This window comes from Asterias rubens, chromosome 11 (assembly GCF_902459465.1).
Source record: "Asterias rubens chromosome 11, eAstRub1.3, whole genome shotgun sequence".
Lineage (NCBI taxonomy): Eukaryota > Metazoa > Echinodermata > Asteroidea > Forcipulatida > Asteriidae > Asterias > Asterias rubens.
The window spans coordinates 10,017,019-10,089,107 of NC_047072.1; the positions used below are offsets into that span (position 1 = coordinate 10,017,019).

General features: G+C 39.7%; 3 protein-coding genes across 3 annotated transcripts; 1 reads left to right on the forward strand and 2 right to left on the reverse strand.

Moving 5' to 3' along the window:
• Window positions 1–2,944: 2,944 nt before the first annotated feature.
• On the reverse strand, window positions 2,945–19,944 carry LOC117296688 (exportin-4-like). Its single transcript, XM_033779721.1, has 10 exons — window positions 19,677–19,944; window positions 14,851–14,956; window positions 13,295–13,436; window positions 10,474–10,615; window positions 9,446–9,562; window positions 8,500–8,656; window positions 7,844–7,956; window positions 6,871–7,028; window positions 6,080–6,254; window positions 2,945–3,025 (listed from the first exon to the last, which is right to left on the reverse strand). Exons 1-10 carry the CDS (start codon window positions 19,749–19,751, stop codon window positions 2,945–2,947), a joined length of 1,266 nt encoding a protein of 421 aa, XP_033635612.1. The 5' UTR covers window positions 19,752–19,944.
• Window positions 19,945–23,293: 3,349 nt separating this feature from the next.
• Window positions 23,294–54,478, reverse strand: LOC117296689 (transmembrane protein 135-like). Its single transcript, XM_033779722.1, has 15 exons — window positions 54,324–54,478; window positions 52,321–52,445; window positions 51,374–51,463; window positions 49,977–50,010; window positions 47,533–47,598; window positions 46,366–46,412; window positions 32,205–32,246; window positions 31,146–31,298; window positions 29,266–29,332; window positions 28,101–28,268; window positions 25,816–25,879; window positions 25,589–25,665; window positions 25,138–25,236; window positions 24,282–24,349; window positions 23,294–23,673 (listed from the first exon to the last, which is right to left on the reverse strand). The coding sequence occupies exons 1-15, from the start codon at window positions 54,465–54,467 to the stop codon at window positions 23,514–23,516; spliced, it is 1,404 nt and encodes a 467-aa protein (XP_033635613.1). The 5' UTR covers window positions 54,468–54,478; the 3' UTR covers window positions 23,294–23,513.
• On the forward strand, window positions 34,906–43,211 carry LOC117297030 (alpha-N-acetylgalactosamine-specific lectin-like). The gene is made up of 3 exons (XM_033780152.1): window positions 34,906–35,243; window positions 41,139–41,475; window positions 41,900–43,211. Exons 2-3 carry the CDS (start codon window positions 41,148–41,150, stop codon window positions 42,142–42,144), a joined length of 573 nt encoding a protein of 190 aa, XP_033636043.1. The 5' UTR covers window positions 34,906–35,243; window positions 41,139–41,147; the 3' UTR covers window positions 42,145–43,211.
• Window positions 54,479–72,089: the final 17,611 nt, after the last annotated feature.

Genomic DNA, 72,089 nt, shown 5'->3' on the forward strand with positions numbered 1-72,089 from the left:
AAGAATTAATTTGCAAAAAAATAAAAGGCTACAATATATTGCACAAACATTCTTGTTGAACTTTTCATCCCATTTAAAACTCCTAAAGTCTTCACAACTCTGCAGGAATAACACAACAGTTATCTCCCAGATGTTGTACAGAACATAACAATAAACTACAACTTTCCGGATGTAAACTGAAATAATGAGTCTTCTAATAATTCCAAGTCCTGTAAAAAGCTTCAACACTGGGATGAGTAGGTCATCCGTTACTGGATAAAGTAATTACATGTACAGGCACTGCCGTCGATTTCACCAAACTCTTTAGGTCAAAATTTAGGACTTATGACGAGTTACAGTAAGTTCTATATCCATTGACGTTAGGACACATTGAACCCATCCTAAGTTACATATGTAGGGCGAGCTACTCACTCGAGATAGAATTAATGATTTTGTGAAATCGGCTGCTGAACACGTTTGGTAATTGTCAAAGACCAGTATTCTCACTTGGTGTATCCCAAAATTATACTTCAAACAACAAATCTGTGAAAATTTTGACTCAATTGCTCATCGAAGATGCAAGAGAATAATGAAAGAAAATAAAATTGTTTCAGATGCGCAATAAAAGGCTTCATCAGGCCTGACGTCTTTTAGGGTCTCTTATTTGAGTGAGAAATTACCTCTTTCTCAAAAACTACTGTACTTCAGAGGAAGCTGTTTCTCACAATGTTTTATACCATCAACAGCTCTCCATTGCTCGTAACCAAGTAAGTTTTCATGCTAAAATTTATTTTGAGTAATTACAAATAGCGTCCAGTGCCGTTAAACTAACTGACAGATACTGTAATAATTGAATCTTACTGACCCTGCTGGAAGGTCTAACCCATCTGGATATATCAAGATCGAAAGATGGTGCTCCACTTTTCACTACCCAAGGCGACTTGTTTTCAAATCAACTTTGAGGAAAACCGACTTATGTACTCCAGGAAACAAACAAAGGAAGTCAGGCCTGATTGACTTGCTTACTTAAGTCAAGTGGTGGTGTCCTTGAATCAGGAAGGTCCTCCAAGCACCTTGTTAACTTGTTATCAGTAAGGCTGCCAAGATTTGCATCATGCAATCAGGGAGATTGTAGCAACTTGTAAACCCTTTTATGAGCAGAGCTGCCCACATTTGCATCTTGCAATTTAGGGAGATTGTGTATATCAATCAGGGAAATATTTAGAATTACATTCAAAATAACAGGGAAGAGCTTACCATGATCAGGGAGATTTTCAAATTTGTTCACAAGAAAATGGAAACATTGGTTTGTTTTCAGGAAACTTTCTTGAAAGCAGGGAGATTGCGTACAATAATCAAAGAGTTTTCAAGAATTACATTCAAACATCAGGAAGAGATTTCCATAACCAGGGAGATTTTTTAGATTTGCTCATCAGAATCAGAAATTGCAATCCCTAAAACGATTAAAAAAAAAAAAAAAATTGTCAAGAGACCAATGTCCTCACTAGGTGTACATCAATATGCATTAAAAATAACAAACCTGTGACAATTTGGGTTCAATTGGTCACTAAAGCTGCAAGGAAATAATGGAAGAAAGAACACCCTCACATTGTACAGGCCTGTGTGCTTCGTTTTTGAAAGGGCACCAAGACATTTTCTCCTTGGTAAAGAGGCAAGGGCACCCTATGAGGAAATTGTAAATTTCTCCTGAAACATTTCAAGGGCACCAAGGCAATAAATACCAGGGGCATTGAGGCAATTGCCTTTGTTGCCACCTTGAAGAATCAGTATTTCACAGAATTGAATTAAACAATGTATGTATAATATTATCAATTGCTCGTAAGTGCTCTGTACCAAGTAACTTTTTATGGTCATTAACTTTTGGAGTAATTACCCACCCCAAGGTTTACCCTACTTTAAATGTCATGGTTTAATTTAAGTTCAGGGAATGAACTAATGTTTCAAATGTGTGGTTTGATGCAGACAGACATCTAATTTAACTACCCATGCCTTCCATTGCCTGTAATGGGTAACCATTTAATTTAAAATTGCTCCATAAATATCAGCACTAAATCAAAAACAGATGGTGAGGCTTTAGGGGAATGCGAGAATACCAGAATCTCTGCAACTCTCTTCATTTGTTTAGATTACCCAAACAAATATTTATACTCATCGCTAAGTAGTGTAACAGATTTCTTATTTCTTCCTTCGTTTTTTTTTAGGTTTCGCTTCTGAAGTTTGAAATTTGAGGCATAGCAATCCTGAGTACAGCTGTCAACTAGATAGACATTTTTTTTTAACTTCCTCTATTTCCCCCGAGGTTCAAGATTGATGTAAAGCTACCTCTGGAATGCTGTTGCAAAATTTTGCGAGGCTTCTTTCCTCTGGGATTAAGACCAGGGTCCAATTTTTATAAAGCTGTTAGGCAGAAAAATCTGCAAGATTTTTTCAGTGCTTAGCAAGTTTTCATGCTTGTCGACGAGAGTCATGGTGGCTACAGTTTACAATGCTGCTTAGCACCTACAGTACATGTAGTCCTGGTGTAAGACATTCTTAATCAATGTTAAAAAACTGTGATTTTTTTTCCCCAATTTGTGGGTGGGTGGGTCAAAAAGAAGTAATCAAAATTAAAAGTAGACAAACCGTCTGAGCAGTTGGGTACAAACTTTACAATCGATGAGTTTTCAAAGTTAGGACAACTCAATAACTTTGTTAACAATTTCATATACACTTGTATACTAGGTCTTTAGTCCAAGTCCAACCTCTTCATCAATAAAAAATAGACGAAATGGAAACAGATTTATGATCATCATTGATAACTCTTGAAGTTTTACGATCGAAATCAACTAAATATTTACAATAACTCTGTACTAACTCTGTAACTTTCAAAATATCCTGGGCCACTTCGCACTTCCAGGTTGTGAAGTAATTCATGACTTGCGCCGACAAATTTACAACATTTCTATTACCTGGAGTTGAACCAAACCTGATTGCATTTGACTAGCTCTGATTTACTGTTCTCCTGGACTGTAAGGCGGAAAAATGCCTGACAACAATTTAATCCATACACTTTAAAAATGTAATAGGCCCTAGTCCTAGAGTGAATTGTGGTTAAAGTGAAGGTAGGCCCTATTATATGCGTTTGGTAATTGCTCTTAAATTTAATGGAAATAAGAAATATTGTTAGATGCCTACGGCAGCTTTCGATAGCATAAAGTAATTTGAGAATCTTTTTCCTCCAAAGTATTGTGGTTAAACTTGAAGAAAATGATACTCAGTTTTAACCCTCAAAAATTTGAATCTGAGAAGCAATAAGGCCGAGTCACACTGCAGCGATAACGAGATCGATAACGATCATGGCGCAAAGAGAACGCATTGTATTGGTTGATTTGCTCCACCCAGAATACGCACACGCTCATTCAACCAACAGAATGCGTTCTCTTTGCGTCGTTATCGTTATCGTTATCGTTATCGCTGCAGTGGGACCGGGCCTTTACTGTGTGTTAGTTAACATTTCTCAGATTGTGTATTCCTATTAGGGATTATTCTTCCTGCATAGACGTATTCGTCAAATAATATCTCAAAAAACTTGACCCCCTTTTCAATCAAAATTGTTTACAGGTTGGTTTTATTGTATACACCTAAATTTTCTAGAGGTTTAACACAATCGAACTGCTCCAAAAAACAAAGGTATACATGTATGTGGGCTATACTTTGCCTTTAATCCTCATACACTTAGTAGGCCCTATGCCTAAAGTGAACTGTGGTTAAACTCTACCCATAGGGGGAAAGATCACTCTCTCAAAGGTTTCTTTTCTGAATCTGTTTCTGAAATCAGGAGACATTTCTGAGATGCCTTGGATGACTTGGTCTGGTCATCTGGATGAGATCAGTTGGGAAGGAGGGGGGGGGGGGGGGAGATGGTAAGTCACAAGTGCAAGTGTGGGATGGGGGTGGCATTGCCCTTGGGTTGTTTAGAGTGAACCGCTGATAATGGCACACTCCGAAGTGAGATTGGGAGTTATTATAGCTGGTTATCTTATCATCCTCAATGTTTCATGACAGTGAGTGCGGAGTTAAGAGCAACCCTGTACACTCAACTAAATGGTGCTGAATAACTCCTTGGATAATCAATTTAAAACAAAAGCAGGCATCACCCGATGCAAAAGATGGTCTCTTTATAAGGGTAAACACACACTATATTCTTTATCTCCGTTGCAAAAATAACATCCCCACTCTATTAAACCGTTGCAGTAAGCGCTGCTAACACATAGGATTCAAGCTGGTGTTGTAGTGGTATAATCTGTCTAGCAATGCAATGGTCGAGGGCTCGAATCCCACCCGAGTGATTTGCCGATGGATTTTTTTTCCACAGAACTATGCGCCGTAACACCTTGTAGACCCTTTAGGTGCTACATAATTGGGTCTCAGAATTCATCACTTCAATCACCTATCTTTCTGAAAGTTTGTATAAACACGTACTCAGCGCCTTCCTGAGTACCTTGTTTGGTAGATACGTGCGCTATATAAGACATCAATATTATTATTATCATTATTATTACAGTGATCAAAACACATCAGAGTGAGGGTAAAACCAAATTCAAATCACATACATCACTACAAGCAGGAAATCCTCAAGTGCATCTTGTCATAGCACTTCATGTTCTAAGATGGATCCAATGTGGCACACACAGTGCACTTGAAACTTATCCGGAAACCAATACTTGAGAACACTGTTCAAGCCCTTTTCACAATCATGCCTGATGTACAGTAGTCAGGGGACTTTACAGTAAGCCTCAAACCTTGCAGGTACAATGTACATAGACAAATCATTGATTTGGGGAAGAGTACTACATGTATCTATCCCTTATAGATGCTATGTCAGATTTTTGGCCCCAAACATTAAAAAATAGATTTTTTTCAGTGAATGGTATTTCAAAGAGTATCACCCGCTCTAAAAAAAAAAAAATTTACTTTTACTTTTAATGATCAGGAACCATGAAAAAAAATTTAAAACGTTTCTTATAAAACACTCAAGAATTGGTCAAGTGATATATTGTTGGGATCCCGACAAAAATTATTTGAGCACTTTACTTCACTGCTACTAATAATTGCCGGACTTTTTCGAGCAATGGCTCAAATGAAAGCTTGCAACTTTCTCGACCCCCATCAAAATTTTAAATCAAAATCGGCCAAAAATCTGACATAGCATCTTTAATTTATCCACAAAAAGGTTTATCTCTAAATAACAAATCCACTAAACGCTGCATCTTAAATTCCTGACTTGCAACTAAACCAGACAAGTAACAGTAAGTCATCAATACTGCCCTCGTGTGGTGAAATGCTGTGTAGCTCTAGCCAACTTTAATTTAGCCTTAGGAACATCTGACGTCACACTTTGAGAATTATGCCAGATACCTGCCTTCAGCGCCTGGCAGGATTCTGCCAGATAGACCTTTGACCTTGCATCCCATTCACACAGATGGAGATTCGTTTTATACACCACGAGTGTAAACACATTACATTGTGAATAAAAGAACATAACATACAAACATTATGCACCCGCGTCAGCAGTAAAACAAAAGTACAGTCAAAGGAACACGTTGCCTTGGATCGGTTGAGTTGGTCTTTGAAAAGCGTTTGTAACCGTTTGTTATAAAATGCATGGTGAGACAGATGATTTAACAGTAGAATACAATGATCCACACAAATTTACAGGGGGCCAGCCTTTTGTAATGAGGAACAACTTGACATCAATGGTAGACCAAACACTTGGATAATTTGCACGCAGTCAAAACCGTAGGATGATATTGAGTGGTCACACAGTAGGAGGGTTAGCTGAAGAGATTCTGTACTCCATGTTTTATAACCGGAGCAGTGGTCTCATGACCTCTTACGAACAATACTACGTGGGCGTTCAAGTAGTCCCTATTACATCGCAACATCCCCTTCCTTTGAAAAGTACAATTTTAGGTGGTAAAAGATGTGTCTAGGAATCGGAAATTTATTGAAGCACATTGAACCTTCTTCCTCCTCCTTAGATAAAGATGACACAATGAAAATCACACTTAAACAAAAAACAATTCTAAAGATGACTTACCGCTTCCTCTAATGCAGCATTCCTCCCGAAAAGACACGTGAGGGACGAGACGCAGCTTATGAAGGAGGTCAAGAGGTCAACCGGTAGAGCCACGAGGGTCATCGGAGGGAATCTCAGAATGAGGCTGTTGACTATGTTGGAAATACCGATCGCTTCGTGGGTTTGTACGGCTGAACTGAAATGACAAAAATCACAGGTAAGAAAAGAGGAACAAAATAAAAAAATTACCTTTCATCGGGCATAATATTTGGTCGTTGGGGAAATATATAGGTAGGAATATTTAAGTACAAGGGCTGACCTACATGTACATGCATGTGTTGTGAACTTCAAAAAACTTTTCAGGCTAATCAATAAAAGAATAGCAGATTATTTTCCATTGGTAAATAATAATCAGATTTAAGTTTGAAGCATATCATGCCAGTATAATATATCTGGGGAGATAAGTGCAGCCGGGCTTATCCACGTTAACAAAAATAGGGTTACCAGCATAAGTTCTGTGTGATGAACATTACTTGCGCCTGGTTTCCTTACTAATGTTTGTCTACCAAGTCAAACCATCAAGCAAAATGTTCTGCTTTGTGAGGCCCCTGGGCCCTTCCATGGCAAAACTTTGAACAGTTGTTTTTGTTATACAGGATCATTTCTTGGTAAAACTATGTATGGATGTGAATAACTATAACATTTTTTACAAGTTCGTCTCGTCATCTCTTTACTACCTTTTCTAAAAATGTAATTTTTAGTTAGGCTGTTTTGCTATGGATGGGCCGTGACCTCCAAGCATGAACACCCACCTGTTGAGCATTTGTAGAAGGCACTGTATGTAATGAGAGAGATACTCCAGCGTGATCTTATCCGTACTGAGTACTGGCCCACTTAATGAAGCCATCTGACCCAGGCACTGCAGAGCATGATGGCACATCTCTGTGTTCTGTCTCACACGACTGTGCAGCTGGAGATAGGAAAAAACAAATAGTCAAGTTTCGGATCAAGTTCTTTTTTTATGGCGGAGTTATTTTATGGCAAAAACTGGAAGGTAAATCCTTGAGCAAGGACCATAATAGCTTTGTCCTTTGGATGGGACATTTAAGGCACTGGACACTATTGGTAATTGTCAAAGATCAGTATTCTCAATTGGTGTATCTCAACAAACGCATAAAATAACAAACCTGTGAAAATTTGAGCTCAGTTGGTCGTTCGAAGGTGCGAGATAACAATGAAAGAAAAAACACCCTAGTCACACTAAGTTGTGTGCTTTCAGATGCTTGATTTCGAGACCTCAAATTCTAAATCTGAGGTCTCGAAATCAAATTCCTGAAAAATTACTTCTTTCTCGAAAACTACATTACAACAGAGGGAGCCATTTCTCACAATGTTTTATAATATCAACCTCTCCCCATTACTCGTTACCAAGGACAGTTTTATTTTGAGAAATTACTAATAGTGTCCACTGTCTTTAAGTCGTAGGTCCAGCGTACTAGGATTGGTAGTGCATGTAAAAGACCCCAGATCACTTGGAGGAATTTCCTTGTGTTTGCTAGCTAAAGTAATCAAGCTTACTTTACTGGAATGTACATGTATAACAAAAGCAGTGCCATGAAATCGGGCGCATGGGCTCAAATTCACACAGCTTCATCTTAAAATGAGTAGTCTCGTCGTATCTCCATACTGATTTGTATTGTGACATCACACTTAGCAATTAAGATTTTATTCACAGTTAAGATCAATCTTAGTTTTCTGTAAAATTGAGCCCTGGTCATCTTCTACCTTGAAAAATAACTGCAGTAATGCCTTATCCAGCAGGACGTCCTTCCAGTTGACATCTGGCTTCAGGGGCGGGGTCTGTAGGGACTCAAAGACACCTACGATACGTCTGGGCGGTAAGTCTCAGTTAAAGAATGTTAGCATAATGATGAGAAGGATGCGGGTGTGCTCTCTGAGTAAATATTTGAGAAGGATAACATACTTTTTTTAATCAGTAACTCTCGCCCCGGCTTGGCCTGCACGTTCTTGTCATAGAGAGACCGGCTTCAGCTGGACTTTCTTTGGCTCAATGTTGCAGGCTTTGCCTGATCATGGTTTTCCTCTTGATTTTTAATTTCATTCCCATTGTTGTTGTTTTTTCTTGTCATTCTCTGAGCTCGTTGCAACCTTATAAAAAAAGGCTCTATATAAATGGTAAGTAGGATTTGAAACTTTGCATGGTGGAAATACGATATGGAAAGGTTTGCGGTAACACAGAAGACGATCAGAGCACACTGATCGAAACGTCGAATTGAAACCAACCGTTCTGTGCAGAACCACCCCAACTCATTTAGAGATAGTCATTACATGGTGTTACCGCAAACCTTTCCATATCATATTTCCACCTTGCAAAGTTTCAAATCCTACTTTATAAATTGTGTTCTTATTATTAAGGATATGCCTGACGAGTAGGAAGTCCCAGCTGAGGACGTGGGCCGTGATTGCCAAGAAGCGACTGAAGACGGTCATGGCCTCACGGCTGAGGGGAGCATGGTTAGCCTCTACTTGGTGCAAGACTTGGACCGCAAACAGGAACACTCTCTTTAAATCATGATTCTATGTTGGAGAAAAAAACACAGAGACGACAAATTAAATTCCCTGAAAAGGGTGCTGGTATAACTGAAGTTTAACCACTTACAAGTCAGAAGAAAAATTTTTCATGCAAACGGAAACGGAAGCCTGAAAGACACGTTTAAAAAAATGTCCATAGATGCTTGGCCTTAAAGCAGTGGACACTATTGGTAATCGTCAAAAACTAGCCTTCACAGTTGGTGTATCTCAACATATGCATAAAATAACAAACCTGTGAAAATTTGAGCTCAATCGGTCATCTAACTTGCGAGATAATAATGAAAGAAAAAAACACCCTTGTCACACGAAGTTGTGTGCGTTTAAATGGTTGATTTCGAGGCCTCAAGTTCTAAACCTGAGGTCTCGAAATCAAATTCGTGGAAAATTACTTCTTTCTCGAAAACTATGGCACTTCAGAGGGAGCCGTTTCTCACAATGTTTTATACCATCAACCTCTCCACATTACTCATCACCAAGAAAGGTTTTATGCTAATAAACATTTTGAGTAATTACCAATAGTGTCCACTGCCTTTAAAAGACAAATGATTAATATATGATTTATTGGATTGTCCAGGAGACTTCTCAGTTCTAAAAAGAACTGTCCTGCTTTTTAACTACTACATGTACCTGGGCAAAAGGTATAAAAAATTGGTGGAGACTACTACTTTAGCTTATAGGATCATTATTAACTGCACTACCGCGGAGTGAGTTCTTAAAATGTTAACAGTTACACTCTGTGTGAAAAGGAATAAACTTGTCACAGTTGATCCATACCTCAAAAAGTCTTTTGCAGTCGTTGTGGAACTCCCAGCTGAGTCCGATTGGACTGGTACGGTTGGAACTGGAGTACTCATTCAACAATGCAGTCAACATGGAACAAGCCATCAATTGCTACATATACAAAATAACAATAAATTAAAATAACAATAAATTAAAATCACGCCAAATGTTTGGGAGTAGAAAATTTGACTGGTGTAAGACGTGTGCCTCATGCTTTGAGCAATACTTAAACATGACCAAGATGTATAACTGTGATCCAAAATATACATCACATGAAAACTAAAGTTCACTTGGTCACAAGAAAACAGTCAGACAATAACACCAACAATTTTGTCACTGTTTAAATTATTATTTTATGCAAAAGCCTGACACCTCGACCCTAGCAGACTCTTTCCTTTGAGAAAGACTCTGCTAGGGTCGAAACATCAGGCCATTAACTATTTTTTGCATTTATATCGGAGGTCCTGTTGGTTGGTAAGCAGTTTGCAACAGATAATGCTATTTTCTTTTATTTTACTCATTGCTCAAAAGCTACACAGTACCATTTCAAGGGAAGTTTTCCACCATGACCATCTTACTTTTACTACATTTTACTATCTTACTAAGGTTGCATTACACCCTTTAACAAGTATGGAATTAGGGATAGAATTGTTAATTGCAAGGAAATGTTTTTGAACCAATCCTAAAGTTCATTAATTATAAAAAAAATCAATCCAATAGCAATCCACCAGAGAAATACTTTTGCCTGAAGTACAGTCAAAGTGGCGAAAATAACTTTTGACGACCCCCATAGTTTGCCTTCGCTTGTCTGAACGAATTAATTTTCGTTTTAAAGGACAAATGACTATAGACTTTGAAGAAACTGCAACGGTGGTTTGTATGATGCCTTCATTAAAAACTGGAGGACAAGAAAGAAGGTTTTGTCTAGACCTCAAGTATAAAATGAACATGGCCTTTCCCTCTCAAATATAAAATTCCAGCCCTGAGATATTGGCCAGTATTTGTAAAAATGTTTTACGAACCATTGAGGGTTGTCCACTGGCGATCATCTGCGAGACGTCGGCAAACAGCCCGTCCCTCCCAGAGTCTTTCATTTCCATGGTGCCCCGCTTAAAGATCACAGCCACAGCCTGTAGGATCTGCTCTCGGACATAGTTCTGTAGTCTAAAGACAAAAACACATACCATTCAGGAAAGTAAAGACACCGATAAAAATAATTCTAAATTGTCGGATCCATGTCTGCGTTTGTGTGTAGCGCCAGTAAATGTTTGGTTCCTTCTGGTGAATCACGGCCAAGCGCCGCTCAAACAATACACGCACCTCGTCGGTGACTTATCACCCCTGACCTAGATCTTGTCCCCCCTGTGATGTCATCCGTGACCTTGGGGAGATGGTCTTATTGTTTTTTCTGGCGTCCCTTGGGTAAAGTGAAGGGGGCGAAAGTTCAGGGCCAACTTGAGGTATACATGTAAGTCTCTCCTCAGGGCTTGTTAAAGTGATGTCACTGTTAAAGAATTAGGCAATGTGTGCATAATATTTACATAATGTAGGCCAATTGTACAGGACATGAACTGTGCCTTTAATTGCATTGTTTGATGTTTGCCACAACGAGCCTTGTTTTTTTTTTACGGGAAGTTGCTCACTTTTAATCGTGGATATTTTCGCTGTGTAATCATTTAAAAGGTTTTTCTTTCCTTCAAAATCAGGGAAAAAAGACTTTGTCTGCTACTTATCAGCAACTTCTAATGATGCATCCACCCTTATTTGTATCAAACTGTGCACTTTCAATGCCTAAGAAAGGTAAAGCTCTCCTGAGAGTCAAGATTTGTGTAAAATTACCTCTTTCTCTAAAAAAAAAAACCTCCAGTTACTGTCATTTCTAACAGTCAACAGCTCTCCAGTGCTCCTTACAAAGTAAGTTTTTATTAATTAATTTTGGAAACAATAACCAAAAGTGCTGATCAGTGTTATAACTTACATTGTATGTATCCATATCAGTTTGAATATTTTCCCAGTCTGAAATAACAGCACCCAACCCCTTTACCGTCCACTGAGAACCACATGGAACAAAAACACTGACACAGAAAGTCATGGGTGTATGTTACACACTCTCAATTACCCCAACATCCGTAGCACATTGTCTTAATATGTACACTACAATTCCAATTGTCATGCTCCACCCCCCCCCCCCACCCACAGACAGCATCAATGTTCCCAGACATTGAATCACATCCTGTTCGCGCTTGACTCTCATAAAGTGTAAGACAATAGCAATGCCAGGTGCCAACATGAAATTGTTTTTCTTGAATCCCCCCCCCCCCTTCATCACCTCCAATGTTGCTCTTTCGCCCACATGTCTCATGAATTGGGCCAATTCATGTACAAGCTTTTCGACTATAAAACAAAATTAATTTTGGTAATGTAGTTTCTCATAATGGTTTACTACTGCAGGGCACTCAGAAGCTCTTGCCTAGAAACACTTTGTTTTTCTTGAATTCCCAAGCATCCCCCTCGCCCCCTCTCACCTCCCACCTTGCTCTTGCGCCCCCGTGTCTCATGAGTTTGGCCAATTCATGTTTTGTAGTTAGTTCCTCAACATTTCAAAAAATTAGATTTTTTTCAAAATGCACTGCGCAAGGTTGATTTCTATATCATTCTTGTCTTAAATAAGGGAATAAACGGATAGCGACAAGTTCTCAAACAGCCAGTTAAAACCAGCAGGATCGCACGGCCACGACACAGCAAGGTTTTAAACAGCAGTTTAAGAACGAGTCACTACTCTTTTATTCCCATTTATGAATGCCTTTTTGGCTAAAAGGCATAATCAAGTAAGAAACTCTGTAAAACTTATTCGTTTTCCGACGTCCTTAAAGGCAGAGGTCACTATTGGTAATTACTCAAAATAGTTATCATCATAAAACCTTTCTTGGTTACAACCAAGTAATGGGGAGAGGTTGATGGTATAAAACATTGTGAGAAACAGCTCCCTCTGAAGTGACGTAGTTTTCGAGAGAGAAGTAATTTCGAGACTGAGGTCTCGAAATCAAGCATCAGAAAGCACACAACTTCGTGTGACAAGGGTGTTTTTTCTTTCCTTATTATCTCGCAACTTCTATGACCGATTGAGCTTAAATTTTCACAGGTTTGTGAGAAGACTGGTCTTTGACATTTAACAATAGTGTCCAATGGCTTTAAGCTCTATGCATGTGTTGCATTTTTATGACTGAGACAGTTTTCAGATGTTTGCTTCGTGCACGTACATAGGTAGTCTTAGTGCAAGACTTTTCTCATTTTCCTTTCACACACAGCGCGGCCAACTTACCAATGGTGCCTGAGAAACATCTTGCACCAAGACTAGCGCGTAGTATCCGTAAACAACCGGTTATAAACTGAGCTCCAGCTGGTCATTATCAACCGTTTAAACACCCCCACAAGACGCGCTCTCCACCAATAGGAATAGAGGAACTGTCCGAGGTATTTATGAATGATTTATATTTTAGCATAGTGTTCAAGGTGCTTGAACAATTAATTTTCAAATAATTTATTTTAGTTAATTTAATTTAACCTTATTTATTCTTTTGTTTAATTCTGTATTTATTTTCCTTATATCTTGCTTTTTATAATTGTTTTTTTTCCCGTTAATGTTCTGTCTTGTGCTTTTGTAACTTGATTGTTGTACCTTGTATTGGTCGAATAAATAAAAATAATAGTAATAATAACCACTTCTAAGACAGGTTTCTAAAAAAAAATGAGAGTAGCACCCTATAAGAAGGTACAAAACTGCGCATTATTATTTTAAGAATGAAAACACTGATGTAATACAAAGAGCACAATTGGACTTACTTCATATTCTGCATGACATACTTAAGAAGGAAACTTCGCATTGATTTAATGTCTTCATGATCCAGCAGAATCCATTCTCTTATCACTGCTTCCCTGATTGTACTAGCCGCCTGGAACAATACATAGTCGACCTTGCTGTTCTCTGAGAAAAAAGAAAATAGACAAATTATTATCATTCTGATTCAGTAAGGGAAAGATTAAGAATTATTAATAATAATTCATAAATTATTACTCCAGACAGTTTCTCTATTCCTATTGGTTGAGAGCGCGTCATGTGAGGGTGTTTAAACCTTTGATAATGACCAGCTGGAGCTGTTTATAACAAGCTGGCTTCCGCGTGTTATCATGCGGAACGCAATTCATAGCTATAGTAACGGCGCGTAATCTAGGCCTGCGTACACACAACTCACGCACATCTAACAGATCCTTCAAAAAGGTTTTGAAAAATTATTCCAAACCTTGAATTTTCAGCTGTTAAAGTGTTCTATAAATTTTGTATTTTTTAATGTTTTTTAACAAAAGGGCATTTATGAATGGGAATAAAAGAGTAGTTTAAAACGTTGCAGGGTCGTTGCCGTGCGATAAAGGCCCTCGCCTTCAGCTCAGGCCTTTATCACACGTCCGCCGACCCTGCCGGCTTTAAACGGCCGTTGAAGAACTCGTCACTACCCGTTTATTCCCTTATTAAACAGTTCTTACACAACCAAGGGTAGCTCAAACTCAAATTGCCTAGTGGTTAGACTACAGGACTTAGAATTACAAGGTTGTAGGTTCAAATGCCCAAAGCTCACCCCTAATTTCACAATGATTAGGGATTGTTGCCTAGTTACCGAATCACAATTTCTTGATTTGTGCTATTCATAATCATAGAAGACACTAAACCAATGTTTGTATGAGAGACATTGGCTCCTATCCCCTTGTGGGAGTTTGCCAAGTTCCCTTGATGGGAAGATCATCTGAACAAACAAACAAACAAACAAACAAACAAACAAACAAACAAACAAACAAACAAACAAACAAGTGTCATGAGGCCAAACAAAAAAATTTGTGTGTTTCCGGTTACCCGACCGTCCCTAGAAAAACACGCCGACCCTATGGAATTTTATACATTTACAGATAAAATATAATAAAATAACCCCGATCCCACTCTCTAATTTACAGACCTCGGAACGGTTGCTTTTTTGGCTTATTTTCTGTGTCATTTTTAGAGATTGTCAAGTCGAACTTGGACACCGTTGAATTTACAGGAAATTATAATGCAAGGGCAAAAATATTTTTAACACTCTTTCCTACCCTAATTTTTGAAGCAATAAAACATTTGAACAAAATAAAATGCGTTTTCGTCCCTACCGACCCTAATGTTTTGGCCAGTGTAATAGGAAACACATATATTATTTTGTTTGGCCTGACCGGAATTCGAACCCACACCCTTTTAAGACTAAACCACCAGAACTTGAATTTGATGTTCTAAACTGTTCGGCTCTGACACTCTACATGAAGCCCTTGCAGTGGGCACTTTAATTGGTTCAACAACAACATTGGAGTGTTTGACTAACCTAGAATGTATCTGCAACCCGCAAAGGGAGCTTTAGACTTCCTGAAGGTAAGAATGACGTGCTCTGCTGACTGACGCTGCTCGTGGTTTATCATGGCTGGGGGTGCCTGGGGAAGGGAGAGAACAGTAAGGAAAGAAGGGAGAGAACAGTAAGCAAAGAACAGTAAGCAAAGAAAATAAATTGATACTTAAGGTGCAAAAGTTATCAGACTTTTAACATTTAGGTCAAGGCAGCTTCTCCCTGGTAAAGGGCACCTCAATCAGGGCAAAGTTTCATAAAGATGTTAACTGCTTAGTAAATATCTTTTGCTAAGCAAAACATTAGAGGGGCACAAGTTGCAACAAACTTTATGGAGTTTGGGCTGGTAACCAGTTTCTATTTTAAAAAAAACCAAAGATTTTCCTGTGCTTAGGAAGTTTGTATGCTTACAGGCTTTGTGAAATTAGGTCAAGGTACATGATAGGCCCCCTAATTAATTGGTCAGTTTAAAAAAAAAGTAGGAAAATGTTTTTGAGCACAACTGCTGACTTACTGTACTTGATTATAATGATAGGGTTTAATAGACTTTTCAGGCTATTTAATCATAGGTTTTAAGATTTTTTCAAGGGCAACAATCACACTAAAGTAGGAAGAATACATTGTATCATGCCTGCTCAATGAGTAAAATATGTGGCATAGTGTCCTTAAAGGCAGTGGACACTATTGGTAATTACTCAAAATAGTTATTAGCATAAAAACTTACTTGGTAACGAGTAATGGGGAGAGGTTGTTAGTATACACATTGTGAGAAATGGCTTCGTCTGAATTGACATCTGGAGGTTTTTAAGAAAGCGTGATTTTCCACAAATTTGATGTTGAGACCTCAGACTTAGAATTTGAGGTCTCGAAATCAAGCATCTGAAAGCACACAACTTTGTGTGAAACGGGTGTTTTTTCTTTCATATAATATTATCTCGCAACTTCGACGACCAATTGAGCTCAAATTTTCACAGGTTTGTTATTTTATGCATTGTTGAGATACACCAAGTGAGAAGACTGGTCTTTGACAATTACCAATAGTGTCCACTGTCTTTAAGAGCAAGTTACTTTTATCACCATAATTGCTCCATGTCCTTTGGATATCGTAAGGACCCTTGTTTTAAGATTTTCTCAGGCTTTGGAGCTACACTTTCATGTATGAGACATCTTGCTTCAAATGGTTTCAACAAGGATTGTAAGAAGAAACATTTCAAGGAGTAGGGGGTATTATGTATTGGCAATAAACAGCATTTGTTGCCTCAGTGTGATACATGTAAGCCTATTATATACATGTATGATGTAAGCCCAAGTTACGAATGATTTTTAATAATCTACATGTAATTAAAACTTTAGGGAGCATCTCATAAGAGACTGGCACCAATCTATCCATACTGGCCTCCATTATTAAATTTTGGACAGCGCTGCAGTAAGTATACATACATGGCAACAAGGATAACATGTGATGCATGTTACACCAATCAAGTAACAAGGGCCTGTGTTTTCAGGGGAAAAAAACCAAAAAAGTTCAAAGAAATTGAATTAAGTCAAGATTCTAAAATCACCGCATCCCTTTAGTGGTTTAAAAATTCATCAAGATGGGTGTCTACTGTACAAAGAGTAACATGAAAATGAGTCACTTGAGCAGCTTCATTTCTTCTTGGCTACCATTATGAAATGAGTAATATTAACATTGCAGCCAAATACAAATGTAGGTCATTAAAAAAGTCTAGACAAATGGCTCTGTATGCAGTTCATGTAGGTCAAGGGATCTGCTACAGGGCGTCCAGAATACACTCGTTGAATACACTGTATAATTCAACACAAATGCAAGTGGAATTTAAAAGAGAAAAACATATCCAATGAATCATAAATATTATTATTGATGCAATGTCTGCATGCTTAGTGTATTGCTGTTTGATCACCTGACCAAATATTTCTTTTCAGGAAATACTAAAAAATTAGTAGGTTGTGTGTTTATAGACTCTGTCTACAATCACGACACGTAGTTTTTTGTGGGTTTTGGTTTTTTTTTTTTCACTTGTTGATTACAAACTTTTTATAATTTTTATATTGAACTTTATGATCACATTTTTAATTCTGAAAAGCGCCTTTCATCTCTTTCGGCCAGTGCATTTTGACTTTTAGGGCCTATATCATTGTTGCCATAGTGATTATATTTTTTAGTCCATGCTCTGTCCATGCTCTGCTGAGTCATTGCGATTGCGGGTTCCCGCCTTGGCAATTGTGCCCTTGAGCAAGCCACTTAATATTCATTGCACTTATCTGAACTTGTGGAACTGTGCCGAGATGAAGTTTTAAAAGGAGTAAACACTTCACAAATCACAAATCCGATTTGTTTTAATATTACTTAGGCATATTCTTTAACTTTATCAACATCTACCAGGCCTGATACTTTATGACGCCCCCTGGTCATTGCCTTGGTGCCCTTGAAATGCTCTCGATAGAAACTTTCAATTTACTCATTGTTGGTGCCCTTTACAAAGGAGAAAAGGCCCAATTGGTCTTGGTGCCCAAGTGGTCTTGGTGCCCAAGTGGTCTTGGTGCCCAAGTGGTCTTGGTGCCCAAGTGGTCTTGGTGCCCAAGTGGTCTTGGTGCCCAAGTGGTCTTGGTGCCCAAATGGTCTTGGTGCCCAAGTGGTCTTGGTGCCCAAGTGGTCTCGGTGCCCAAGTGGTCTTGGTGCCCAAGTGGTCTTGGTGCCCAGGTGGTCTTGGTGCCCTGGAAGTGGTCTTGGTGCCCAAGTGGTCTTGGTGCCCAAGTGGTCTTGGTGCCCAAGTGGTCTTGGTGCCCAAGTGGTCTTGGTGCCCAAGTGGTCTTGGTGCCCAAGTGATCTTTGTGCCCAAGTGGTCTTGGTACCCATGCCCTTTATCAAAGCATACAGGCTGATCTACTTTCTGTGGTACCATTTAAATGACCCAGTTGAAGGCAGTGGACACTATTGGTAATTACTCAAAATAATTATAAGCATTTATAAAACCTTTCTTGGTGACGAGTAATGGGGACAGGTTGATGGTATAAAATGTTGTGAGAAACGGCTCCCTCTGAAGTGCCATAGTTTTCGGGAAAGAAGCAATTTTCCACGAATTTGATTTCGAGACCTCAGATTTAGACTGAACTTGAGGTCTCAAAATCAATCATCTAAACGACACAACTTCGTGTGACAGGGGTGTTTTTCTTTCACTATTATCTCGCAAGTTCGATGACCGATTTTACTCAAATTTTCACAGGTTTGTTATTTTATGCATATTGTTGAGATACACCAACTGTGAAGGCTAGTCTTTGACAATTACCAAGAGTGTCCACTGCCTTTAAATACTTTGTTATATCTTCTGAGCTAGCCAAACTAATGGAAATGCTTTTTGGACTGTAAATCAGTTTTACTTTATAAAGGAGTGGGGTCATTCCGTGTCAAATCACCCAACGGGTTTTAAAACCCTACCCACTTCAACAAGCTCAAATTTCAAATTTCAGCTCCATCAAAATAAACGGTTTTCGCGCAATGGCATTCTCTTTCTTGTTGATTTCGGTCAAAATGCCCCTGACGCCTGATATTCAAATCGGTAAAAAAACAGGTCAAATTGGTTGAATTGGTGTTTTTGGAAAGGAAATTGCATTAAAAGCTTTCCAAATTTGCCAATACTTTTTTTTGTAAGAACATGTTTAGGTTTGATAACCTGTTGACCTCTACGTTGACCTTGAATTTGACCTTTTTTGCATACATGTACGAGATCTGGCAATGAACTTCGGTGACAATTTACCCTAATATATTGTATATATGTTTTCTCCACAATATCAAAAAATTTGAGATATCATATTTTTGCCTCGTCTTCAAACTCCACTCAAAGTTGCCCTACTTGCCTATTCCTGCGCAAAGTACATACATAACATACATGTACATGTCCATACGTATGTATATCAAGTGAGGCTATGGTCCCAAGCAAAATCATCGGCAGTCGGGCGCATTTTGACCGAAATCAACGAGAGAGAGCATGCCGTAGCACGAAAACAGTTTATCGGATAGAGCTGAAATTTGAAATATTTTTTGGGAGTGATTTGACACGGAATGACCAAAATTCTACAGTCGTATCACTTAATTCTTCAAAATTAAACAAACCCAAGACATTCAATATATCCCGTAGCCAATCTCCAAGATTTCTCCTTCAACATTCTTTAAAACTTGTTTTTGCACTGGGAGGGTCAAAATTATTATAGTCAATCACTTTGAAGTTCCAGATTTTATGCTCAAAAGGACTTTTTTTTAAGGGAAATAAAAAGTTCAAGAGACAAACATTCACCATAGATAGTGGTGACTCACCGGTTACTGAGGTTGGATACGCAAGTTTTTAAAAAAAAATTATTAATTAGTTAAGCAAATTGGAGAGAATTTGGCAAGATTTTGCTCAAACTTCAAGTTAACTTTTGTTAAAACGAGTGAAAAGGTGGTGGCAGGTTACGGAAATGTTTCCATTCTAATGATTCATTTGGCCATGGACGGAGCAATAAACTGGATGGATCCACGATACGACGAGGATACGACGAGGACCCAGCGGGCAGCTAATCGGCCAAGCACAGAGATTGAGCAGACGCACAATCGGCCGGTCACACAAAATGCACATAATATTGGATTGCACAACAAATCAGAGAAATAAACAAATGACATGCAGTAATTTTGACCCGTTTCAACAAGCTCGATTTTAATATAAATATACACCCTACCTGATTGAATCACGCACTACAACTTCTACACACCCTTACAAAAAATATTTCACCAGAAAGCTAAATTTTCTTACCATAATAACTTGTGCCGCATGTTCCAAATCGCTCAAGAAGGCCGCCATCTTTCTGACTAATGAAATCTCACACATTGAGGGCGCTACACAACAATAACAAGGACAAGTTTATAAATTGTTTGTTATGCTGTGAGTGACTCATTTACAGGTGAAAACTCACGAGTTACGTACGTATAGTGGTAGTAGTTTTTAAAAACATGTAGGGATAGCTTTCATTTTCTAAGCACAGAATGGGTCAGTAAATCATTACAGCAATTACACTATATGCTTTTAATTTATTTGTTTTAATTAACTATTTATTTGTTTATTTATTTATTTGCTATTTGCTTGTCTAATTTCTGGTTTTGGGTTGTTATTTTAATTTGTGCTTTGTGTAAACAGATTATTTATATTAGTACATGTATTTATTTCAAATTATTATTATTTTCCAAAGAGAGTATTTTATATAGTGTGTTTGCTTCCCTATGTGACTGGATTAACAGGCTTTCGAGCTACAGTGTTTAATTATACTTTTGTTGATCCTGGCCATCACATTAGGGTTGTTTTTATAATTTCCTGTGCCCTTATTGTTTTTCTTGCTTTGTATTTACTTTTGTACATGTACTTATAATTACCTATTTGACATACTGTCTGCTTGTATTTGTAATTGTTTATTGGCCAAATAAAGAATAAGAATAAGAATAAAGAAAGAACAAAACAAAACACAATTTTAAGAGGCGCAGCAACCTCATAGTACAAAAAAAATATATATTGCTTTAGGTTCCTCACTCATTGTTTTTGTAAAAAAAATAATAATAATGCAATGCAAGTTTGCTTGAAACCTCCATGCCTGAAACAAGGCTAAAAGCCCCTCCTGCATGGCAAGAGGCTACAAGAGTGAAACGTTTAAAGTCAAAACTAAAAAATTGGGGAGCTAGATTGTAGGATGGAGGGAAATTATGCGAAAGATAAGCCTGGCTCTTTGTTCTACAAAAAAAGTCTGGCTTCATGCTCAAACAATCTTATTGAAGGACACACTTGGGGCACATTTCACAAAGAAAAGAGGCTGGCTAGTCCTACGATGGGAAAGAGTTTGTAATGCTTATCCAAACCCTTCACCAACAAGATTAATAATTATGCTTCTGCACTTTATCTAATAAAGATGAATGACAGGCAGAAGCTCAGGCCACAAAATGTGACGACAGAATAAGAAGACATCATCCAGTCCTCTTATATACACCCATTGGGTCTACATTTCCTTGTTGCAATGGACACAAAAACTTATTGACAATTTTATTCCATACAAAAATAAGTCAACAAATACACCACACATAAGAAAATCAGTCTCATTTATTCAATCCATTTCTCCATCATACACAGATGAAACCTTGAAAATTGATTTAATCATAGTTAAATATTCTCAAGAAAAAGAGAACAAATTATATATAAACCAAATACCAAGGAATCCTTGAATTTGGAGTAAAATCAATACATCATAAATTAGTTTGCATTTTTTGCAAGTAAGTGTAACCCAAGTTAAAATCCAATGCCTCTAACCCTCCTACTAACCATTTATCACCCACTGAGCATGTCTAAACATAAGGAGAAATTCCACAAGACTGCAGCCGTCAATTTCACCAAACTCTTCCTAACTTAGGATTAATCTTAGGACTTAGTCCCAGCCTTGCACTGTAACATGTAAACTTTAAAGAAACACGTTGCCTTGGATCGGAAGTGTTTGAAACCGTTTGTTATTGAATGCATATGGTTAGAAAGATGTTTTAAAAGTAGAATATAATGATCCACACAGGTATCACTCAAAATTGCACGGTTTATCTTTTATGTCGCGAACTAACATGGTCGGCCAATTATGGGAGTCAAAAACTTGACTCCCATAAATGGCCGACCATGTTGTCGACGAGGTAAAACGAAAACGACGCATATTTGTGTAGATCATTGTATTCTACTTTTAACAACATCTTTCTACTAATATGCATTTTATAACAAACGGTTACAGAACGTTTTCAAAGACCAACTCGACCGATCCAAGGCAACGTGTTCCTTTAAGATAAATCCTACGTTAGTACTAGTTACCCGTCCTAACTCGAGATATAGGATTGATCCTAGCGTGTTGTGAAATCGGCTGCAGGGCTTGGCATGTAGCACAAAATGTGTACTGCTTGGACCAGAATTAGTTTTACAAGATCAAAATCAAAATAAAGAAGGGTCAAACGCCCAAAACAAAATAATGCTTCATAAATTTAGAACTTTTAAATCCTGTTGTGAAATAATCTTGCTACAAGAATAAATGTTATTGCCTCATCAAAGTATGATTATAAATTCATAATGGGTGCGTTCCGAGTTTGCTGAATTATTTCAACACTTTGGGTGGGATCTGAACCTCGGGACTCTTATCGTCCAGTAGTCAAAAGAGCTTGTTTTATTTTATTGTTTTATTAGATGATTGATTCTTCCCATCAAAGGAACTTGGCAAAGCTCCCACAAGGGGATATAAACACCAAGCTGGCAACAGCTGATCTCTCTCACCAAACACTGGTTTAACAGCAATGGTTAAGAGTTCCTGCACAAAATTAAGAAATTGTAATTCGGTAACAAGACGACAGTACTTCATCTAGTCACTAAGAAATTTGCTTAAGGGAATCGAACCCACATCCTTGTGATTGCAAGTCCTGCAGTCTAACCACTGGAAAACAGTGACCCATAAAACACCTGCTCAGACTATGATGTGGGTTTGACTGTGTCTGTAATATGAATAGTCAACATTCGGTTGCGCATAGTCAACAATCATTTGTATACAAATAATAACTATTCCTGTCAAAAAGAGATAATTGCGTCGAATCCCACCCCAGGTGTCTGCTGATTGCAGTCAATAAATAGTAAACGTGCATTTACATAAAAGTAACAATATTAATATCAAAACATCTTTTCGGTTACTTAAGGACAGGCATTTTTCTATCATTTCAGTAAATTTCAAGAGCTCTTCGAGGAGCTTTTTCTTTTTTTAATTCAAACTAAACCTGACCCTTATCCCACCAGTATCCCTAATCAAGTGCAGTTCACAGATTTTGTTTTCCAGTGAGGAGCTCATTAAAAAAAAATTCAATATAGAAAGATAATTGTACTATCATGATGGTTATGGGTTAGATGAGCGGGAAACAGGAGTAAGTTTTAACACGATCCATTATCGTAACATTTCGGATTGCAGTAGCACTTGTCTCCTACATGGCCAAAATCAATCACCATGATTACTTTATTGCATCTTAAAAATGAAAAGACTTGATACACTGTATGAAGCTTCAGGGTAGCTTAAGGCAATGGACACTTTTGGTAACTTATCAACATAATAATTAGCATAAAAACTTACTTGGTAACAACCGATGGTGAGCTGTTGATAGTATAAAACATTGTGAGAAACGGCTCCCTCTAAAGTAGCGTAGTTTCTGAGAAAGAAGTAATTTTCCATGAATTTGATTTCGAGACTTCAGAATTAGATTTTGAGGTCTCGACATCAAGCATCTGAAAGCACACAACTTCATGCGTTAAGGGTGTTTTTTCTTTCATAGTTATCTCGCAACTTCAGCGACCAATTGAGCTCAAATTTTCACAGGTTTGTTATTTTATGCATATGTTGAGATACACCAGGTGAGAAGACTGGTCTTTGACAATTACCAATAGTGTCCAGTGTCTTTGAACAACTTATTATATAAGTCTTTACATGAAAATTTCATTTCTGGGATACCTAAACACTGGAAGCTGTGCAGATGATAAGCATCAGGGGGCAAGGTAAAGACACTTTGTGATCCTGAAGATATAATGCCACTCCAAAAGCTACCATCATCAAACACCCTGAGATGGAGGTTGCAACGACCTGGCACACAGCCCGTCCTTGTCTATCAAGTTGAGTCGTGAAGCGTCTGCGTAGACAGGCCAATCAGGGTACAGCTTGGTTGCGCCCGTACCGAGATGCGCGATCAGCATGCGGTTCATTTTGCCATAACTGCAGTGAAGACAAAACAACAACAAAACACAGTAAAAAAGACGTCAGCAGAATGTGGGTTGGAATCTCAGTCTTGGCACTTGTGTCCTTTTAAGCAAGACACTGAACCATTACAGCTTCATCTACTTTGGTCTTGTGTGTTGTACACTTCGATGCAATTTCCATGAACAATTGAGCACCAAATTTTGACAGGTTTATTCTTCAAGTACTAAAAGTATCTTTAAGAGAACTGGTTTGCAAAAAATTAATCAGTGGTCTGACGTTTCGACCTTAGCGGACTCTTACTCAAAGGCTACAGGGGTTTTTATTCAGTGTTTTCTGGTATGGTTGGCTGATCCCTTTTTGCATAATTAATAAAAATCGGCATTAGATAATGTGATCATGGACAAGGGCACTGACAAAAGTGGCAAGAGCATAAGTAGGATCAAAGAGAGTAAGGCAATGTCCAAAACAGCAATTTTCTACTACAATTACAGCTACATGTAGAGAGCGCGCGCCTGCCTATTCTTCAACACTGGCAGACGCACTAATCTAGCCGTAGCTTTAGCCAAAGTCGTAGTTTTTCGAACATGGCCTTACTCTCTCTTCAGAGATGCAGTGCTACTTACTAGGATCCCGTCAAGTTGAGCAGGAAACTCCAGTAGGCTGGGCGGATGTTATGTGGCTCATAAACTCCCTGCAACAAAAGCAACAAAACAAAACCATGACATTATGACTTGATAAACTTGTATGGAGTTACAAATCTACAATTGTCACATAATTTCTGTCATGCATAACCAAAATGTATGCAAATAAACATTGCATATGTGCACCAACTGGCAGAAATGTCATGTTTTGTTTTCATTGTTTGTTTGTTTAGATGATCTTCCCGTCAAGGGAACTTAACAAACTCCCACAGGGGGATATAAACGCCAAGCTGGCAACAGCCAATCTCTCTCATACAAACACTGGTTTAATGTATATGATTATGAATTGTGTTGCATCAGTGAGGATATCATCCTTATACATCATTGTAAATGTGATGCGATCAAGCTACAATGAGTGGTTTGTTGGAAATAGCATTATGGAATAATCAAACAAAACAGCCAAACAGGGGTGAAATTTTCACAAATATTTTCTGCGTAAATTGAAATGGCAAAACATTTCTTATTTAATATTGATAACTTCCTTCCTAATACTTGAAATAAAAAAGGGGTAAAAATTAGCACTGACAGAAAATGTGCCGATGTATGTTCAATAAACAACTCAACTTTTACCTTAAACGAGGGCCCAATTTCATAGAGCTGCTTCAGCAGAAAGAGCAACTAACTACTTGGACTAAACTCAGTTTTATTCTCTCACATCTCTCATAGCTTATGCTCTTTCCAAATTTGTTTTAAAAAAAATTAAAATGTATTTACTTGAGTCGACAAATGACTAATTTTTCTTGAACACATCACAAAGTGTGTAATGTAAAACTCTTACCGCATTCAGCACCGTTGCGGTTGCTATTGCATACAGTATGGATTCAGCACGTGGGATGACTGGAACAATTCCTCGCTCCTGGCCTTTGATCAAAAGGCTCTGAAAACGAATTAAGAAAAAAGATGACAACATGAGACAAGGGTGCAATTCCGTAAAGCTGTTAAGCAGAAAATACTGCTTGACAAATTTCTTTGCTAAGCAAAAAAAAATGAGCGAGGCACCAGTCAGAACAAATAAACTTGTAGTATTTTTGGCTGGTAACCTGTTTCTGTTGAGCAATACTTTTCTGTGCTTAGCAAACTTTCGTGCTTATTACAGGCTTTACCAGGTCTAACCATAATGCATTTGCATTGGTTCATCACCACACAACCTTAAAATGACCTCTGTGCAATAGGGCTATTGAACCAAACATGGTTCAATGAATATGACAAAGACTATTTCATGTACACACCTCAATGACCTTGGATGCAAAATAAAGTGATATGGTTGTACTACGGAAGAAGATGCTGGACGTACCGGCTACACCACCTGGAAAAAACAATAAACAAATGATTAAACAACAGAGCCCTATGCTTTTACATGCATTTCACTAAATTGAGGATCTTAATATCCCAAGGACACACTGAATAAACTCAAACTCACTGGTTAGTCAACAGGTAACCATGACAAGATTCTTACCGGCTATTAATCCATGAATAGGACTATCTCTATCTCTAAGCCATCGTAGAAGACAACTTACACTCTGCAAGAGCAAAAAGAAGAAAATGTACACTCATTTAATGGTCAGTATCACTTTAAGGATATGATCATAGATTAGTTTTTCTCAACGAAAAGCTGATTTACAGGCAAAATTAAAAAGAAAGACACAATGAAAGTGGCAAGTGAAAGTTTCAGCAGAATCAGGCATGTGCGTTATTATTACCCATGAAAAAAAAGAGGAAAAGAGAATACCAGGCAAGAAAAAAACAAGAAAAAGATACTATTCCTATCCTTTTGTACACAGAAAGTGAAGAAAAAAAAGAGGAAAATCAGAACCAAAAAAGAGCAAATCAGCGGAAAAGAGGAAGTCTCACATGCCTGCAGAGTACAGTTTCTACCTGCTGAGAAAAAACAACAAAACTGTAACAGTATTTTCACATGAGAAAATAGAATTAGCTATTGCAAACAACTTACCAACCAAATGAACCGAGAGTATAAATGCAAAAAAAAGTTAATGGCCTGACGTTTCGAGCCTAGCAGAGTCTTTCTCGAAGGCTAAATGACAACACAACAAACATGAACAGGTAACTAAGTGAACAAGTATTTTCACATGAATGATGAGTTCATCCACGTTCAGCAAGGTGACAGTCGAGGTAGCAAACGCATATCTGGCGACAGCATTCTTGATTGGACATCGACCCTCAGAAATCTGAGAAATAACTCAAGCATGAACCATTTCTCAGATTCAAATAGTTTTGGGCGAACAACTGTCCAAACCAAACTACTGTGAAGGAAAACCTTTCTCAAAATAGTGTCAACAGCTGGGCCCAATTTCACGCTCTGCTTACCGTAAGCACAGAATCGGCGCTTACGGAAGCAGAAAATTCTGTGCTTATGGCAAGCGTATTTCACGGGTTAGCGGCGAATTTTGGCTTCTGCGCGTGCGTACTCCGCGATACTAGGCATTCTACGCTTACAAGGCTAGCGCAGAAATTCGGCGCTTGCATGGGCATTCTACACTTACAAGGCTAGCGCAGAAATTCGGCGCTTGCATGGGCATTCTACGCTTACAAGGCTAGCGCAGAAATTCGGCGTTGCACGTAAGCGGGGAATCGTGATCGTAAGCGCAGAATTTGGCGGTAAGCAGTGCCATGAAATTGGGTCCTGGTCTTCTCACCAAGCAAGGTTTTATGGTCATTCAATTTTGGAGTAACTACCAATGTTCCATTTTTTAGCAAGCCACAATTCATACATTTAGATATATTACATGTACACGATCATAACAGCTCATTTAATTGACTATTTTATTATTAATTTATTTCTCTCTACAACATCCCAAAGAGACATCAAAAATAAAACCTCGTTTAATTATGGGGCCATTATTTTTGAAGTCAAAGCTTCAGGCATGATGCTAGGTTTCCAAACTGTTTTATGTCATAGGCATGCAATAAGTTGAATGGCCTTTTGACTGTGTTCCTGAGATCAATGGACAGTGGATAATATTTTGCTTTTATTCTAGAGGACTCTTTGCATGGTGGCACAATGTATTTTGCTAAGAGTTCTGGGCAAACACTCTGAGTCCTGGGCAGGCCTGCCCGGCACCGCCAACCGTGGCTACAACAGTCGACCCTGACAGCAACCTGTGCTCCACCTCATGTCACACCTAGTGCTTTTATATCGTTTTGTTTCTTTCCTGTGCAAGGTTGTCTTAAGTCAGCCAGGTTTCCTCCGTCCGATAAGCAAGGAGTCTACAGGGCGTCTTTAGCAAGACACTCAGCAACAGTTGTAGCCATAACCAGAGCTACCAATAGACCGTATTGAATATGACATCACCATTAAAATATCTGCCCTACAACATGGCGTCTGTGCAAGTGTGCGTGTGTGTGTGCAGGCATGTGCCGTAGAAATCAAACCAGAAATGCTGCATGCTTCATTGATGGGCAAACCTTATGCGCGTCCATTTGGACGCGCATAAGGTTTGCCCTACAAGATGGCAACTTTCATAGCAACAAAAGTGTTTTTCAATACGGTCTATAGCACTCATAACTACTGCTAAAAATAGAAGCTCAGTACCCGGATCTCAGACAAACGTACATTTCACTAACATAGGCGCATATACGTGTCCACGTTTTATGTTTACTCGCGTTACTCTACTACTACAAGTGTCATGTGGCGCGTTGATGATGGCTTGTAATCGCTAAACTAGTGGAATGTTTGTCTGACAGCCAGGTACTTTGAGCTATTCGGGATACCCTCAGACTTACCCTGAACAAACCCACGAACAGTCCCAGAAAGAGCGCCAGATCAAAGTTATCCCGACGAACGAGAGCCATCAAGAGCAGCTTAGGTCTCGTGGCGATCTTTGGCAAAGCTCGGAGGAGATTCAAAACGGCCTGTATCCCATAACCAACGGCAAATTTTCTGACAGTTGCCTGGAAATAAACAAAAGATGGATCCCATTTACAAATAATAATAATAATAACAATAATAATAATAATAAAAATGCCTTCTTATATAGCGCTCAGGTCCGTCACGCTGTGACGCTCATAGTGCTTCAACATTGTTTCCACTGGTCCCATGGGCCTTAAATCATTCCTTAAACGATCTCAGCTCCCTTGGGAGTATATAGGCCTACAGCCTGTGCTGCGCTCCAAGCTAATCATTCACATAAACCACCTCTGCCCTCACAGGTACATTTTACCCCTGGGTGGAGAGAAGCTTATGGTTAAGCGTCTTGCTCAAGGACACAAGTGTCACGACCGGGAATCGAACCCACATTATGCTGAACAGAAACACCAGAGCTCGAGTTTGGTGCCCTTCTTCGCTCGGCCATGTCACTCCATAAATGCGTTATAAATGCTTTGAAAGATCGTTGTAGCTGTTCATTTACCATGCAGATTGAAACCGTTCTACACGATGGCTGGAAGCCACACCACCGTAATGAGTTTCTAGCAGTGCAAGGTTGGAAGTTTCGCCCGGGAAAGCAAATGCCCCATTCACAAAATAATTTATGTGCCAGCTGTTTAGCAAGACTTGTGGAGTCAAAACTATTGTATTTTTTACCAACCATCTGTAGACATCTCAAACACAATCTGCACACTCGAAATCTTTACCACTTCTAACTTCCATGGATGAATTTAGAAGAGAAATGGTTGGTCTTGTGCATACATGTATCAAAGAGTTATAAATAAGAAGTTGAGGGTGCACTGGTGATGCTGCTTGCACAAACGCAACGGGACCGCAATGAGACACATGCGCAATGCTGTACGCGCGTTGAATATCAAGTACACGTTGAAGTGTTTATTGAACGCTACGCGATGCTGTTTTGTCTACTTAAAAAAATGGCCGCATGCCTTATGCTGGGCCGCGTATATCGGCCAGTGCGCCCTCTAGTTCCTATATATAACTCTATGGTCTTTTGGCACTCACCTTAAGAACATAGCTCAGACAGCTCGAGCCATGAGAGCAATAATTATGCTTCGGAAGATTATTCAACCTGCAGCAAGGAGGATCGGGAGAAGAAAAAAAAAGGAAAACAGGGAACTAGACGTAGATGTATTAGAAGGTAAATTGGTTTGAGCAATGACAAATTTAGTAGAAGTTTAATAAAGTCTTATGAAGTGCTCGTATTTACCCGTAAGGTACTCAATGCCATTGAACAGACAGAAACATTCTGATAAAGGTTTTAACAATTTTTTAATTAGGAGATCATATTTATGTTGCACATAATAAGGGTTAACAAGGTGCTGCGGCACATTCAACAGCCACTGCCAGGAACATCGAGTGAACCCCTTCTCTTAGTTAACAGGGTGCTGCGGCACATTCAACAGCCACTGCCAGGAACATCGAGTGAACCCCATCTCTTAGTTAACAGGGTGCTGCGGCACATTCAACAGCCACTGCCAGGAACATCCAGTGAACCCCATCTCTTAGTTAACAGGGTGCTGCGGCACATTCAACAGCCACTGCCAGGAACATCCAGTGAACCCCATCTCTTAGTTAACAGGGTGCTGCAGCACATTCAACAGCCACTGCCAGGAACATCCAGTGAACCCCATCTCTTAGTTAACAGGGTGCTGCGGCACATTCAACAGCCACTGCCAGGAACATCCAGTGAACCCCATCTCTTAGTTAACAGGGTGCTGCGGCACATTCAACAGCCACTGCCAGGAACATCCAGTGAACCCCATCTCTTAGTTAACAGGGTGCTGCGGCACATTCAACAGCCACAGCCAGGAACATCGAGTGAACCCCATCTCTTAGTTAACAGGGTGCTGCGGCACATTCAACAGCCACTGCCAGGAACATCCAGTGAACCCCATCTCTTAGTTAACAGGGGGCTGCGGCACATTCAACAGCCACTGCCAGGAACATCCAGTGAACCCCATCTCTTAGTTAACAGGGTGCTGCGGCACATTCAACAGCCACAGCCAGGAACATCGAGTGAACCCCATCTCTTAGTTAACAGGGGGCTGCGGCACATTCAACAGCCACTGCCAGAAACATCCAGTGAACCCCATCTCTTAGTTAACAGGGTGCTGCGGCACATTCAACAGCCACTGCCAGGAACATCCAGTGAACCCCATCTCTTAGTTAACAGGGTGCTGCAGCACATTCAACAGCCACTGCCAGGAACATCCAGTGAACCCCATCTCTTAGTTAACAGGGTGCTGCGGCACATTCAACAGCCACTGCCAGGAACATCCAGTGAACCCCATCTCTTAGTTAACAGGGTGCTGCGGCACATTCAACAGCCACTGCCAGGAACATCCAGTGAACCCCCTCTGTTAGTTAACAGGGTGCTGCGGCACATTCAACAGCCACAGCCAGGAACATCGAGTGAACCCCATCTCTTAGTTAACAGGGTGCTGCGGCACATTCAACAGCCACAGCCAGGAACATCGAGTGAACCCCATCTCTTAGTTAACAGGGTGCTGCGGCACATTCAACAGCCACTGCCAGGAACATCCAGTGAACCCCATCTCTTAGTTAACAGGGGGCTGCGGCACATTCAACAGCCACTGCCAGGAACATCGAGTGAACCCCATCTCTTAGCGAGTTACTGGGTGCTTTTATGTTTGTTACATTACACATCGAGCCTGTGGCTTCACGCCCCACCCGAAGGACGTCGCAATACAGATTAATTATCTTGCTTTAAGGACACAAGAGTCAGGACCAGGACTCAAATCCACACTCTGTGGATCAGAAACACCAGAGCTTGAGTTCAGTGCTTTTAACCGCTCGGCCACGACATACACAGCACCAGACTTGAGGAAATTTTTATATGCAGTAGAAATGATTTGCTTTACCTGAGCATGAGTTTGCTTAACTTTGCCCGGATCAATGTTAGGGTAGATGGCTGCTGTGTGTATTGCCTTGAAGCCCTGTCAGCCCAAACTTCTTCAAATCTAGCAGCTTCAGGAAAATATTCATAGTATATCTCATCCGTTCCAACAAACATCCTGAGAAACAAACAAAGAAATATTATTTTGAAAACCATTAGTAATAATAATAAAATATTAAGCAGTAGGGGAAAACCACGTGGTTTAAACATTAGCCGGCAATAGTCACTGAAAATCGATTATGGGTCAAAGCGATTATGTTTAAAGCCATTGGACACTTTCGGTAAACAGTATTGTCCAAGGCCCACACTTTGTGTATCACAACTTGTATATAAATAACAAACCTGTGAAAATTTAGGCCCAATCGGTCATCGGAGTCGGGAGAAAATAACGGGAAAACCCATCCTTGTTACCGCATGTTTCGCCGTGTCATGACATGTGTTTAAGATAAATCAACACGATTTATATGTTTAAAAAATAGACAAAGTTTGTTGGGGGGTTGACTCCGCTTACCCCTTTTGCGACGTCAATCGAGGCAGACTTTGCCTTAATGCGTAGAGTAAACACACGTGCAAAGTACATGCAAGTCCAAGTCGTGAGCTTGTACGTTTCGAAAAACGTTTTTTTCTTGCATTTTTCCAGCAATGCCGACCATGTGTATTGCTGCTGGATGCATCAAAACAACTAAACTTAGGGTCAGTCTGCATGGCTGGTCAGACTCACAAGAGCATTAGTGCCTACACGTATGCTCCGGCCTGATGTCTTTTTCAGAGCATCTTCAAATATCGCGCCTCGATTGACGTCACGAACAGCGCCCTCTCGGGTTGGGGCCTACTCTTAAATTCGTAAATAAGATAAGAACTATTTTTTTAGAACCTTAGTAAACTGTTCACATTCCACTCATTTCACAAAACACATATTATATTAGTGACAAAAGCTTTATTTTGACAAAATACCACTTCCAGGTGACTTTGACATTGACTATTATGAATGGCCCCTTTAGGAAGGTTAGGAATATCTACTTACTTGAGAGCAGAGAGTGAATCTTTCTTCAAGCAATCACCGCGCCTGCAGAAAAAGAAGGAAAAAATGGAAAAAAAATGAACAAACATTAATGCAAGAGATGCAACAAACTATTACCACATACCAACCTCCAAAGGGTAGGCTACACAAAATAGTGAAGAAATAATAGTAATAATAATAAAAAATAAATAATTAAGACATATAAAGCGCAAAAACATATCCACCCAACGGGGGGGGGGGGGGTGCTCAAGGCGCTAATAAGAAGAAAGATTATAACAACTGGCGTGCCATAAGGTGTGTTTTCAATTTGCTCTTAACACAATCAACAGTCCCACATGTCTTCACTATGTGGGAAGCCTAATCCACAAGCGAGGGGCGGCGGCGGCAAATGCTCGGTTCACAAAAAGAAAGTGGACACTGTCTTCATCTAGCCACCAAAAATTGGCACAAGGTTTTTAGTTACACTATGGAGCTTAAATACTGCGAGTAAAAGAGGACAACTTATCAGGTTTTTAGCAATCTGCTTAGTAAATTTTTGAGCAGATTTTGAGGCAGATATTTTAGCAGATTCTTAAAGCCGATTTTTAAGCCGATTTTTAGCAACCCTCTTAGCATATTTTTAAGTATATTTTTAGCAATCTGCTTATAGCAGATTTTTGTGCAGTGTATTCAGTGCCTCTTTTTCGCTATGCTTACTGGAAACACTTCTTCACACACCTTTAAGGTTAGGCTTATAACCATTCTATGTAGGTCCAAATACGAACAGCTTAACAAAAATAGTATTCAATCAAACGCTCCAACGTAACCAAAAACATTCACAAAATGTTTTGGATTTGTTTTGCTTACAACACCAAAGCTGCTAGAAACATGATCGTCAAACAAAATCTGTCGCGCATCCAACGTGAATTGATACGGTTATCCTATCATACGCTTGCAAAACCACTCAACTAATAATTTGCTTACTAAAGTTCAAAGTAAGCGGCAAGTAAAGTTGTTTATACGAAAGGGCTCCCTTCAAATGCTTAAAACTGTTGGAGTGTTGCCTCCTTATTTTCCTTTCCATCTGGTCCTCTTTGTCCAGGAAGTGAGTAGAATCTTGCCATTTAGGGTTAAGACCACTGACTCATAAAGTCCAGGGAATTTACGATAAAAAACATCTCCCTCTTTCCTGTGAGTGTACCAACACTTTGCAGTCAGTGATTTGGGGTGCAGTGCATCAATCTCAATCCCTAGTTTTCAAGACGGCAAAATCGTCATTGCTTTGGCATGGAGAAACTGGCAGGTCAAAAATCATGTTTCCTACATAGTTTACACTTCTTGCCTTCATACACGATTCTAAGCAATCCCTGAACTGTTGCTTAATTTATTCTGGCATGCAGCTGCCCGTTGAAAAAAAAAGGAAAATTTTCAAAGGCACAACGCAAGTGCGGAGCGATGCAGCCGAAACGCCACGGGACATGTTACCCACAACGGTACCCTAGAAAATGTTGAGGTTTATTATGCTCTAAGCTGTGCATTTTTAGCATGCACTAGGTTTATTTTACATGATTGTAGTTGTACACTGTTAATGCCAGGCATATAATATTAGGCTAAAAAAAAATCAGGGGAAAAAAAAAAAATTATTTTTACATGTTTTTTTTTTTTTTTTTCTTCACGTAAAAAAACCCCAAAAAAAACAACAACAACAAGGAATTCTGCGGAAACGCGGAAGAGTTGCATGCCTGTTTATTTTAATAAATCACATAAGTACAGTAGACAGGCCTGGAATTAACCCATGGTACCCACAGCAATTGCCATGGTGCCCTGTGCTTTTGCCGTGTTGCCCTTTGCAAGGCCAAGACCATGCAGGGGCAACAGAGGCCATGGCTGTCGTCGTGTCCATTGCCTCAGTGTCCTCAGTGTAATTCCACTCCTGGGAAGCTCTTAAAGGGGCACCACAAGGGCAAGATCAGGGCAACAGAGGCACTCGCCTCTGTTCAATTCAAGGGTTAGCCTTTAGTATACTATAACTTATCACACAAAAAAAGCGAGCGTGGAATACGGAAAAATATAGCGCTTCTGCGTCCCATATCCAATATTTTCCGTATTTCCACGAGCGCTCGTGTGATTACGTAATCTTCAAGCAAACTTGGCGCGCGCACAGAACACACAAGACTCAGGTAGTGATATTAGCCGTGCAATATAGGTTTTTATCGCCACTCCTTTCTGCGAGTCTGATTGGAGGATTAGCGGGTACTTTAGAAAAAATGGTAAAAGGCATTGACATTTAATTGTGTGTACTCTTGTGCTCAGAGTTCTGGAGATTTTGTTTTTTGGAATCTGAGATGAGAATCAAAGCATGCAGTCATTTTTTAAGGCAGATGTCCGAGCAATCTTTTGACACATGACCCCTCCCAAATCATAAACTTAAAGATATATTTCTTGTCAAGAAACAATGAGGTTCATATGTCTAGGCATAGAGTTCTACGGTCTAGGTGACTGCACTATACTCCGTCCACTGTGGAGCATTAAGGTGAAAAGGTTATTCACTCTACAAGTTCCTAGATCGGTTCATTCACACATGTGTGTGTGTGGTGGTGGAAATGCTATCGCTGGCTCCCCTCCGCTAAACTTGACTGATGACCACATAACATCCAGGGAACGTGCTGTGTCTCCGTTACTCCACTACCTGCCACAATCACTCCGACTGTTTCACTGTCAAAGTTTCTTCTTTCTTTATTTCCTTCCCTCCCCTAGCACATTGCCAATCAGAGCATGGTGATTGCCTCCAGCTGGCCAGCTGAACTTGGCAACACTTTGGATTGGGAATCCTGAGTGTTGGGCAACCTGTTTGTTTGTTTGTTTTAAAAAGTGCAACTGCTGGACCCAGATAATACAGGACCTCTTGAAATAACATTATCGCCGGGTGATGGTGTGGAAGAAGCTGGATTCAGGGAAACTTTGTCACACTTCTGGGTGTACAATTGCAAGTAGTTTTGCCTTCGTTTGGGGAATTCATACTGGAAATTGAATCGTGGACATTGATGTAACAGTGAAAAACAGGTAAGTTAAACTTGATATAAAGTATTCATTAACAACAGTTAAATGAACTGGACACCTTTGGTAATTGTAAATTGCTAGTATTTGCACTTGGTGTATCCCAACATAAGCATAAAATAACAAACCTGTAAAAAGTTTGATTCAATTGGTTATCGAAGGTGAAAGAGAATAGTGACAGAAAACACACCCTTATTGCACAGGATTGTGTGCTTTCAGAAGACTAATTAGGTCTGAATCAAGTCTAATCAGGGCTGTCAGGTCTGTATTTCAATATTTTATTTTGAGTGAGAAATCTTTCTAAAATCTCTTTCTTTTTAGTAGCAACTGAAAAATTGTGTACTGCATTTTTCTCTGCTAACCAACTGCGAAATACATCCCTAAGTTGGCAGTCTCAATATTTTGCCAAAATTTGTTTGGCGCATGCTGGTCAGAAACTTTTCACAAGTTAGTCGAAACGTTGAGACCAATTTAAGAACTGACTGATAATTGCGATCCTATATATATAAAGCAAACTAGTCTATTTTCTATACCATCCGCCCGAGTAATGGTTAAAAAGCAGGACAGTTCTTTTCAGAATTGAGAAGTCTCCCGAACCCCCAAATAATCTACTCCGTAGTAGTAGAATAGAGAAAGACCGCAAATCAAATATATATATTCACAAGTTACGGCCGAATATCCTCGGGATCACACCCAAGTCTCAGATGGGCCAGAACCTGGGAAGCAGCGGCAGGGGGATCACCTAGTAATAAGATGCGACATTCTACTTCAAATATCAAGAGAAACCACAAGAGGGTCAATTGTAAAATAATTTTGGGTTGAGCAAAAATAAGATGATTGATGGATCAAAAAGATGATTGGTGGATAAATGTATTGGTTGCATATTTCCTTTAAAAAAAAATCATTTTTTAAATTATAATTCTTTATGGATTTCTTAGCACTTCAAACTTGGGGAAATACTTAGCGTGCAGCCGATTAGTCAACCAAGTACCAAACTCAACCAATTTGCTCTAAGGCAGAGCCAACTACTGTAACAAAGAGGCCCTCATCAATCATATATATAGGTTAATTCATTTTGGTGCTCCACTCGTTTTCCAAAAGAGAGTCCCTAATGAAAGTTCCAAGTCTCTAACCTTTAACCTACATTTGTACCACTCAGGTAGGATTATAACCCACAACCCACTAGGGAAACTAATATATTTGTCACTATGGTTTCCGTTTGTATGCAGCCAATGGTTGATGGTTTTAAAGCAATCCATCTTGATTCACAAGACATTTTTTTGACAAGACGCCTGCAGTAATTTTGTATGGATACAGTATTAATTAACGACATCCCATCAGTAAACATTTTGGGATCAGGCAAATTAAGATATTTGAGATTAAATCACCAAACACAGTCATGAAGGCACTAAAGAAGACTTAAAACTCAAAGCATGTCAGTCTGACTATTCCCTAGAGCCAAATTTCATTAAGGCAGTAAGCACAAAACTTGCTGAGCACAGAAAAATACTGTTTAACAGAAAAGGTTATCAGCTAAAATAACAAGTTTGAATTATTGTAAATGGTGCCCAACTCAATTTTTGTGATAGCAAAGAAATTTGTTAAGCAGTTGTTTTCTGCTAAGCAGCTTGATGAAGTTGGGCCCAGCCTTGATAAATGCCTCCCTGCCCCTGGTCTTGTAATGGTCGTTGCCTTCATGCCCCCTAAAATGTTACCCTCCTAGAGTTGCCCAATAACACGGAAAGGTTGCCTTGCTTTTTCAGCTGAGCACAAAGCTTCAGAACTGGTTCATGGTACACTTTAAAAACTTTTTCTGCCGATATTTTTGAAATGTTTCCCTACTCAAATCGCTAGCGACAAGAGCATAAAGAAAGACACACTACACGTAAGCGTATTGTTCCCACGTGTTTCCCTGTAGGCAGGCATGTGCAAAATTTATGCGTTCTCCGGGGAATCACGTAGTAAAGGCAGACATGGGACTAATTTAATTAGACTTTAGGAAAATTATTTATTCGTCCACGTAAAAACACTGACAACCAGTTACAATACATGCAATAACTAAACACATAGTAACAAATGCAATGCAAATTCCTCTAGGCTGTTTCTATGTTCAGGGGATGTGGGGGTTGGACAATGATTGATTGATAGGATCTTGATATGTTATTTGTTTGGGTGAGTTCTGCAAAGGAGAAAAACATTTGAAAAGTTCAAACGAAGTCAGAAGAGCTTCTAAGTGAAGTGGGAAAAAGGCGTTCTGTATCAACAATCAGTTTTAGAGTCTTTCATTTTTCTAAAGTGATTTGAGCGGGGAAACAAGGCAAATATCCAGGGACGAGAGTCATTGATAACAAAAAGTCCGAAACTAAGATTCTAAGTTAGGAAAGTACACTGAAATGGTGGCATTCCCACCTTTTGGTAACCCCCTGGTGTTAAAGATTCCAAGGAGGTTGTGGGAACAGTATCTTCTTGAGTGCTAGAGAATTAGATCAAACAACATGATTTCTATATCTGAGGGAAATATAACATCTCTTTTTTTTCACAGGAATTACTGTTCTTTGTTATTGTTATTTTGATCTGTTGGAATGGAAATAAATAACTTGAAATGAAAAACGAATTTAAAAAGTCTGACATCAGATACATGTTGCTCATTATTTAGAACCGCCTCAATGTTTTTTTTCTCAACCATCTTATATTTCAGGGCAACTATTATTTTAACCCCCAATCTACTCTTGAAGGGCATTAGATAAATAATACCAGGACAAGTTCCTATCTGAAAAAGCTAGTCTTCCGTTTTCCCAATCTACTCGCAACGGTACATCAATAGCGGGAGAACATTTTTGGAAGAGCAATTCAACCAAATAAATAGTATCACATGGTTTGACAGGCAAACCAAATATTATTATTACCCAATTGGTTCCTGTTCAGGATATTAAGATCCTGTTAAAGGAAAAAACCACAAGACTGTAAAATAAAATAGTGTGACCGACTAAACCATATTCCGGAGCCTTTCTTGTGGCTCATCAGGTCTGAACCACAAAGCCCACATCCTGAAGTTTTTATTTGATTTCATAAATTGAGTTGTAAAAGGTCTGGTACAGCACCAATAAATTAAGAATGCCAATTGGAGGGACAAGTATCTTGCTCAAGGACAAAAGTGCCGACTGATCGGGATTCGAACCTGCACTCTGCTGATTAGAAACAATCAAATTTGACATATACGTGCCTCGGACCAGCCATCCAGTGTCAATTTACAACCGGAATAAAAAAAGTGAATTAGATGAATAACTAATAGAGAGTTTATATTTGGAGCAGAAGTAAAGGGAAATATTTTGAAATTTGTGATTATTGTGAGGGACCCATAAAAGTTCTAGACAAAGCTTGCTAAGGGTCTGGGCACCTGAGCATACATGTGCATCAATTTTGAGCCAGGAAATATTTTGTAAAAGTTACCCTGTAGTAGTAGTAGTAAAAGTGCCCGGGTAAGGGTCAATGCACATGCAGCTAACAATAACAAGAATGCAGGTTTTGCATTTACTTTTTTCAGTGACTAGCCGGCGGGACCAGTACATGTACATATAAGCTTTTTTATTTTATTGTTCTATCAGCTTTTTCTGTAGCCATCTTGATATCTTAGAGGTCCAAACATAGGCGTCTGGGGAATCCCAAGACCAATCCACATTAAGCTTAGGCGATATCACGATATTATCGAATATCGCGATATTAATTTGGAAACGATTTCGATATCGGATGGATTTGGTTTTAATCGAAATATCGATATATCGCGATATATCGCGATAATCACGATATATCGCGATATTGATTAAATATCGTGATGTATTTGCTAGCTGAGACATCTTGCACCCCATAGGTTTGGAGTAAAACCAGAAGAATAGGTCATTAGAACACCTCTAATGCTATGACTGTCTCTTCTACAACTTTCACTTGGAGTTTGAAGACTGATGATGTCAAATTTAATTAATCGCGATTATATTGAATATCGCGATATATTGTCGGCGATATATGGTGAATAAAATAAATCGATATCGCCCAAGCTTAATCCACATACCACATTAGAGTTGATTTATTAAAACCTTGAGGCTATTATGAGTTATAGCATGATCAAGTTTGCATAACTCTCTAGCTTAGCCACACATGGGTGTTGCCAAAGTTCACATCGGCTCAAGCCACCTTCTCCACACTTGGACGCCCAAAGGTTAAAACAAGATACCACTTTCATCAGCAATTACTGCTTTAAGGTAGGGTCATCAATTGGTTTTGTCAGCGCAATGCTGATTAGTGATAGGCAAAAGACACATGCAAATAAAGTAACATGGGAAAGTTTCAGCCGAACTGAATACAGTGTCTACTTGCTGAGAAAACAGCAAAAAAACTGTCACAGTGTTTTCACATTTTCACAAAGAACATTGAATCTATTCACACTTGGCAAGGTGGCAGGGGCAAGTACTCAAGGCCTACTCTCTTGAGGTATTCGCGAATGGACACCAACCCTCAGAAATCTGAATGAGTCGTTTCTCAGATCCAAATTGTTGGAATGGGTGAACAATTATCCAAACCATATTTACTTCAAAAGGAATCCTTTCTCAAAAAAATAGTTCATATTATCAACAGATACAGTGCTTCCCACCACAAACATTTTTAAGTTCATGATTTTGTTTGAGTATTTACCCATCTATGTATGACCCTACCCTTAAAGGCACTGGACACTATTGGTAACTACTCAAAATAATTGTTAGCATAAAAACTTACTTGGTAACAAGCAACGGAGAGCTGTTGATAGTATAAAACGTCAAATGTGAGAAACGGTTCCCTCTGAGGTACGTAGTTTTTGAGTAAGAGGTAATTTCTCACTCAAAGAATAAAAGGCTTCAGGTCTGAAACCTCTGAAAGCAGTGACAAAGTTAAGTTGTGCAACAAGGGTGTTTTTTCTTCCATTATTTTTTATCAACTTTGATGACCATTTGAGACAAAATTTTGAGTTGTTATTTTATGGATACACCAAGTGTACATCCTACCTGCTGGTTCAAATACATGTAATATTGATGACCTAATTGTTCCTAATGGGTCAAGGATTCACACTTGGGTGCTGGTTCCAGGCTAGAGTGACCTTCAAATACGTAAGAAACACTCTTGAATTTCGTTAATTGTTGCTGTCCATGGGGTCAGAAACAGCAGTGGGACAACTTCAAGGCCATTATACAAAAGTAGCACTGCTTGGCACTCTGGGGTGCTGCCTTCTGTGACACTTCTGGGTTATTGAAAATATTTCTGTGAATGTGGTCAAATAATTGCCCTGCAACAAAGGGCAAATATTTGTTTGATACAAGCATGCTGAGACAGGCATATTTGATTTCAATCAGAATAAGGCTACATAATGTAGGTATGTTTAATCTTATGAATATGCTAAGTGCATACTAAGTTATTCACATACATTTATGTAAATCATGCAATTTACATATACAATGTATATCATGCATTTAATGTTAATCATGCAATTTACATATATGTAAAACTAAGTTTCCTGCTAATAGAGAACACCTGCTCATTAACTGTACACCCTAGACCCTACCATACTTCTCCCTTTTTAATGTGCACATAGTCATATTGATGTTGGTCTTTTCTTTACCCTTCCTCGATGTTTGGTTTTTAAATGTAAATATACCAGGGTGAGAGTCACTGATATGAAAATTTGAAAAAAACTCTGATTTCAATTTTAAGAAGTATCTTGAAATGATGAAATTGTGTCATGACAGTATGACGATCATTAATTACGATCATATATGTTTTTGGGTACTGCGTCTTGTCAGCCGAGCATCTTATCCGCAGGAAATTAGGTAATATATATTTTCTTCTTTTTCCTGTGTCTAATAATTCTTCATGCAGGGACTGATCATGATGTATTCACCGACAGTCACCTTCAAGAATATGATGTTCACCAGACTGGCCTTCCTCTTACTAACCACGTTACTAGCAGCATCAATCCACAGGGCCACTGCACTCAACTACTGCCCTCCAGTATGGACCCAGTACCAGCTACCGACCGGCTCGTTCTGCTACCGACTCTTTGGCATCAGGAGAACCTGGCAAGAGGCGGAGACAACGTGCCAGAAGTACACCATCTGCCAGGGCAAGGAGACGGCGCATCTTGTCTCAGTCGGCTCGGCAGAGGAGGAGGGGTTTTTGAATTCATACTGGAAGGAGATGCGAGGCTCATTCGAAGGTAATGTTGGATTTCATGGTTTTTGTTTGAGCTTTACATATTTTTCGTCATTACCTTTTTTTTTCTTTTCTTTTTTTTTTTGGGGGGGGGGGGAGGGGGGTCTAAACTTTGTTTGTGTCATTATTTATTTATGCAGTTAGAAAAAGAAAAAAAGAAAAAAAATGGATTAGAATTGTGGTGATGACACTCATGTCCTTGAGTAAGATGTTTTACTATAATTTATTCCCTCTACCCCGAGGGATAAACTGGGTCACCTGCAAAGGTAGAGGTTGATATTGTGGAAAAGCCTTCAGAGCATCATGGCAGCCTGAGACTGTATACTCCCCAGGGAGTTGAGAAAGTTTACAGGGATGTTATTGGCTCAATGACCAGAGCACATCGATACATTATTTAAATTCATTTTAATCGTTTTTTCCCCGACCAGGTGAAAAGGGCATCTGGCTTGGCTACCACAAGAGTACACTCAACCCTGGTAACCACTGGATATGGACCGACAAACTCAAGACCACGTATGAGAACTGGGACGTCTCTGACCTGGGGCAGCAGAGCGCCGTCGCTGAGGGTGTAGGGTGCGGCCAGCAAGTCTCCACTGAGAGTGACTGGCCGAGCTGGCGGCAGACTGACTGCAACTCCAAACAACACTTTGTGTGTAAAATGCACGCCATGTGAACATGAATTCTCAAAAATGCATCTTTCTGGAACAATCTTTTGTTCTTTCCTTTGACCTACATTGTACGTGTAGCACTTAACAGTTTCCCATAGACTTGTACACAAATTTCCTAACTAGTTTGTACAACAAATTTCCTTGAGGAACACACCAGTCTCTAGAATTTCCTTAAGTGAAGTCCTTCTCTTTTCCCCTTTTTGTTTTGTCTTTGTTCCATGAGGTACCCAATATGAGCACGGTATTGCTATTAAATGAAAATTGATTACATGGACCTGTGTATATATTGATGTCATATTGGGGAAAACAATTAAACAGAGATTGAACTTATGTACTAGGGCATATCCTGGCAGATCGTATTGTATTGTAGATTGTGTACACATAGTTATAATAAATGAACAGGGAGTAAAAGAAAAGAAGTGTTAAGTGGAATATAATTTGAGGCCAAGGCCCCTTGTATTGGTCGCCCTCGCTTGGGTCAAACAGTGTAAATGTATGCGCGTGTACGTGCAGCGCCCAAGTTTTAGCCAACGAACGGTACTGTAAGTCTTCCATTGACCTCAGTGAGGGCGCTGTTTTGAGGATACAACCATGAGGAACCAATAATAAATGTGTTTCACCTAACAACAGAGGGCAGTATACACCTCCTCCATATTATTTTGTACAATCTCGTGTGTGCAAATTGAGACAGTTTACACTTTCTCACCAGCACACGTCCTGGTTGCAGTTATACTACAGGATACTTCCATTATTGTTCTTATTATTATCCCCTTTTCAGAAGACATTCTGTAGTACGGTGTGACCACTAGAACAAAGAAAACATTGTGGGGTAGTATTGTTTCATTGTGGGGTAGCATTGTTTCACTGTGTAGGTCCTGCTATGTAATGTAACCCCTTAGAAGTTGGCCTGTGTTAATTGCAAGTAGAGGGAGCAATTCAATCCAACTAGATTGGTTAAGTGACATTGTTCCATGTGTGATAAATGCAAGCCCTATAATTGTATGAAGAATAAACAAATCTACAAAAATGTACCAATTGGGGGGGGGGGAGTGAAGGCTAAGTTGTTATCACCCCCCCCCCCCCTCCCCACCAACCTTAGGTTACGCCACTGCTCACTGATCAGTGCGAGCCAATGAGAAACCTCATTTGGACCTGTAGCAGAGGCGACCCAACTCAAATGACATCAGTGCATTTACGTATAATGAGATACATTTATAATCTTTTAAATGATACAATATTTAGACAATGATATTAATTATGTTTTGTAACATTTTGAACTTTTTATACAGTATTCAGTTGAAATTATTAAATGCTTAAATTACTACTTATAATTTCTTGGTTTATTTATTCATTCACACAATATCAAACATTGAACATCCCGTCCCCCCAAAAAAGATGTTATTTTTGGTTTGAGTACCTAATACTTTAAAGGACACAAGTGTCAAGACAGGGACTCAAGATCAGAAACAACAGGTCTTGAGAGTCCGGTGAGTTTGACCGTTCAGCTGCAACATGTTTTGTTCAGTCATCAGAATTAGGTCTCATAATTCAAACGTAGTCCCACATCTTGCAGGAAATACTGTTTACTACAGCGCCAGGATCGTCACTGAGTGACGGACATGTGCGCTATTGAAGAAGCCACAATTATTACTATTATTATCCTGCTATTACAGTATGTAGGAACACTGATGGGGTCGTGCCTCTCCCCTCTCGTGATACAAGCATTCACAAATTTGCTCGATGAAAAAGTCCAGGTATGTATAAAAAAACACAAGCAATGACAGACATTTTGAAAAAATTGAAAACTGCTTGTTTCCTATTCTGCCTATAATCTTTCTGATTCCATCTTTCCCCTGCCTCCTTGAAATTATTTATGCAATCACAGATGTATCCCTCAATCCATAGTCGAGTAACAAAAGACCACATGTCCACCACAGGCCATGGCTGACATACTTTGCTCTGACCCATAGCACCTGAAACAAATGGCTTGAGGATCTACAATGGGTCAGGAGGTAAGACCAATTTAAAAACACTACACAAGTTGAATGTCCTGGTTTTTTACAAAAAGACAGCTACAATGTATAATATTTGGTCAAATACAACGTCTGATACAACGTCACTGGATGGGACAGCACCACCATTTATTATCCTGGCTCAGCTACATGTACCACAAGAGTACATAAAATGAGAAACCATCTTCTAGATTAACACCAATAGCCTTCAGATGGCGCAAAAGACTAATCAAGGGAGGGTTGGGGGCGGTTTAATTGCTTATGTCATCCCATTTCAACCTTCCCCCTCATCCCAATAATAATCCCTCCAAACCCATTAGTGACACAATAAACACGCCTCCCAGTCTCTATTGTGCCTTTTGTCTGCCGAGTGAATCACATTAAATTGGAAAAAAACCCTTTGAGGGCAGTTTAACCCTGTTTCCCTAGCATCGGCCACAGCTCGCATTGAGTCATGCCAGTTCTTCTAGTTGTCTATTTAGACTTTAAGAAATCAATTTGTGAGTGTGGTTTTAATCCCATTAGCGGGGACAGTGTCTACTGGTTCGGAGTGTATTATGATGGGAGAGACAAGCTGTTAAGAGGCTTACTGATGCCAATAACGGAAATCATTTAACAGTTAGGGAGTCTTTTTACACGTTTGACAATACACTGCGTTTGACGTGCCCTACACTACTAATGACGGTAATAAGACTGCACACAATAAACACCCTAAAATGGATCCCTACTTTTAAAGGCACTGGACACTGTTGGTAATTGTCAAAGACGAGCCTTCACAGTTAGTGTATCTCAACATATGCATAAACAAACCTGTGAAAATTTGAGCTCAATTGGTCATCAAACTTGCAAGAAAATAATGAAAGAAAAAAACACCCCTGTCACACGAAGTTGTGTGCGTTTGGATGGTTGATTTCGCAACCTCAAGTTCTAAATCTGAGGTCTTGAAATCAAATTGTGGATAATTACTTCTTTCTCGAAAACTATGGCACTCCAGAGGGAGCCATTTCTCACAATGTTTTATACCATCAACCTCTCCCCATTACTCATTACCAAGAAAGGTTTTATGCTAACAATTATTTTGAGTAATTACCAATAGTGTCCACTGCCTTTAAAAGTGCCAACATTGGTTAATAGCCTTACGTTTCAACCCTGGTAGCAGAGTCTTTCCCTTGCATTTTCTGTGTGTTTTCTGACTCTCTCTCTTTATTAATGTTTTTCCATTTGACTGTTTGTATACACCTGTATACCTGTTTATGTGTGTACTGTTGTGTTGTCATTAGTTAGCCTTGGAGAAAGACTCTCCTTGCTTTTTTCTGTGTGCTTTCTGCCCCCCTCTCTCTCTCTATTCACGTATGTCCACTTCAGCTTCTGTTACACCAGTACACTTATATTTGGTGTGTTGTGTTGTGTTGTGTTGTCATTAAGCCTTCGAGAAAGACTTTGCTAGGGTCGAAACGTCAGGCCATGTACTGCATGGGCTCCCAGTTAAGCTTCAAACAGTTTACAAAATTCTTCTGCTAACTTTCAAGGCTCAAACATGTCAATCTCCTGCTTATTTTTCTGAACTTGTTCATCATTATTCCCCTACTCGGACTTTACGATCATCTCAACAGTCATTGCTTTCAACTACTAGAGCTTCTTCCATTTTTTATGGCAACAGATGTTTTTCATGCTGCACCGTTTCTTTGGAATAGTCTTCCTGTGCATATTCGCCAGGCTAGTTCTTTACAATGTTTTGCATTTATACCCAAGTTCCTTGTGGTTGGTAAGCAGTTCATGTGTGTTGTGTTTTCATTTAGCCTCCGTAAAATACTCTAGGGTCGAAACGTCTGGCCCATAACTATTTTTGTGTGCATTTATACCAATGCAGGTCCTTTCGTTGGTAAGCAGTTTGTACATGTAACAGCTAATTCTATTTTCTCTACTTAACACTGTAATCCCTAAAAGCAAATTGATTATCTGTCGATGAACACATCAATTGGGAGACAAATCATTGATTTGTTACCCTCCAACAATCTGCTAGATTGTGGAGCCCAATGTTTCACCATTCAAAACCACGCTTCACCAATCATACATTGTTACATTACACTTTTTGCCCATTCTAATGAACACAAGTAACAAAGGTTCCGCTCCTGAAGGAGGGAGGGAGGGAGGGAGGGAGGGGGAGGGGAAGCTAACAACTAAAAATAATAACAAAAGAAGAAACAACCTTACCTGAACATATAGAGTCCGACAGCTGAAGACAAACTGAAAAGCAACACCTGGAGAAAACGAACAAAATAATAATACAAATTATAATATAATATTTATTTACTTATAACACGCACATATCTGTCTCAATAGAGACACCCAAGGCGCACAAAAAAGAAAATAACGTAACATTTAAGAAAAAAACTTGAAACTGATTTAGTAAGAACGCTTGAATAAATATGTCTTTAGTCTGGTCTTGAAGCCTTGAACGGAAGTAGAAGTACAAATGTCTCTTGGAAGAGTGTTCCAAACTCGTGGAGCAGCCACACAGAATGAGCGGTCTCCCCACGAGCGTCTGAAGAAAACATATTTCTTCCCCTCAAGCACGAACAGTGAAAGGGTCTACTTTTTTCTTTACTTCCTTGTTTAGATGTAATTAGACAATCAAGTTATTGAAGTAATTTTGGTATTTAAAGGGTTTTGGGTATTTTTTGTAACACAAAACACAATGTCCACAGATTTACATTAAACTTACACCGTTTGAAGATATAGTGATAGTAGAAAGCGTACCTTAAAATATTAGTTGCTGAGGTGCTGTAGGTTTTGAGAAATGAGTAAAACAATGTCATGAAAATACTTTTTTACATGCTAAAATAATTTTCATGTCATTGTTTTACTCATTTCTCAAAAAACTACAGCACTTCAGCAAGTAATATTTGAAGGGAAGCTTTCTACTATCATTATCTTCAATCTGTGTAAGTTTAAAGTAAATCTGTGGACATTGTGTATTATTTTTGTCCTACAAAATAGACCCTTTAAAGGGAAGCTTTCTGTTTGGTAATCACTCGTAAAATTAATGCCAATCAAAACTATTGGTTAGAAGCCTACAGCAGCTTTCGATAGTATAGCCTAAAGCATTTGGAGAAACATTTCATTTTGAAGAAATGCGGTAGGGTAAAAAAATGTTATACCTCCAAACTTTGAATCTGAGAAGTGTAACTGCATCAGATTGTGTTTTGCTATGGAATGTTCTTCCTGCGTGAGCAAAGTTGCTCCGGATTTTCAGCGAGATCTCAAAAAACGCTGAATGATTTCAAATGGTTGGTCAACTTACTGGAAAACTTTGCCTAAAAAATAGCGCCAACGCCCAACGATATGAAACCATGGTGATTGTTTCCTTCGAGTACATACCTCTCCATATTTGATTGGCCTCACCACTCCTCTGGAAATTAAGATCTTGCATATAAGCTCAGTTGCCTGAAATTAACAGGAAAAAAAAATAACAAAAATAACTGAAAGTCACTTCAAATTTATCGACAGGTCCCAATTTCATAGCACTGCTTGAACAGGAAATATTGCTATAAACAGTTTTCTGCTAAGCAGAAATTTGCAGAATACCAGTCACAAACTGTTTATGGTAGTTTGGCTGGTAACCTTGTTCGGGTAAGCAAAATATTATTGTGCTTAGCTACTTTTTGTGCTTAAAAGCAGCTCTATGAAATTGGGCCCTGGTCTTCAAAGTCAGAATTGCAGGGCTGCCAACATTTGCATATTTCTGTCAGGGAGATTTTCAACATAACTTGGCAAAAGTTTTTTTAATAGATGTAAAAGTGTCCATAACCAGGGAGATTTTTAAATGTTTCAAGAGAACATGGAAAGATTGTTTTTATTTTAAGGACGTTTTCTAAAGAATCAGGGAGAGATGGCAGCTCTGAAATTGTAAGAATAAAAAAACATTCCAAGCCTTTGAGACTGTTCCAAAACTAAGATTGAAAGATTCAGGATAGCCTCGTGGTTCTCCCAAGGTTTTTTTTTTTTTTTTCAAATGTGTTGGCCATTCTGGACCCAAATTTTGGAAGTTTGGTCGAAGCTCGCTGAATTGATTGAAACAAGGTCTTCAGAATGTTTTCTAGATCTTGGTTTTCTAGATCTTGGTTTTCAAGATCTTGGTTTTCAAGATCTTGGTTTTCAAGATCTTGGTTTTCAAGATCTTGGTTTTAAAAGCCTTTAGTCCGGTTCATACTTCCTGCGAATGCGATGCGAAATTGACGTGAATTTGAGGTCACAACTCTGTTTTCCCTGCGATATTCACAAGAGAGTTGAGCTGTTGAGCACAACTCAACTGCTGGGAATTATTGGTTGCAAATTTGTGACGTCAACATTCCTATCGAATTTGCATTTGCAGGAAGTACATATAAACTGGGCTTTACTGTGCAATCTGGAGTCATTTTATATGGTTTTCTTCTTATAAAAAAAAGTAAAACAATTAAAATCAGAAGTTTCTGAAGTAGGGCCTACTTTTTTTATGGTTAGCATTTCAAAGAGAAAAGCAAAAAAGGAAACTTTAGGAAGATTAATCGTTAGCAATGTGGGTGTTTTGCCATGGAGTGTCACACAACATGTAGTCTTTATGACCAAATCATAATTATGAATGTAAATATAGGCCTGGGTGATGAGTGAAAATTACTACTCGACTAGTCGTGCATCAAATAGTCTCAACTACAACTCAACTAACTTTTAATTCTCAAGATGCATTGAGGCAATGGTTGCTGCAGTCGCAATATAGTAAAATTCAAGCTGAAAGGATTGGAGGATTGTGTCACTGATGTCTGATTATGTGTTTAGTAAGAAAATTATGGTGCAAGTAAATAGTCATCAGCGACACAATTAGTTCACCAAACAGGTAGTCTATGATAGTCGCGACGTTTTTTGTAGTAGTCGTGGCAGCACGATTAAGCGAGTAGTTGAAAAACAGTGGACGGAACTCCACTATAAGCAGTCAATAGTCACGATCATATACCTAATAGAATCCACTAATCTGATTGGTTAAGAATGGAGTCATGGAAATAGCTGGGCCCCCCCTTTTCTGTCAAAATATTGACTGCTTAATAATCAGGGCACAGTTAAAATTATTATGATTTGGGTACTTTTTGTAACATAAAACACAATGTCCACAGATTTACGTTAAACTTACACCGTTTGAAGATAATGATAGTAGAAAGCGTACCTTAAAATATTAGTTGCAGAGGTGCTATAGTTTTTGAGAAATGAGTAAAACAATGTAATGAAAATACGTTTTTACATGCTAAAATAATTTTCGTCTCATGATCACTGAGACGAAAATTATTTTCATGACATTGTTTTACTCATTTCTCAAAAACTACAGCACCTCAGCAAATACTATTTTCAGGGAAGCTTTCTACTATCATTATCTTCAAACTGTGTAAGTTTAACGAAAATCTGTGGACATTGTGTTTTTTTGTCCTACAAAAAGTACAAAGACCCTTTAAAGAGAGTTTTAGGAAAAGAGGTTAAAAAGAAAGTGATGGTGTTAATCTCTCCTGTGTTTTTTTACCCATATGCATGTTTCATAGAAAAAGATTCCGCAGTGTGAAAAAAAGCTGATCCCCTCAAAATAATTTTTGCCAGGGGAAACCATTTTTCAACATAGCAGGGAATATTAATAAATACTTGCACTACATTTATGACATGTTAAGTTTTGCTTCTGTGCGACGGCGTACAACATCATCATGTGGCACTTACCAGCTGCATTGAATATAAGGAAAGTCTGTTCCTGCTGTAAATATTATAAAACATGAAGCGGTTATTAAAGACAAACAGTTAAGACAACTCACCAGTGTTGCCATGTAGAGAGCCAGAGTGGGTCTCCTACAATAGAAAATAGGGGTGTGTGGTTAGAGTTTAGTCCTTGTAAACCCTTATAAGGTGCTAAATAATTGGATCTCAAAATTCATCACTGCAATTACCTATCATTCTAAAAGTTTGTATTACTCAGCGCCTTGAGTACCTTGTCTGGTAAATACGTGCGCTATATAAGACTATATAAATATTATTCCTAATGCTCTAAAGGGAGGGTCTCCTACAACAATAGGGGAGTCGTGGCAAAGATGATAAGAGCATCAGACTCAGGTTCTGGTGGTTAAGTCATCGAGATGAGGGTTCGAATCCCGGTTGTGACACTTTTGTCCTTGAGCAAGACACTTAACCATGCTTCTCTCCACCCAGTGGTAAAATGGGTACCTGTGAGGGCAGAGATGTTTTAGCACCGGCTGTTGGTACTCCCCAGGGAGCTGAGATGGTTTAAGGAATGAAATAATGGCCCAGTGACCAGGGGTAATTATGTCAGAAGTGCTTTGTTACGCCCTTTCGGGCCGTGATAAAGCACTTAAAATTGATTATTATAGAAAATAGGGGTCTGTGATTAGAGATGGTTTCCTAAGGCTCAAGAGGGCGAGATGATACCATTGTTGGGGGGGGGGGGGTGTAATTTTACTATATGTTTCTCTCGTTTGGTATGTTCTGTTAAAAGGCACTAGACATTATTGGTAATTACTTAAAATAATTGTTAGCATAAAAACTTACTTGGTAATGAGCGATGGAGAGCTGTTGATAGTAAAACAATTGTGAGAAATGGCTTTCTCTGAAGTAACGTAGCTTTTGAGAAAGAGGTAATTTCTCACTCAATCTCAAAGACTTCAGGCCTGAAGCCTTTTATTAGGCATCCGAAAGCACACAAATTTGTGCAACAAGGGTGCTTTTTCTTTCATTATTCTCTTGCAACTTCGATGACCAATTGAGCTCAAATTTTCACAGATTTGTCATTTTATGCATATTATGTTGGGATACACCAAGTGAGGTCTTTGACAATTATTACCAAAAGTGTCTAGAGCCTTTAAGTTCCCCCTTTTTTTTACAGTTTGTAGTGCCCTCTATTGACTAAGTTTCCTCCGGCCATGTTTAAACGCTTCACACAGTGTTTGTATCAAACGTTTAAACATGGTCCTGCAACTTCCTGCGAATGCGAAAATGCTGCAATTTTTGTTGACACTTTTTCACAACAAGTAATTTGCAGCAGTTGAAGCAAAACATTCGCTGCGAAAAACAGACACGTGATGTCAAAACTTGCTTTGCATTCGCATTCACAGGAAGTATGAACCAGGCTTTTTTTATCGGAGTAGATGAACCGTCCCAAGTATTTATGAATTATAGCATCAATACAATCAATCAATACCTTGATTTTTGTTCCAATGAAATAGCAACGCCTGAGGCAAAAGTGGCTGGAACGAAGGCAAACCCTGTGTAGAAACGACCAAGCACTTTCCTGAAAAGAAAATATAATTTCAAAACAATTTTTAAAATATGGAAGGTATAATCAACAAGATTTGGGAAACAAATGAATTATCCAATGTTACTGTTGCCTTCTGAAACTAATCAGTCAATGTTTTACTTTGTTGATTGAAAAAGAAAAACTGACAGGAGATGGACTTGAACCAGCCCTTCGTACATTCAGCCCTTCAGAGGAACGTTCATGTAGCAGCGCTCTACCAACTGAGCTATCTGGCCCTATGTTGGCGGTCTCCCTATTATACAAACATTGACTGCTTCCAGTGCTATGGTTAAAACTACGACTCCCGAGGTGATCCCCGGAGCGTTCTATTTTCCCGAGTCGTAGTTTTCACCATAGCACAAGATTAAAGCAGTCAATATTTGTTTTATAACACCCCACCAGACTATTTATCATCTTCGTACACGTAACGTTCGCAAGCGCATTTCAGATACACAGATGCACAACTGATTGGGTTCGAGGTGGGTAAAAGGACGTCTGGGTACTGCACGCAGTGTGATAGTCGTCGAAGTATCACACGGCAAACGATGCACTATCACACGGCCGCCATCTAGTAAATCTAAGACATATCATGTGACGCGCTCTAAACCAACGAAAAGGCAGAATATTTGTAAGGGGTGTTATAAAAGTCAATATCTTTGTTGGGTTGGGAGGTGCCAGTCAGGATCCATACAACCATCAGCTGACGTGTAGCTAGGGATTACACCCAAAGCGGTAGCCAGGGGATCACCTTGAGGGGATGCAACTTTTTAATATTAAGTAATAAACTACAAGAGAAACTATATGGGTGCCATGGGCTATTTTGAGGCCTGGAATGGTCTTTTGTCTCCTACCTGAATAAACATATTGAGGACATAAAAACAATTGCATTGGCTGCCAGAAAGTTGGTTGAGCGTAGAATGTCTAAAATGAGCTTCTTGATACTTGGGATGCCTCGGTGAAAAATAAGTGTAGAAACCTGTAAACAAATAAACAAAGACAAAATAGAAAACAATCAATTCAACATGTTTTAAATGGTGTCCACTAACTGATGTTTGTTGTAAGGGATCATCAACTTTAAAAATCTATAGATGTCAGTAACAAACAGATTATTTGACAACTTGCATTTGAAAATGAAATGCTGTAACTGAAATGTCCCAAGTGTAGATCCATAGATTGCACCAGGGTATTGTACAGCTGGATTCCTAAAATATGAAAATACAATTAAAAAAGTCTGCCCTGAACCCCAAGCCGTGATAAACATATCTTTTATTATGCCTTGGACAGTAGGCCTACTTACACTGGACTCTGATTGGTCAAGACCCAATATAAAGGCTGGCTCTGGAATCTAGGGAACAAATGGCCCCTAAACCTACATACATTGTGTACGTATAACTACTCTAGTGTTTGTGCTTTGTGCTGTATGGCATGTTTATTCATCTTGGTTTCATTGGTACTCCGCACTGGTGCATGGCGTTTGCGCGTACGCGCTGAAGATCTGTATCAATTTTGATGTAACAGGTGCATGTGTAGAAACCATTTTATGTCCATTTGGTCTTGCTTACATTTAGGAGAGCTCACAGTTCACTGTAAAATGTGTCCCTTCAACAAGAGTATAACAGAAAAGAAAAGCAATAGTTTAACATTTTGACCATTTGTTTTTCATGAAAAGGTATAAAATGAAAAAGTTTCCGTATGGCGCCACCACTTTTTCATTCGATATGAAATAATATAGTATCTAATTTACCTCAATGAGATATCCCTTTTGTGTAAAAAAGAGTGAAAAAGTGGTGGCGCCATACGGAAAGTTATCCTATAAAATAATGGGAATAACCAGTGTGAGGACCGGCTTTGCTAAAAAAGGACGGCACCTCTAGGCTCTTGTCTTGTCCAGTCATTGAGTCAGTGACTTCATGGAGGTAGAATGGTGAACTGAAGACCGGGTCCGCACACTGTTATTCCCTAATTAAAACAAGACCACTTACAATTTTCAAAACCACCTAATATTCTTACTTGGTTAATTATTTAGGCCATGAGCATGAAAAATGATAGATTTGCGTCCACCGCCCGCATGCTCTGAAAGCTACCGCCGAAAAACTTCATTATTTTCACAAAATTTCATTATTTCACAACAAAGACTCTGCATCACAAATGTTCAAGTTCAAATCATCGAACAAGGGTAAAAGGTTATATTTACGCATTTTACTAGTAGTACTATACAAGGCAGACATTCCGCCGCGATCGTCATTGCGATCGCGATCGTTTTATTTGCATTAAAACATGCATCTGCTGTCGTTCATCTGTCGAGCGCAATCAACAAATTTGCGCAAAAGTATTCTGCGCAATTTTTAATTTGCGCTATACAGAATAGGCAACTTTGTGTATCGAGCTCCAGTTTGCGCAATTTTAAGATTGCTCATCTTCGTGTGCAAAATAATGAGTAATGAAAAATGAAAAAAAGCCTCACGTCATTTCAAAAATGCCCGGACGCAAATCTCAAACTTTCATACTCAATGGCCTTATAATATAGGATAATATTAAAAATAATAATTTAAAAAAATAATGATAATAACAAGTTTGCGCCACCCCCTCTACTTAAAACCCTGGATCCGCCCCCTCTCTGATCAGACTAAGCATATAGAGCAAAAGTGACGAATGTGGCCAAAATAATAATAACCTGGTGAATGGTTAATGAGAAAAATAATTCCATTTGTCAAAAACTTTGGCGAGTACGAAGCCATACCGCAACTGGTCAAGGTAATTTACTACACAATATCGGGTGTTTGTATATTTTTTAGGTATCTGCTGGTATGTTCATCGTTCGCAAGTTTACACCTCATTTATCCCATAAACTCACCAAATAGAAAAGTGCATACGTTCTAAACGAATACCGGTAGCTCGCCTTGGCAACGTCCAGTGTTGCCCCGACACAGGAAGAGTTCCACGTATGGCATAGTTCGTAGCAAGAACATACCTGCCAAAGTTTACTGGGGGCCACCATTTTGGCTTTGATCTTTCCCTGGTGGTGGTGCGCTTTAACTGTAGCTCCGACACTGTTTGGGAACCAGCTGACTTTAGATTGGCTGATTTTATGGGGGCGTTTCTAATTGGGGGGGGGGGGGTCGGAATCATGGGGTGATCTTGTGGCATGAGCGGCGCTCATAAATACTTATCTACCCACTTGAAACAGCAAAAGGGGCTGTAATTGTTAGACAGTGGAGGTAAACATTTGACACAGATTGAGCCGAGGAGAGGGCTTGGGAAAGGAGTGGGGGGGGGGGGGGGGGGCAAAAGAGGGGGGGGCAAAAGAGGGGGGGGCAAAAGGGGGGGGGCCAAAGGGGGGGGCAAAAGGGGGGGGGGCAAAAGGGGGACTTGGGTTGGCGGAAAGACTATAATTAAATTACTTCGGTTTCCCGAGTAAAAGGTATATGCAGCTTTCAAGTAATTATTGGGGGGGGGGGGGGGTTATCACCGAAATCAGCAGGACTTGAACCTTCGACCGCTGGCATATCTGCCACATAGTTATATAGGCCTGCGTTCTCTACTAGTGCCAGCTTAGCAGCCTTGTTTCGGTGCAAGGTTTTTGAACTTCACCCAAACTAGTTAAGTGATTCGATATATACCCTGTGCGTGGTGCGTGCGATCACACCGCATGACCCACCCGTATACACACTGTCACATCGTACGACTACTGTGCACATAAGTCATCCGCACTCGTACCACTAACCGCATGCGGAGGCCTGACGGCCGACGCATGCGGATAGTGTACGGGGGCATCGTGTCGTGCGATGTTACGCACAGTGAATACGGGTGGGTTTTTATACAGCGGCGGTCTTTTTTCGGAGTGAATAATTCGACTGCCTTGAGCAAGGCTAGGTAGGCACATGCCCGGCTATGAATACAGAGAGGATTTAAATATCAGGTTATTACTCATCATGTGCATGGTGTCTTTATATTGTCAAAACCCAAATAATTTGCTCAGCTGGTTCGCCAAGTAGGCCCGATGGCCTTTTTTTTTCATGAGAGATCCTCCTGTCGCCTCCTAACATCATACCACCTGTGACGATGCTGAACTGGTTTGGGCTGTCAAATATCATGATCAACCCTCACCCCCCGAGACGTTGTTGTCACTCTCCTGTGGCTGAAACGGGGCATCCGATCCCCCCCCCCCCGCCCCCCTAGAATGGCACACCGTACAATAATGCACTCTTCGCAACTTAGTCAAAGCAGTCTTCTCACTTATGTTGTATATCACAACATGCACTTAAATAATATACCTGTGAAATTTTGAACTCAATTGGTCGTCGAAGTTGCGAGATAATAGGCCTAATGCTAGAAAAACTTGTCACACAAAAGTTGTGTGCTTTCAGATGCTTGATTTCGGGACCTCAAAATATTATTCTGAGGACTCGAAATCAAACCCCCTTTCGTGAAAAATTACTTCTTTCTCAAAAACTACGTTATTCCAGAGGGAGCCGTTTCTCACAATGTTGTATACTATCAACAGCTCTCCATTGCTTGTTACCAAGTAGGTTTTTATGCTAACAACAATTTTGAGTGATTACCATAAGTGTCCACCACCTTTAAATGCCTTGCTCAAGGGCATAGGAGTCATGACCGGGATTCGAACCCACACTCCACTGCTTACACAACACCAGAGCTCCTCTTCGGTGTATGGTATAGACCGCTCGACCTCAATGCATTCCTGAATCAAGACTAATGGCAGGCAGCTCGGAGGTGAGACGCACATGTCACCATGGCTACGGATATCTAGGCAACAGTTTTGATGTTCAATTGATTGGTCCATCCTCTCCAACTTGACGACTTAGTGTGAGTTAGTGATATCGCCCTCTGCCAACAAACTTCATGCAAAATTGCCTCTCGGTAGTATGGTAACTCCGCTTGCATTTGCCAGCCTTCTCATTAGGTACCCAATGCTCTTCCTTCATGATGCTACACAGTGCAATGTATGCCTCCTCACAGCCCCATTTCGGAATCCTAAAACCTCGCCCCTCATCTTCAGTTTCACAAACAAAATGCATCCAAACGCCAGCAGGATTTTTGACAAGCGCCCCCATCAGTTGATATTAACTGATGAACGCCATTAATTTTCAAGTGGACACTGATCTTCACATTTATCGGCCTGTGAACTGCCTAAATAGAATGAACATGTTCACAGTAGCCTGTCTAAATATAGAAAGGACACTTTAGAAAAGGAAAAGAAAAAACACCTAGGGCAATAATGTATTTTAAAAAAAATGATTGCCTGAAGTTCATTCAACCGGCCTTAAAATAATTATATTATAGGAATCATAAATTCAGCGTGGTCGGATGGACTACGAAACGCTACACAGCACAGTCTCAATAAATTCTGATCGTTGGCTGAGCTTGATTTAGCGCATAAATAACCATGCGTTTCAAGAGACGTTGAACATTAACCATGAACCATCGATCAAAATTATTTCCAGAAAAAAAAACACGCTGAGGTTCTTTGCACTTCCATCACAGAACGAGCCTTTCTGATGATTACAGGCATGGCTGGGCTGCATGCAATAATAGGCTGACTGTCTGAGAATCACTCTGCCCGTATGAAACACTGACCGTCAAAATGAATTTGCAAACGGCAGTCATTTTTCATTTCTAAGTGGTTAGTTTGTGCATGGGGTGTTTCTTTATTTCGTCAACTGACAGACACATAGTAATCTGCATCGCCGTGTACTGTGACCGAACCATGAGCTATAGGTGAGTAATTTTATGCAGTTTTCTCCACGCAGACGTTCCTATGTTTTGTATGTGATCTTCCTGCATGTTTATGGTCAGTGTCTGCTGTGATTATTACAATGGTTGTCCTCGGGTAGCCAAATATTGACTCGAGATAAGTTTGAATATTTCTGACGCATACCTCTTTATAATCCTTGAGAATAATTGACCGCTCATATTAACCATACAGAATGTGAATAATAATATAAAAGGATGATAATCTGTACGCTTTATATGGGGTGATCATTGTCATCATCACCCCCCTCGCCCCGCCCCTTCCTATAATGGTTCCCATCTTTCATCAACGTATGTTAATGGATCTCGGGTTTCCCATTCACCACAGTCAACATCACATTATGTTTTCCATGATGACCATAAATTTAAGTCAGCAAGCTTCATTATTTTTAAAGTTAAAAGGAGACACTGCAGGGACAACATTTTCTGTCGGCCTGATTTTATGTTCTGTTGCTTGTCTTAAAAAAAAAGAAGTGACCCGAAGTGACCCTTTTGGGCTAGAGAATTTTTTTTGGCAAAGACTGTGTCCCTAATATCAAAGGTGCCATACATAAAGCCCTCTTCAAATTGCAGATCCAGTTCCAGGGTATAAAACCCAGGAAATCCCCGGGGAATTTGAGCCCCACAACCACCCATTGTTTTTTTTTTTTTTACTTGATGCATTTTTTCATAAGAATGAACTTGTGGGTTATATCCCACATTACTTATACTCCCAAGATGAATGTTATTTCACGGTAAACGGCTACTGGGAGTTTGCCTGGCTTCAGCAACATTCAAGTGTGAACAGGTCAACCAAAACATGCCCAGCTATGTCATGGGTTTATGTTTATAATGCCCATCAACTTCCTTCCTTCGGCGTGTTCGAAAAGACCAACTCTGAATTCTGGAGGCCTCCTTTCACTTGATCGCCACCATTTGGTCACTCTCATCATCAAATTTGTTTCGTGTAAAAAGTGCTTGTTGTTTTATAATAATATTCTCATCAGCATCCCTTCCAAAGCCGAGTTCAAAAGAACAACTCTAAATTATGAATCCCATACCATCTCATCAGGAATGTCCAGGGACATTTGTTGGGTGTAAAAAGTGAGTGTTGTATTATAATTCACATCAACTTCCTTCCTTCGGCGCGTTAATAAAGAGCATCTCTGAATTCTGAATCCCTCCTTTCACTTGATCGCCACCATTTGGTCACTCTCATCATCTCATACAGGAATGTCCTGTGAAATTTGTTTCGTGTAAAAAGTGATTGTTGTTATAATTATAATTATCATCAGCATCCCTTCCAAAGCCGAGTTCAAAAGAACACTCTGAATTTTTATTCCCTCCTCGATCGTCACCATTCAGTCATAATGGCCACACTCTCATCATCTCATAGGCCTCCATGATACAGAAATGTCATGGGAACTTTTTGGTGTAAAAAGTGATTGTTGTTTTATAATTCTCATCAGCATCCATTCCAAAACCTGAGTTCAAAAGAACACTCTGAGTTCGTATTCCCTCCTGGATCGTCACCATTAAGCAGGGGCTAAGCTGCCATTAAGTAATAATGGTAACTTCAATCATGGAGGTATTCTAACCTCCATGTTCTGATCGTCGTCATCATCATCATCATCATCACAGGACCATTATTTTAGTTCACACATTTCCACGTGACCACCTCACGCCTTGAAAAGGTCCCTAGCCCTTTGCATAGCTTCGGATGGTATGCGATTCTGACGTTCCAATGACCTGAATGTGTGAGCTTTTAATAAGTGACCCAATTCTGTATTAATTAACCACCTCTCCAACAGACAGAGGAATCGCTATTATTATTGATGGATGTGGGAGTGAGAGCGCAGTGTGCCAAAACATCTGTCTTAAATGAGTGTGATGGGTGAGTGTGAATGATTCAAGAAGAGGTGGGAAGATTTGAGATCGAGGTTGAATGATCGTTGGGGTCAGAGGTTAAGTTCGGTCATTAATTCAACGACGAAAAGGCAATTCATTCGGTTGAGTTGCAGTGTTTCTCGATCCCAGAGCTGAATTGTTAAATGAATGTGATGGTTGAGTGTGGACATTCACGCAGAGGTGGGAAGATTTGAGATCGAGGTTGAATAATCGTAGTGTGAGTTGGGGGGGGGGGGGGGGGGTCAGAGGTTATCGGTCATTAATTCACTTGCGGAAAGTTGTTTCTCAATCCAAGAGCCGACTTTTAACTGAATGCATGGATGTGTGTGCACATTCAAGAGGAGGTGGGAAGATTTGAGATCGAGGTTGAATTATCGTAGGGGTTTGAGTTGGGAGAGGGGTCAGAGGTTAAGTTCAGCCATTAATTCAACGAAAAGAAAAAACATCGATTCAGTTTAGTTCATAGCTGGTCTGAACATGGAAATATTGAGTAATGTTGAAGAAAATATTGAGAGGAGCTGCAAGACAGTTTTAGCATAAGGAATATCCATGTGGGCATAATAGTAATCGTGACGTACTATTACGGACTTAAAGTTGTTTAAAACCAACGAACTATTTCAGAATAATCTTCCACAAGATTTACACCCCCCCCCCAAAAAAAAAAAAAAACACCAAACAATCAACCATGTGTTCCTGTCATACTATGGGTATCTTATATTATACAAGTTATACGTTATTAAGGCCATCTACCATTTGTTGCATTATAGGTCCTTAGTTTGTGAGCAGTTAGCAACAGCTTATCCTAGTTTCACAAGATATGCAAGTTCAAACGAGTACAATAGTCTTCATCACATCTTTAAGAAGCACGCCATGCCACAGACAGATTACACTTCCCAAAATAAAACTGTGGGAAAAATATTAGCCGTAAAAAATATTACCAGCTGGCTATTTTGTTTCTTTCTATCGAGGACTATTTGAGAATGTAATGATTGTGTGGCCGGGGTGTAAATCAATGGAAATTAATAGTGGAGTGCCAAGAAATGAATGACCCGAGGGAGTTACGTTTGGAACAGCGTGGCAGAGGCCAGAGTATAGTGTGTGCTGAGGGTAGACCTAGTTGCAGACAGCCACAAAATGTCTGGATTTAAAGTTATTGGTTTTTTGTTTGTTGCTGATGTTTAGTACCGTATTCCAGCCGAACCTAAGCAAAAGGGGCTGGTTTTTATTTGGTGTGTTATATTGTTGCAAATTGGATAAAGGTGGTTTTAAAATTTGAATGGTAATATTTACATTGTTGCGTTACACAGTGCCGCAAGAATCTCATAAAACTGTGGAAGATAAATTCCCCCTTACAGACCACCAGATAGCCGAATCTCTAGTAATAGTTCTCAACCACTGCTTACCGTTGACAAAAGCATGGAGCAAGGGCACACAAACTTGTCTGTGATTCAATTGTAAGCAAAATGAGCGACTCAGCAATGCAAATCGATCATGTGAACTTGGCGCACACGCACTGAGTCAACGAATCGAATTCTTTATCGTTTGTGGAAAAATATAATTATAGACCTTTGCTTCGTTCGAACATTTTTTTCTGCTAAAGTAAGCCTATAATGTTCCTCTGAGGTTTACATGAAATAGGGCCCATGTCTTCAAATTCGCCTGGTGCCTCTTATAATGTGCCGTAAGATTTTCTGATTTTTCTGATGGAGGTGTCGTTCTGAATCATGGTTGTTACCTCATTGAATCACGGTCCCTTTGTAGAGAATCTCTTAATTATTTAACCACGGCTCGACATAGCTTTCACAAAAAGTTGATAGAACATGACGTCATTGACCGCCATCTTTGATGGCAACTAATGGGGAAAGTGCACGTACGAGCTGCACACGACTCTCAACCATTGATAGCCTTTCGCTCACGGTGCACGTTTCATGAATATTAAGGTGTGTACTTACGAGCAAACCAACCTTAATTGCTACGCAAAGTGTGGCGTCACAATACATATCACTACGTTACGGTGGTGTTAAACATTTTCTCTAGGGGGCGAGGGCAAAGATAATCACCCACCCCACCCCGTGCGTCAATGCCACTAAAAGATCTGAAAACTCATCTTAAAGACGAATCTTTCCTTTGGTGAATTCATGTTGAAATCAAGCCAAGAACCAACCACAGGGCACATAGCTCGTCCTCCAGAAGAACTTCAGCTACCCATGCTGTGCCGCGTGTTGATTTATTCGTGTATCTGTTAGTAGGCCCTTAACGCACGATTTTAAAACAATTATTTATAAGTTTACATCACACTAGATTGCTGACAAATACATCAGATTAAAGTCCCATAAATGCTTCAAGACCGATCTGGTCATGGCCTGATGGGCAATAAAACCCGATCTGATCATTTCCACTCTTTTGATTATTTGTAGAACTCGAGGGGGGGGGGGGCACTATCGGAGTCAAAAAGACTCGTGAGATGGTTATGGTGTTACACAATCGTCAGTTTGTGGCTTGAGAAATGGCTTGCTTATTATTTTACGCGTGCACTGCCCCCACCCATCGGCCTAAAAAGGTCAACGCTGGGTCAAGTGTCACATTCCACTGAGGTCTACTTTTCCCAAGCTCATATGAAAAAGGGGGAGGCTGTTTATTTATGTTCGATGTTTGTTCTTGACTTGGTGTTTTCTCTTGTGGCGGCGGTTTCTTCTTTCTTTAGGGCGGCTTCTCATTTGATGGCTGGCTTTTTGGGGGGTGACCTTTGACACACGTCACGTGTTGTCAGATATGCTGGCGCCGATAGTCTGTCATTTATTTATGGCGGATCATGGTTGAAAGAAATGCGACGGTGTGTACAGCGTGGAAAGGGTGTTTGTTATTATGAGTTATGTTGTGACATTCGAAAATAACATAATGGTAATAATAATGGAAACATGGTGTTAAAAACATGTATTGAACATGTACAAAATAACCGGCACACCAAGTCAAGAAATACAGAATAAAACATAAAATACCGTACACAAAATATTTATGGAAGTGCAAAATCAATACTACTTTTCGAAAAATTTAATACAACACAAATTGTACATCTCACTTTTAGAAAACTGTTGATATTGCCACCATTATACCCCACCCCCAACCAACCCACACAACCAACGTCACACCTACCACCAATAAACCGCAACTTTTACACTTATACACACTTTCGTAGATATGAGGGACAAAAAGTACGTCCTGCTACAAAATAGCGACAGTACCATCATCAAGTGTAATTGTTGTTCAAGTTTGAGTTCATTTTAAAAGTTTGAGGAAAGTTGCCAACTTTGTATTCTTTTGAAGAGATGGTCAGCCGACCATCATTTTAATTTGTGAGGTTTTATGTGTAACAAGGTCTGTTGTGTGACAGCTTCAAATCTTCACATTTTCTCGGCGGCAACCTTTTTTCGGTAGTCACGGACACACACAATGTTAAAAGGTCGGTGGAGATCCTACCCCCAAAAACACAAGTTCTCGAAAAAATACAGTACAGTTCCCTTTAAAGCTAGTATAAATCATACATCAGCACTCAAAGAGGCACCTTTAGTAACAGAGTTAAAGACACATCGTAAAAACTTCATCATCACTTTCACCAATGCGTCAACCCATACCCCCTGCTCTTTAAAATCCATCAAATGCAAAATAATGATCACCCCCCCCCCTTGTATTCATCACTCTTATCCAATACTCCAAGACTGGGGAAAAATGAGCTATCAAAAAAAGGAAAGTACTCTGGGTTTGCTATACAAAACTAATGTCGCTGATATATTACCGTAGAATAAATCAATTTTAGTAATTTAATGAGCCGCAACTTCCAGGTGAAGCGGAAAAGCTTCATCGTTACTCGTCTGTGCTTAGCAACCACAAAGAACTATAAATCACATGCCGTCGTTATGTACAGTATCTCCTAAAAGAACATTGCACTGTTATAACTCATCAAGGTGCAGCAATTATTTGCGTCTTCATAGTTACTGTGACACAGTGTTGCGTAAACCACCCTCCCCGTTCATAATTCAAAAGACGACTGAATAATTATTGTTTCATAAATAACCTTATACAAGTATTAATAATTGCAAGCTACATTTAACTTTATATAAATTAAGATTATGAGACAATCCGGGACGTCATTTCATTGCCTTTTTAAACATGTACAAATCACCAAATCGATGCCATCAATCGTGAATCTGTGACGTGCGTATTTTCTTTACGTACAATTGGAAACTTTTGGAACGCTAGATGGCAGCAGATTCATGTGTACATTTCCATTGTTGAAGTTGTTTTGAGCATGCGCACATTTACCGACGAGCACATTGGATTTGAATCCAAGATGGCAAAACCATGGGCAGAGTAACAGCGATATCGTGTGACGACAGCGCGAGTGGTCAATTGGTTTTACAATACAACAAGTTATACCAAAATGGCAGAACAAAGGCAGAAAACAGCCGCGTGATTACATATGTGCTAGAGGTAAAAATTTAAAATTTTGCAACACAAGGCATTTCCTTTGTATTTAATTTAATTGATTCACAATACACATTATTTAATTAAACCATCAGACATTTTGAAGGAATTTCGTTTTATTTGATTTTTTAGTAAACAATTTTGTTAGATTTTATTATTACATTTTGAATAATTTGTTTTTCTTCCAAATTGGAATAATCATTAAAGAGTTTCACCGCACTCCCGCGGCATCGTACGGACATGATAGACTCAATGACAACTTATTCGTTTCTTCTTCTTTAGAGGGCGACAAACGTTAACGCAATATAGCCTTTGGATAGCCTTGTGATGTGGGACATAGAAAGTTGAAAAGTTGATTTGCCCGGGCAAAGGTTTCCTCGGCCACCCTGCGGTAAAAACAGAAAAACCAAGATGGCAAAAAAAACCTCCGTAAATTGGCGTGTCATACAATTATGATGGATGGCCATGCACCGTACTAATAAACATGGGATGGTTCCCGCAAGCTAGCGTTGTCGAGATACAACAACAAAGTTGCCTTTGAAGAAGGGACGAATGCAAATAAATGATCGGGGAATTTTGTATAGCGTTGCCATCCGTGCGTATCTATATCCATGCTGGAATTCAACCCCAAATTGAGGAAAGAAAAAAAAGGGACAGATAAGGCCATGTAAAAAAAAAATACCAGTTAATCGTTCGGGTTTTCCCCAACAAGAGGAGGATTAGTTTATGTTTTTTCCCCGTTTTTATCTTTCAAAGGTGGCTGATGAATCATTTTAATTTAAACTGGCTGCCAATTCTTCAGTTTAAAGTACTTTATGTAGAATACAAGTTGTCGAAAGACGAGTTACAGTTTAGTGAGAGGTACACAACACTAAAAAAATAGTTTTAAAAAAATGAACAAAAGAAAAAAGAAAAGAGGATGCTGTTAAACAAAAAAGCATGAGGGAGGGGACGATTAACTGGTATTCTTTTGTATTTGGCCTAACCGTCTGTGGGTGTTGAAAAACATAACCAGTGTTGTTATCGTTTGAGGGGGGGGGGGTGGACTCGTCATCGTCGTGTGCGAGCGGTTCTGGGGGGAAAATATTAATAAAAAACGGTGTTGTGTTTCTGGTGTATTTTGACTGTTCCCTCCGGTATAATAAAGTAATGTCACTGGGGAATTGGTTTGACCTAGTTTGGGTCATGGCGGTTAGATGTTGTTGTAGTTGTGGATATTAAAAGATAATGATCGTCAGAATGTTCGTCAGAATGTTCCTAACATTCAGTGTTGTCCCGATGTGTTATTGGAATATTATGGTGATGACACGACCGAGGACGGACAGTGTTTTTTTTTTTTTTTTTTTAATTGGAGTTCATTGTTCTCTTTCTAAATTCCAACACGTCGGCAAAATACTATCTGTAGATAAACCTATTCCAAACTAATGCCCCCGCATATCTTTTTTAAATTATGCTTCAAACTCAGTGCACCATGATGTATGTTGCTTGGACTTTTATCTGTAGATAGACCTTTAATACAAAACATTTTGCTCACATAATAAACAATCGTGCGTTCTTCAAGTTACCCAAGGCTTAATACAATGAGTCTCAGATTGTGCGTTTATTTAAGGAATTATCTTCCCGCTTGGAAATTCGCTTCAATTTTCGATATCTCAAAAACGCGATTATTTCGAGTGGTAACAAACCAAAGACCTATGCCTTTAAAACGTTAAAGTCAGGAGAAACCACAAGTGCTTTGCTATAAAGGTTGCATCTGAAAGGGCAGACCTGTACTATTCCTACATCGACTGGACGACTTCCCCGACTCACAGATGGGAAAAAATCAATCTAAGTAGATGTTGGTCTGGAGTGCCGGTTGGTTATTAGTAATCAGTCAAAAACAAAAGCGTGTCCTCGTTCTCCCCTCTTAATGGGGTGACCAGCTCGATAGAGTTAGCGAGGTATGCGTATCGGCCCATAGTTTCATGGGCTGTACTGTAGGTCTCTATTAGGTGTAATTATTGGGTTTGACTCTTGCGCTCGTGTGCTCGCATTCTACGGTAAAACTTGAAACCACACACTAGAGCGGCCATTTTAGTTTCTGATGTTGAAGTGATTTGGTTGTAGCCGAGGGTGCCCTACTCTAGTGCAGTTTAATATGTTGTTATGGCATTTTAAGTATGATATTGAATTGAACCTGTGTGTGTTCTTGTGTGTTCGCTTATGGTTTAATTTGATACCAGGTAGCGGCCATTTTGGTTTCTGATGTTGAAGTGATTTGGTTGTGTAGCCGAGGGTGCCCTACTCTAGTGCAGTTTAATATGTTGTTATGGCATTTTAAGTATGATATTGAATTGAACCTGTGTGTGTTCTTGTGTGTTCGCTTATGGTTTAATTTGATACCAGGTAGCGGCCATTTTGGTTTCTGATGTTGAAGTGATTTGGTTGTGTAGCCGAGGGTGCCCTACTCTAGTGCAGTTTAATATGTTGTTATGGCATTTTAAGTATGATATTGAATTGAACCTGTGTGTGTTCTTGTGTGTTCGCTTATGGTTTAATTTGATACCAGGTAGCGGCCATTTTGGTTTCTGATGTTAAGGTGATTTGGTTATTTTCTAGCCGTGGGCGCCCTACTCTATAATGCAGTCTAGTACGGTGTTCTTGTGTGTTCACATTCTATGGTGTAAACAATTCGACACCACGGGGTGGCCATCTTGACCTGGCGTTGAAGTGACTCTGTGGTCATTCTGGCGCTCAAACGTAAAAGGATAACACTATCGATGTCTTGTTTGTCAGAAATGGTACAAGCGAAATACGTTGGAATTAGTGATTGTAAATCTTTTCTGGCCTTGCACTTGAAGGATATCTGTTAGATAAATTTGTATTTTAGGGTAAAGCTAGAATCGTGAACAATTGCGTCTATCAATATACTAAATCTTGACAACACATCTTGAATTCAAAAGCAATATAATAATAGTTTGTAGAGGCAGTTAAAACCCACACTACATACATTCTGCATTATAAAGTCTCACACCAGACATCCATGTAGTAAATTAGACTAAACAAATGGGTTAATTTATGCCATTATGATTATAAACCAAAGAAAGCCTCGCCAGTTCCTTCTTTTCTTTCTGTGGCTGCCACATCGACCAGTTGCCGCGTTCACCCCCTGGGCGAGAGATCGATATTATCTTCCACCTCGTACTCAGGCCTCGCGGATATGTGTGTGTATGATCCACCGTTGATGAAACAGACCCTTATTTGTTTTGCGTAAAAGACGTCGGCGGTCTGTCGTAGAACCCCCTGTGGGAGAGTAGAACCGCACCGTTGGTTTTGGGTGCTGGAAGAGAAGCGTCCCTATAAACGAGAGTATCTTATGTGACAAGCATCTGGGGGTCTACCCCGTGTGATGCGAGGGATAATGTCAGATGGACGCCCCTAGCGTGAATACGGTTTCACCGAGCAGGGGGGCAAAGGGATACGATGAACCCCACTACTTTGTAAAGGAAGCTCTCTATATCTCAAGATGGTTTTCCCGCGTTTTTATCAGAACTATCCGTCTGCTCTAAGTGGACGATTGACCCCAGGGCGAAAGTGTACACGATACTTTCTTGAGCGTGCATACGCCATGATAGGTCTACACCCACACAAAGATGATGAATACTTAGAAAGGGTGTTCGCCTTATTCGAAAACTTAATGTCGATCTATGGTGCGAGATATCAGACTGTGTAAGGCTTTAATATTTGAAACTCTTGGTTTACGGAGAACCAGCCTTATTATTCAACACGAGGTAAAGACAATGGGTTCTATCCAGACATGGATGACAAATTTGTCCTCCATGTATTCAGACAATTTCCTCCATGATCCAGACTACCCCATTGGGAACCACGGATCGGACTTAATCATAGAGCAATAAACAGGGATATGTAAATAATATACTATTCAAGAATACTGTTCAAGAGTTGACATAATAACTAAAACCATTCAAATTAATGTGGTTTACTTGGGCAACGGTATGACTAAATGGAGGCGTTTAAACTCACTTCATTATTATAGGCGATAGAACAAATTCACAAGCGCCATCTTGAAAATATCATTGCAACTTTGGGAAATCGACTAGGGCCTACAGTTACCAATAAATCAAGCCACCAAGATAGACGTCGTGATGTAGTTGATACATGTGACTACGTGCAATGTGTTATAGTTTTGCTTCAGAATCAGCGTGCAATGATGGATGTTGCTTGGACTCAGAATTTCACCCAGAGTCCTTTGCTTGCCAAATCATGCGCATTGGGACATGCATAATGGGCTATTGAGTTGACAGAACGTGCAACCCATCTCCATGTTATCACTTGCAGTGTTCATCTAGTCTATTTTATAGTTTCCAGTATGATATCAAAGTCAATGTCCTCCATACACTACTCTCATCAGTGAATATGGCTAATACATTTGAAGTTCACTCCGTCGTTTAAACATGGTTCATACGAGAGATGGCGCATTGATTTAATTTGATATAGACCCGATGCCACTCCAGACACTGTTTTACACATCCCCTTTCGCTTTTATCTGGTATACATTATGAGTTACATGAAAAACTAAAACTGTATTGAGACAAGAAGACCAGAATCTCCAAATAATCAAAGGCTGTGGGTCACTAACGCCATAAGCAGAACCCCCGACCTGTGAGTGTACTGAAACACTCCGGTGATAAATCTAATTCGCATTGTCTGCATAATTTTGTTAAATTGGACGTGTCCTGATTAACGAGAACGTGCACGTGCGCACTACAGGGTGATTTGTATTATTAGGTAGTTCATCAATTCAGATTGCTATCCGGGGGAGAGAGCCAGCGCTATCCTCATCCCCCGGCCGTGTGTGCATGCTTGCATGCACTTGGTGTCTCCTTCATCAATACATAGGGGGGGGGGGGGGTTGCGTGTGTCTGTTGTGTCCCACGTGGAGAGCACATCTTATTAATCAACGTGAAGTTAGGCATTCCCTCTATTTTGTCTCGCCCGGTTTCTAGTGATGATTCATCCTCTATCCAAAGGGAGGAAGAGGTACACCTTGCTATCGCTTTGTGTGTGGGTGTGTGTGTGTGTGTGGTCATGTGGCGAATAATGTTTTGCCAATTTGGGGGTTTGTGGTGACAAGTTTGACAAATTATCATCCCAAAATATGTTGTTTGTGTTTATTATCGAAGCCAATTGAGATGGAGAGGGGGGTGTTTTGCTCCTAAAAAGCAATTGTAACCGCCGTCGCCAAAACCTGCATTAATAGACAGTCATGTGGTCATGGTATGTAAACCTATGTCAGGTTTCCTACGATCCAATATAATAAAAAAGACCTCGTAAAGGGACCAGCCTTTTTGTCTTTACGGCTTCCATTTTATATAAGGCCGTCGGGCTGAGGCTGCTTGATTGCCACGTGATCATGTGTTCTAGGACGCCCTCAGCGACGGTAGCCATAGCCATTGGGCTGAAGGGGAAACACACCAAGCCAAGCAAGGTGACAATTATTATTATTTTTTTTTTTTTTACAAACATTGACCAACATTTTGCAAGGGCAACCTTTGAAAATTACAATCATGTTTTACTGATAGTATTTGTGGTCCTACCCTTAGGCCGATGTGTTTTACTAAACCTGTTTATTCGTGTTCTGGGTAACACAATATGCTTTGGAGGAAAATGTTCCAATCACCATGGAACTGATTTCACAATCAGCCTATAGTTATGCAATCTTGATTAAATCCTTACCTACGTTAGATATTCAAAATGGAATCCGAAAATGATATGCCAGGCTTTTGAGAGTCGTGACAGCTATTAACATGTCCGTGAAGATTTTGTCGACATTTCTTTGAAACCTGACAGTTACTTCAAATATCGTTTCAGTATGATTGTGTTCTTGTCATCAGCTTGTCCAACAACCGACAATGCACCGACGACACATTTTAAAAATGTGTTTTTCATGAGACATAGAGGAAACTCAGCAATCAGGGAAAACATTTGACGAATGCAATTTCCGGAGCACCCACGAAAAACCAAGACAAATATTGACCGGCGAATATCGTGATGAATTTTGAAATGCTCATCTCTCGTTCTGTTTATTAATTATTAATCAAAAACAGTTTAGACCCCCAAAAGAAAGTACAGTGTGGACTCAGCCCCTGGACTGGAAATTGATACATGGTGATCGGAATGGTCGTGGACGTTGCCGAACTCTAGTAGTAGTCTAGTTGTGTATCTCGGTTTCTATTTTACAGAGCGAGCGAATGTCTGCATGGATTTCAATTATGCTAATTCCTGACAAGCCATGATCTGATTATCTAGGACTGTGGGACGGTATAGAAGGAGGGGCAAACTGTAGTTAAGAGGACAGATGCTACACGTTCTAACAAGATTGCTATATCGTTTGTCCGAAGTGCTTTCTGGATTCTGTCTCTTAAACAAAAAAATGTGTGAGTCGAGGGGTTTGGATGGTGTGGTGTGGTGATGAAGCGCCTACAGACGAACGCTGAGTCAGAGCGTGGTGTACTGGAGAGGGAGTGCATCATACGATGTTATAGTCTTTACTAAGTGCATTAGCCTCAGCGTGCGTTTCGTGTACTTTGGCTTAGAGGTTTCCTCACATGCACCCCGCGGGCAAGTCTCTCTCCCCTCCGTATCAAATTAGTTATACCCTGTGATGTTACTCGATCGTTTCATCCCTGGTTTCTCTGCCCCTCCTCAGACGGTTAAATAAGGCTGGAGGCAGTTTATTTCTTCTCCAGGTCCCCCTCTCTTCCTTTTTACTTTCTCTCTGTCTCAGGTTGTTATTCCGCACGCTAGGATTGACTTCTTGGGGGATGTTGGTATCTCTCTTTTTAATGCATTGCACTCCGTCTGCAATATGGTGCAATCATGCACTCTCGATAGGGATGTAAGCTGTCTGAACTTACACGCTAACTTGTCAGGATGACACAGGGCCTTGTATAAATACCATCAGGCCGCCAGTCGCTGTGTAACGCTGACAGACACCCTCTGACCATGCTCTGACTATGGTATTAAAACAAACTCAACAGAAAACGTCAAGGCGAGGTGTACTTTTTATTGTTCCTTTTCAGACAGATTTTTCAGACAGATTTATCACATACCTCCAGGGCAGTCATTTGAAGACACTTATTATAGTACGAACTTTTTTGAAGCAAATAAAATGACAACCAATCAGCACTGCTGCTACCTTAGTGTAAATACTGCGTCCACCATTTTGTTTGGTTGGTGGTGATGACGTCACGTCTTTACCGGCTCATTGCTGTCTAGTAATGCACTTTCAGCCAGTCCTCGATTTAAGCTGCAGAGGGCAGTGTTTTACCCGGATCGAGAGCACTCCTTGAAAAATAAACGAAAAAATAGTACCTTGATGCTTGATGAATATACATATAGAACGCTTACTGCTTGTCCAAAGGTGTGGTAATGGTGCTCGTGTTGTGCGGCTGTGGAAACCGAAAAGAAAACTGCCATCATTATTCTCTTCGAGTAAAGTGTCCAAAACATTCATGCTAAAAATGCATTCTCTGCCATACGAAATTGACAAATGGCTCCCACCTACTGGATATTGATGTAAATTTATGCAAGAATCTGTCTCAGCAAGACCTTCTTGGGAGGCAGCTTGAGCATACGGTGTATCAATGTGCGTGTGTAATTCCGTAATCGAAGACGGCTGAGAGTGAGGTGTTCCCCAAACATGGTGTAAAATTTAAACTCACGGCGTGCATATTGCATTCATGCATACTGATTGTACACGAAGCTACACCACGGTGCATGCGCTGTTCTATTAAGTGTCTTATAGCCACTTTGAAACGAGTAGAGAGCAAGACTAGAGCACGATGAGACCAGCATGATAAACCCCAATGTATGCACCAACTTCATTCTTGCAGATTAACTCTGTTACACGGTGCTGCATTTACCCATGGAACTTTAAGTCATGGTTCAATCAAACACCATTTCGAACGGAGAGTAAGACCATCTCGTATTTGATTTGATTAGACATTATCATAGACACAATGCACATGACGTCATTTTGGAAGGGCGCCCTCTCCCTAGGTCTTCATTTCGTGCGGTATACCTGGAACCGGGCGAACGGGACAGAGGACGAAAGAACTACACAATCCAACGGTTCCCCATTGGCCTACCTTAACATTGTCATACATGAAAATAATGGTACCTTTAAAGACGAAATTGAATAATTGGACCAATTGGGAACTCTGCGGGAAACCGTTCAGGAGCACATTGAGCTATATATCTCACACCAGGAGTCCAGGCTGCATTAAATAACGTATAAAGAAAAAAGCGGGTTGGTTTCAGGTAGAAATGGGGCCGGGATCAGACCCGAGATTTTCCTGCTTTACTGGCTGTTTTGTGTGCTGTTGTTGGTGTCAGCCAGTTTTCTGGACGGTCGCACTTGCATGGGGCATTGTGTGTACTCCTAAACGCCATGCTTGTGTGATTAATTTAAGCAAAT

Coding starts and splice junctions, on each gene's coding strand:
- LOC117296689 (XM_033779722.1), bottom strand. CDS start 54,467: ATGGTGGCCCCCAGTAAACTTTGGCAGGTATGTTCTTGCTACGAACTA. Junction 31,299..32,204: donor GATTCACTCTCTGCTCTCAA/GTAAGTAGATAT, acceptor TTTGTTTCTCAG/GATGTTTGTTGGAACGGATG. Junction 25,880..28,100: donor TGTTCGTGGGTTTGTTCAGG/GTAAGTCTGAGG, acceptor TTGCTCTTGCAG/AGTGTAAGTTGTCTTCTACG.
- LOC117296688 (XM_033779721.1), bottom strand. CDS start 19,751: ATGTGTGAGATTTCATTAGTCAGAAAGATGGCGGCCTTCTTGAGCGAT. Junction 7,029..7,843: donor TACTGCAGTTATTTTTCAAG/GTAGAAGATGAC, acceptor TCCTATCTCCAG/CTGCACAGTCGTGTGAGACA. Junction 3,026..6,079: donor ATGCTGCATTAGAGGAAGCG/GTAAGTCATCTT, acceptor AATTGTTGTCAG/GCATTTTTCCGCCTTACAGT.
- LOC117297030 (XM_033780152.1), top strand. CDS start 41,148: ATGATGTATTCACCGACAGTCACCTTCAAGAATATGATGTTCACCAGA. Junction 41,476..41,899: donor GATGCGAGGCTCATTCGAAG/GTAATGTTGGAT, acceptor TTCCCCGACCAG/GTGAAAAGGGCATCTGGCTT.